General features: G+C 45.6%; 1 protein-coding gene across 1 annotated transcript; it reads right to left on the minus strand.

The window, feature by feature from the left end:
* Positions 1-21,719: 21,719 nt before the first annotated feature.
* LOC146194674 (monocarboxylate transporter 3-like) lies at positions 21,720-58,893 on the minus strand. The gene is made up of 4 exons (XM_084596616.1): positions 58,683-58,893; positions 56,431-56,574; positions 48,466-49,410; positions 21,720-21,890 (listed from the first exon to the last, which is right to left on the minus strand). The coding sequence occupies exons 1-4, from the start codon at positions 58,891-58,893 to the stop codon at positions 21,721-21,723; spliced, it is 1,470 nt and encodes a 489-aa protein (XP_084452742.1). The 3' UTR covers position 21,720.
* Between the last annotated feature and the right edge of the window lie 13,196 nt (positions 58,894-72,089).

Genomic DNA, 72,089 nt, shown 5'->3' on the forward strand with positions numbered 1-72,089 from the left:
TTCATGCGCAATTTATATCACTCAGCGCACCTGTTCCCGCAGTTATCGCCTGCTCGCTAACTACGTGGTGCGTGCGATAGCACGTGTCGCTTGGGATTCGCTTTGCTTTGGTCATTGCTGTTTGCAGGCTGGTAATTTGCCGCGTGTGGTTAGTAAGCGGAAAAGGATCAGGGTAATTTCCGCCCAGCTGTAGACTGTGCTTGCCTCCAACAGCTGTCAGGAAGGAATGCACACATAAATGGCCTATATTGTGCGCATCGGATTTGACGTTTTTTCCCACAGCAAAGTTGGCTTCGCGTGCCGGCTCCTCCCTTAGTGCCTGCGTGGTGCCTTGAGCTAGGAACATGTTTTATTATTGAGAAAATAAGAGGTGGGGCTAGAGCATGCGGTACTTCTAAGCTATTCAGATTACCATAAAGCACGAATTCACCTTTCTTCTGCACAAAATCTGAGACTAGCGATTGCATTTTGCTTCACTCTCGAAGACATGGCCATTTTTCATCCCCGACATGGCCGATTCGAAGAGCTGAAATTAGGAAACAACTGCTTCCTCAGCCGCCTAACAAATACTGTACAACAAAGAGGAAGTGCTGCTGTAACGTGCGGCTCTGAACCTACTGTGTACATGCACAGGTGCACCAAAAGTAATGCGCAGCAGGCGAGCTATGGCCGGACTAGGTAAAACTGCATGGTAACGCTCTCGATCAGCAGATGTGCAGCACAGAGGGTATTCATGTTCAACTAGCCCTCCACTATGTTGTGATAATCATCTTATCGGCGACCACGCTGCTACGGTGATTCGGCGGCGCTAGTATCGCCGGCGTTGCGCAAAGTCACTTTATTTCTGCCCATTTCAGTCGCCACTCGCATGCTCCGTTTTGCTTTCGGTGCACATGTACTACACAGCTTTTAGCGATCGTGCTCGCGTGTAGCGCTTCTCTCCGTACTCTGTTCTGAATTGTCTCTACTATGTGCCTCCGAATTCATGGGTACACGCTGCTTTCCCGTATTTCGACAGGGGTTTCGACTGAGTCGGTGCACTAGTACTTGTCGAAAAATTTTGTATATACACCAACCATGGCCGCTGCGTGATTCCTCTAGAAATGGCGCCGCAGGTGCTTGCTAATTTCCTCGTTACAAAAGCGTTCCTTTCGGTAAAAATTACTTATTATACATTTATTTTCGTTAGTTTACGGTAGGTACGTGCGTGGGAGTGTGAGCGTGCTCAAATAATTGCGGAAAAATGATACCTTTGTGGCGTTCATACCTTCATACCTACTTTGTCGCCTTTAGCAGCAGGCTCGAAGAAAACGTTTAAACAAATTACAGAGGTGCATTTAAGTCTTGCTGCTCAGAAATGCGACAGCATTGCGAGTTCCGCGGCGCCTAAGCTACGTTATGAGTGCTGCGTTGCGCTGTTCAGTACCGTTGCTTAGTTCCAGTTTCTATTGACCAAATTCGGACGTCGTCAAATTTTTGGAGATAAGGGACCAAATTTTGGTGATTTCTCAGTGGCCCACCCAGACTTGGAAGTCTCCATGTAGGCCTTATTAAGGTTAGACATCAGTTTCAGTCAGATTTCGGAGTCCAGTGGTGCCAAATTGCATTGGCGGCCCACTCACATCTGCAAATCACCGCTGAGCTGGTCATACTGAAATTAGGCTAGACACAGAGTTTGACCAAATTCGGACTAAACCAGATTTGGGGGTCCAGGGAGGCCAAATTTCGAAGGAGATCCGCCTAGCTTTGGAGGTCACCACTGGATTGGCCATACTTGAATTAGGTCAGACATCAATTTTTATCAAATTCTGACGAAGTAAAATTTCAGGAATCCAGGGGCCAAATTTAGATCTGGTCCATCCCTACTTGGTGGCCACCACTGAATTGGCCATACTCGATTTAGGTTAGCCAATATTCTTGGGCAAATTCTGACAAGGCCAAATTTTGGATCTGGCCCATCCAAATTTGGAGGTCACCCTCGAGTACATACTCGAATTAGATTGGATAAAAGTTTGATAAAATTATCTGGATATTCATGCTGACACGCTATGATGACAGGCTCAGTTCACATGCTCCGGTGAGCCACTCATGAGTCATGACACAATAAATGCTTTGCATTAAAAGCCCGCGAAAAACAATGTATGTAAATGACTGCGAGAGTCGCTTACTACAACTGCAAACAGGGGACTAGGCGCTGCCTCTTAATAAAATGGTCGTGCTTACAAAGAGGTCATTACTACATAACTGAGTTAACAGGAAAAATAAAACTGAGCCGCAGTGATATATTTAGGAATATGAAAACAGCCACTCCCATTACACTCAGTGTCGGCTGCTGTTTACACGATACCACGATATCAATCCGTTCACTGTTCGCACATTGACTGAAGAAAAGGTCTGCGATGAGCGAATCTGCCTATCTCGCTGGTATGTGCCGTATACCGGCTGCCGCAAATTTATTTTTATTTCATTTTCAGAACTTCTAGATGACCACTATGAGGGCAGGAGGGTTGGCAACAATGCAAGCACAGAAATACTAGAAGGATCAAGTAGCACGAAAAAGTAAAAACTATAAAAAATGTTACAAATGAATAGAATGCAATTATCAAACCCTGGCGAGAAATCAGTATGCAGATGAACACATTAAACTGTAAACAGAACTTTTGGTGCTAAAATAAAAATCATAAACAAATACAATGAGCAGAACACAAGTATAAGAAAAACACCTTTAGCTTTCTGTTTTGAAAAGACCGTAAAATAATAAATAACGTTATATTCATTTCTATTGTGGTACAGTACAAGACAGCTTGTTCTTGTCAGCAATGGTTATGGGAACGAAAGCCTAAGATAAGCCTAAGATAAGTCAGGAACATCAGGTCTACATACAAAGCAGTAATGGCATTGCCTAATGACTTGTGTTCGTCTTTGCATAAGAATTATATGGTCGTATCTTTGGCTTGAAGAAAGGCATTTGACACAGTTAATCATACAATATTAATACAAAAGCTAGAGCCCTACGCTGTCAGAAATTTGATTCTTGATTTCTTTACAAGTTACCTTAACAATTTGTTCATCTCAAACACTTAAAATTAGCTAAAAAATTTGTTTGTGCTGGAGTTATTCCGGTTTCAGTTTTAGGCCTTGGGCTATTTTCCCTTTATGTTAACGACTTTCCTTCTGCTTGACGAATTCTAGTGCGGTGATGTCCGCTGATGACACTGCAACAGTTTTTACAGGCAGCACTCTAACTGAAATTCTGTCAAAGATAAATGAGTTAAATCACATCTCCGCATAACTTAAAGCTCATAAAATGAGAATAGATGCTGCGAAAACAAAGTATGTGCTGTTTAGATTGACTTAGACGTCTCACAGATACTAAAGTACATATTTGCATTGAGAATTTTGCAATGGAGGAAGTTGAAACCTTTAAATACCTCGGTGTAACCATTGACATCCACCTTAAATAAAGAAAAAGCACATTGATACTTCGTGCACTGAGCTTGCTTCAGCTTGTAAATTCCTATTTAAACACGGGAATTGCTGGACATGTCTGTGCTGAAAATTATTTACTTTTTTTTTCATTGTCATTTTACATACTACTGCGAATCATGGGCTACCACATACTGGTCCTACACTGATGAATTTTGTTTTTGTGGAAAAGAGCACTGCGTATAAAACATACTCCAATGAGTATCAGTCCAGTGCCCCCTTGTTCATAGTTGCACAGTTTAGTTTCCTTTGTGTAAGTTTCTTTCATACGGATGACATTTCTTTTACAGATTACATGAAAAATTGTCTTGTTTATTTTGATAGCGCCAATGTCTGTTCCCTTTGGAATACCTTCAATAGTATGTGTCTCCACTGCGTAGAAATATTCCCACCTAGTAAAAGAAAGAAATTTCACAAGCGTATACTCTGGATGACACGCGACGCTATTCATGCTTAACGAAAAGTAGAAAGGTTAAAGAAAAAAGCATATCAACCCGAATAAAATAAAATAATAAAAAAAGCCCATAGTGTGCTTGAACAGAAGGCGAACAAAGCTATACATTATTATAATAATACTTCACTTCATTAAAAATGATACTGATTAATTCCGGAAGCATAGAAAGGAAAAAAAGAAATCAATTTCGCATTTAACACTGGATGGCATGCCATAACTAATGACAGAGGCATGGAGCAGCTTTGTTTTTTCAGAGTGTTTTTCAGTATTTTCAAAGTGTTTTTCAGTAATAAATGTTTTTACCGGGTTCTACGATAAACGTGTATTTAATGCCAGTTTTGTTTCTTATGCTGGTATTGTCAATATGCTGCTAAACCTCAAAACCAAAACTCCAAACAGACACGCATACTGGTCGTGATACTCGTGACACTGCGAATGCTTTCATTGATTCATCTGTCATCGATCAGCCTCACGTTACTCACCCCATTCATGTGTACCCCCGTCTACCTTATAGTTTTTTTTCTTTTCCCGGTTTCTCCTGATGAGGTGCGCACCGTCATTATAAATAAGAAAGATGCAAACCCAGGCTTTGACAACTTCCATTCTTTTCATATCAGCAAATATCTTCTCTGATTCGCAGTGTATTTTCTTACATCGTAAACTTAATCTTCAAGACAGGTATCTTCCCTAGCGCGCTAAAAAAAGCCAAACTAATTCCCGTCTTCAAAAAAGGTGACCGGCGCTTAACAAGTAACTATCGTCCCATTGCTATTCTTTCCTTTTTTAGCAAAGTCATTGAAAAGCTGTTCGTCGTCCGTCTGGCAAATTACCTCGCAAAATTTAACATCAAATCTTCTAATCAGTTCGGATTCACGTCTGGTTTTTCAATTGAATTAGCCCTAATTTCTTCAACAGATAAGATTAAAAATATCATTGATTGTGGTAAATTAGCTGGCGCATTATTTATTGATCTGTCGAAGGCATTTGAATCAATTAAACACAACATAGTTTTTGATAAATTAAATGCCCTTGGAGTATCTGATCCTGCTTTAACATTTATCCGCAGCTACCTACTTAACCGAATCCAAGCAGTTTGCATATCTGATACTTACTCTACACCGAAGACTACTAACGTTGGCGTTCCCCAGGGTTCCATCCTCGGACCACTTCTTTTCCAAATATACGTTAATGATCTGCCCTCGTGCCTTGATTCTTCTGAATGTATACTATACGCTGATGATACTACTATAATAGCATTTGACACATGCATAGATTCTTTAACACGTAAATTGAATACCGATGTAGCAAATCTAACAACCTGGTATCGAAATAACATGCTTACAATTAATGCATCTAAATCTAGCTTTGTCATCTTTTCATCTCCTCACAAGACTATTCCTGCATCTCACTTATTTCCCTTAACTCTCAGATATGTTTTGCCACTGATCATGTGATGTTTCTTGGCATAGATCTTGTCACTTAAAATTTAACAGACATATATCCTCCCTTTTTAAAAAAACAGCATACGGCATAAGGGTGCTCATCAAGGTGCAAAATTACTTCAATTTCATCATCATCAGCCTGACTATACCCACTGCAGGGCGAAGGCCTCTCCCATATTTCTCCACTTAACCCGGTTCTGTGCTAGCTGCATCCACTTAACCCCTGCGATCGTCTTAATCTCATCCGCCCACCTAACCTTCTGCCGCCCCCTGCTACGCTTTTCTTCCCTTGGAATCCAGTGTGTTACCCTAAGCGACCATCGGTTATCGTCTCTTCGCACTACACGTCCTGCCCATGTCCATTTCTTCTTCTTAATTTCCACTAGAATGTCGGTAACTTTAGTTATTTCTCTGACCTACTCTGCACGCGTTCTATCTCTTAATTTTACCGCTACATTTTTCGTTCCATAGCCCTCTGGGATGTCCTCAACATAAGTAGAACTCACTTGGTTAGCCTCCACGTTTCAGCGCCTTAGGTGAGTACAGGTAAGATGCAACTGTTATATACTTTTCTCTTTAGCGATACCGGTATGCTGCTAGTCATAATCTGCGAGTGCTTGCCAAATGCGCTCCTTCCCAATCTTATTCTTCTTGTTATTTCCTTTTCATTGTCCGGATCTGCGGTTACTAACTGTTCTAAGTAGACATATTCGCCTACTACTTCCAGTACTTCGCTACCTAATGTAAACTGCTGTTCCTTCCCTAGGCTGTTGAACATTACCTTAGTCTTTTGCATATTGATTTTCAAGCCTACCTTTCTACTATTCCTGTCTAGGTCATCAATCATTATTTGCAGTTCATCCCCCGAGTTGCTTAGCAAGGCAATGTCATCAGCAAATCGCAGATTACTGAGGTATTCTCCATCTATCCTTATCCCTAACCGCTCCCATTCCAAGTTTCTGAATACTTCCTCTAAGCAAGCTGTGAATAGTATTGGGGAGATTGTGTCTCCTTGCCGACCACCTTTCTTTATGGGAATTTTGTTACTTTCTTTATGCAGAACTATGGTTGCTGTGCAGCCACTATATATATCTTCCAGCACTTTCACGTATGGCTCGTCTACCCCCTGATTTCGCAATGCCTGCATCACCGCCGAGGTTTCAACTGAGTCAAATGCTTTTTCGTAATCAATGAATGCTATGTATAAGGGATGGTTATATTCCGAGCATTTTTTTATCACCTGATTGATGGTATGGATATGATCGATAGTAGAGTGCCGTTTCCGAAACCCTGCTTGATCCTTTGCTTGATTGAAGTCTAAGGTTGTCCTGATTCTATTAGCGATTACCTTAGTAAATACCTTATACGTAACAGACAGTAAGCTTATTGGTCTGTAATTTGTAAGGTCCTTAGAGTCCCCTTTCTTATGAATGAGGATAATGTTTGCATTCTTCCATGGTTCCTGTGCCGTCGATGACACCAGGCACTGCGTATACAGGATGGCCAGTTTTTCTAGCCCGATATCCCCCCCCCCCCCGTCCTTCAGCAAATCTGTAGTTATCTGATCCTCTCCAGCTGATTTCCCCCTTTTCATAGTTTCTAATGCTTTCGTGACCTCGTCCTTCGTCACTGATGGAACGTCTGACTGTTTTTCCCTACCGCCAATCTCATTACGGTCCTGACTACTTTGACTATTGTAGAGATCTGTACAGAACTCCTCGGCTACTTTGACTATCTTATCCATATTCGTGACGACGCTCAATTACTTCAATTTACACACGCGCAATTCACTCTACTATGCTTTCATCCATAGTCATATTAACTATTGTATTTCTTCTTGAGGTAATGCATACAGAACACACATGGCACCGCTACAACACATACAAAGTCAAGCCATTCGCATCATTACTTCTAACAGCCATTTGTGCACTGCTGCACTCTTACTGCAAGCTCATAACATCCTTGGAGCGCCATCCATGTTTTATTATTCTATTGGCATCGTCATATTGAAATTCATAAATGGATCACTTCTCATTTCAATAATTAACAGTACCTAGTTCCTCCGACGTAGTTTCACTCGGTTTTCATGCCAGAACAATTTTTTACTCCCTAAACTCAGAACCAATTACGGCAAATCTACAGTTAATTTCTCTGCCTCATTTTTGTGGAATTCATTACCACTCGGAAAAAGAAATCATTTAACATTCATGCTTTTAGGCGTAGTTTTCGCAGTTTTCTGCTATCGCGCTAAATATATATATTTTTTTCATTGATAAGAGATACTTATCCCACATTCAATTGTTTCATCTGTTTTACATTTATATAACATGTTCCCAATTTATGTTCTGTTTATATTTACGACATATTGCATTTTTTGTGTTCTACATTTATATTACATAACAGTTGCAGTTTTCACCTGCTGTTGTTTGTAATAATCATTTTTGTTTTGCATGCTTTTAAAAGGAGGTCCCCTGTGTAGCCGTTGGCTTTGGGACCTCCTCCTGTATTTACCAAATCTTTGTATTCAGTTATTGCATTCAATAAATTCTGATTCTGATTCTGATTCATGTGGCGCTTGACGAAATAACAAACACCTTCCTAAAGCGGTATCATGAACATGTTTAGAAATTTCTTGTCAAATGTTTTTCTGTTTGGCTTTCGTCGGGAGAGCTATCGGGTGACTGGAGGGTGGCCCGAGGTGTTCCGGTATTCAAAAGGGAGATAAAAAAATACTGTTAAATTATCGCCCCATTTTGTTAAGATCTCAAAGCTTCAAGGTCTTGAAACACGTTGCGGCAAACTGCATCAATGAATCCGAGGCTGAAAACAATGTACTTACAGAGTTTCAGCATGACTTTAGAAAGGGGTATTCCACTGTAACACAACTGGTATCAGTAATTCATAACTTTGCGTTATCCCTCGACAGTAATGGAGAAATAGATGCAATATTCTAGATTTCACCAAAGCGTTTGATAAGGTTCCGCACGACAAATTAATATTCAAACTAAGAATGATTAGCATACCTGACATGTTTGTAAACTGTGTTGTTGCTTACATTACTAAATGAACGCAGTACGTTGAAACTGGCGAACGCAGCTCGGCCATTCTTCGAGTCACGTCAGGGGTGCCCCAAGGGAGCGTTCTGGATCCCCTACTATTCCTCATACTCTCAAGGACAACGTGAATGTTGTGAGTCCGGGTGTGCAAATCTGACTGTTTGCCGATGATTGTATTTTGTATTGAGATGTGTCGACTTCTCACGATCATATTGTTCTTCAAACAGATTTAAACAATATATTGAATTGGTGCAGAGAAAGGGGAGGTTGTTGATAAACGCTGACAAGTCACTATTCCTCCGTATTAGTCGTAAAAAAGCCCCTCTTATTTTTTCTTACTCCCTAGGTAATTCACCGTTGCGCGGTACCAACAGCTACATATACCTGGGTGTTACCTTAACTTCTAATCTCTCCTGGAACTAGCATATTAATAAAATCTGCTCCTCTGCCTTCCGTAAAATCTGTTTCCTCATACACTAACTAAAAAACGCCCCTTATTCCGTGAAAAACTCTCTCACTTATCATTTATTAGACTTTAGCTAGAGTACGTATGCATTTCATGGGATCCTCACACTAAGTAAAATATCAACCACCTTTTAAAAATACAAAGAAAGTTCGGTTTATATTTAATAAATTCGTTAGGTTCGACTCAGCCTCTCAAGAAATGATAGAAAATGCTATTAGCACACTCGAATCGCGCAGAAAACAGCTGAGGCTTGAATTCCTTTCTCTTTTAATAAATGACAAACTTGCAATAAACCAGCCTCCTAATATATCGCCTGCAATAACACGGCACACAAGACATCATGACCCTTAATCATTGACATCCTAATATGCTCGAAATGACATTTTTAAGTTTTCCTCTTTACCTAGGACAATATCAGATTGCAACAATATTTTACAGATGGCTGTATCACTTTTTGCTGTTGTTGTTTGCTCTTGTTCGTATGCCGCATGTAATAAACAAAATAAAATCTGAAATGAAAATCACGATGGTTGTAAATAGTATTGTTCAGAATAATTACCCTCCTTCAAATAGTATATTATGTTGCCTAATAGGCATGTAAGCAGTATTAAATTTATTTACCATCTAATCCAAAACACCTACGAACAGCAGCTAATTGAGTACAATGGGGGAAAAAGTGCGGAATACTGCATCACTTGAAATCAAAATAGCTAATAAAGTCGTCTTTTCCATTAAACATTTCTACTTGTCGAAGATTGTGGGGCACCATTGGTGATACTTTATGTGTGCGCTTTGCCGTTGATCACCCATGCTGATTACGTATAATCGAACTGTGTGTAAATCCTGTTGTTTGAATGACGTGTAAAATGTGCCTCCAATAGCTTCGGCTAGTGGCACAGCAGAATTTTTAAGATGTTTTGTATTCATTTAAAAAAGTAAAATTAAATAAATAAATATAGAAAATGAGTGGCATGTCATGCGTTTGATCTTGAAATAGTGGTCACGACATCTGAAGAATGGTGAGAGTCAACGAAGGAAGTCGTCTTGAAGTAGATGATGATAAAGATTGTAAAAATAAAATTAATTTAATTACACAATAGTGCGACGAAAGGAAAGGTTAAGATCAGCTCACGATTTTAACACTGTGACGTAATGAAATGGGAGCAACCTGACAAACTGACAAAAACAATGGCACTGTTTTTCAGGGATTCGATGTTGCCAACGATGTAGGCTTGAACCTGAACTGAACTCGAGGTTCAGTAGAATTGGGCTAGTATAAGCAACTTTTGGCATTATACAATGTATAAGCCATATGTGAAAGTGGTGTAGCGACAGCACAGCAACGAAAGTCTCCTCTAAAATTAATCATTTTCTCATAAGCAACAGTCTTAGGGAAGGACACCCAATCTCTCGAGTACTATTCCCCGCTTGCTAAGAGGAAGTATTCAGAGAGCTGGATTAGAAGCAGTTATAGATAAAGCCTAATGCAGAATATCTCAGTGATCAGCAGTACGCTGATGACATTGCTTTGTTAAGTAGCTAAGGTGACAAAGTGCAAATTATGACTAATAACAAAGACGAGCAAACCATAGCCAGAGGCCTAAAAATTCAGAAGACTAAAGTAATCAACAGCACACCAATTTCCGATATCTAGGGAGGGACTGGAAGAAGTAAGAAAGTAGGTTAAATTAGGGCAGGTAGTGGCCACAAATGGAGATCACGTAAGGGAAATAACCAGAAAAATTATTGGAGGCTCAACGCGACTGAGCCTGCATACGAGTGCGAAGGCTACCAAACGGATGGGTCAAAAAGGCCGACTCGAACGTCCTTTTTGGCGATACACTGACTTCAAATCGTATGGTGTGATCTGCGATTCGGCGCCTCTTCTTGAAGTCTTTTGAACCTTCTTGCTCCATTTGATCGGCTTCTTGTTCTCCTCCCTCTTATCTCTTCTTTTATTCTATGAATTGGAGCAAGTAGTTGCCATGGTTACGACTCATGCGGAGTTGTAACTAGCGACCCTTGCCAGAAACGCGCCGCTGACTACAGCCAAGAGTAGATTTCTCTACAAAATCAGATTGGGACAGAGCACATACGTCCAGTACTATCAGATCATGAAAAGCAGGTTACGTAAGCGGAGAAAGTATATAAAGGCTGAATATTACCGGTAGTTAACTTGGAGGCAGATACGTGGAGGCCAGCGAAAAGGTTTAAACTAAGCCCTTGATTAAGAAAAACACAGAAAGCTCTGGAATAGAAAAGAGTACGTGCAACATTAGGGACGGAGCGGGCAGAATAAGCCAGAAAACAAAAGTGAGATGCCGGGGTGGTGCAGTGGTAAGACGCCTGACTACTGTCCGGAGTACCCGGGTTCGAACCCGACCTCGGCGGCTGCGTTTCGATGGAGGCGAAACAAAGAGGCGTCCGTGTGCTATGCGATGTCAGCGCGCGTTAAAGATCCCCAGGTGGTCGAAATTACTCCGTAGCCCCCACTACGGCTCTTCTTTCACTCCCACCTTCCTCCCTTTTCTTACGGCGTGGTTCAGGTGTCCACAGAAATAAGTGCGACGGATACTGCGCCTTTTACTTCCTGTGAACCAACTAATAAGATGACATTCTGGTACAAATCAACACAAGAAAACGGGCATGGACAGGTAATCTAATGCAATGTTAAGGTAAATCGGTGGTCTCTAAGGATGACACAACTGAATTCCGAGGGAAGGCACGCTTAGTAGGGGTGGTAGGACATTAGGGAGGGGGGTGAGAATATTAAGTTTACGAGCATGAAATGGCTGCAGCTGTAGCACAACTGGGTCAGTTGAAGGGATATAAGAGGCCTAGCCTCTGGAGGTGGTGCAGTCAGGCTAGAGGTGATTAGAATGATGTTTAAGAAGCGAGTTGTCGTAACTGTCTCGGAAGATTACGTTTTAGGAAGCCGAGAGAGCTGTTAGCAAAATCAGGTTAATGCGATTGCTTCAGTCTATGTCAGACTGAAAAGGAATTCATAAATACTTAAAAGAGAAAACTGTCTCAACTGCTGTGCCATTAGGAGTGCATGTAGTTGGGATTACTTGTATTCGAGCACTGGCCAGATAAATGGTATTCGACAACTCTGTAAAACATTCAAGGACCTACTTAGGCTCCTTCCCAGAAAGAGAAAACTTAGAGTGCTAAATCGAGATGGTCTAAGGCCTGGAAGCTGTGAAAATATAACATTTTGCAACATGTCGAAATTATATAATTTTACGTATGCATCTTTTGGGATCAAATGCCCAGTCGTATTAACAGGCCTAATGAGGGTTGCGCTGAGCGACCTCAAGCATGGTCACCATATTATTCAGACGATGTGGTAACTGCTACTGACATGTGGTCTGAGCCTATGGAAACTTTGCGTCTTGTCTTCGAGAAGGTGTGTACTGCCAATGTCACTTCCAAATACAAGTGGCGACACCATTGATTTACTGGTCTACCTCATTGATGAATTGAATAATAAACTAAGGCTCCCTCTAAAACTGCTGAGCGGTTGTTTCTCGGCCTCACGGACTAATACCCAAAGTTAATCTCTGGCTAAGCAAAGTGTTCCGAACCGCCTATAATTATCAAAAAGAGGGTTGGTTTGCCTTGATGTGTGGGGTTTAACGTCCCAAAGCGAATCAGAATATCAAAGACGCCATTGTGGAGGACTCTGGAAATTTCGACCACCTGGGTTCTTTGACGTGCACTGAAATTAGGAGACGCCTGCTTCTGGGAAAGAGAGCAATGGTTAGCCTTGACCGCCTAGTAAAGAGCAGAGACATTAGTATGCCAACCAAGATCCGTATAACTCGTGCTATGGTCTTTCCAGTTGTGGTGTATGGATGCGAGAGTTGGACTGTGAAAAAGGCTGACCGCCGAAGAATTGACGCGTTTGAATTGTGGTGCTGGCGAAGACTCTTGAGAGTTCCTTGGACTGCCAGAAGATCAAATCAGTCGATATTGTCGACCATAAACCCTGACTGCTCATTGGAGGGTCGAATTCTAAAGTTAAAGCTCAGCTACTTTGGTCATCTGATGAGAAGAGAGGAGTCGCTGGAGAAAGATTTGATGTTGGGAAAGGTTGAGGGTCGCCGGAGAAGGGGTAGGCAGCGAACGCGATGGTTAGATGGCATCCTTGAGGCACTGCAGATGAAGGTATGTGATTTTAGGAAGATAGTGAGAGACCGGAAAGCGTGGCGTGACATGGTCCTTAGGGTCACGAAGAGGCGGACACGACTGAACGACTGAACTGATTTATATAGTCATTTGGCATCCGTAGTAGCAGATCATGCAGCATTTGTCGACCGTAATTAGTCCGGCAGGTAGCTATTTTCCCAAGGTAGGGCAGACCTGGTGGTGTATACTGGATCGGCTAGGCATAGTTTGGCAATATCAATAAGGGTATTGTTTCCGCGCTTTTGACCAATATAACATTCTCGTAATAACCTAAACCTATAAAGCTGACTAACTCTATGTATATTGAACTGTTAAAAAAGCTTAGAGGTAAATTGCAGGTATGGTACGAAAGCAATAATGCGTAGTAACTTGTTTAGATTACCCTCCGTGGTTGTGCCCTATACTAGAAATAAATCGTTTAGGTAAGATGCCAATAGAGACCTGTATGGGAATAACTTTACGCTCGCAGTAAAAGACATCTGTTTCGATTTACTATTCCCATCGTACTGCTCAGTCGGTTCAACACAAAATTTACATGGGTATTCTACTGCAAATGTTCCGAAAAATGTACTCCAAAAAATTTTACCTACTGCATGATTTCTATCTTCGATGATTTAAATATCAGTTCAGTAGTCATGGCGACCTGATTACCTCTAGGTTGAAAAAATATTGGTTTTGTTTATGTAACATCAACCTTTAGGTGGTTATTTCTCTGTTTACCTCTAGGTTGAAAAATTATTGCTTTTGTTTTTGTAGTATTAACCTTTAGCTGGTTATTTCCCGTTTAGATATCTGACGTTCGCAAGACATCATTTGCTTTTACAATTGCGTCATTGACGTTTGGAGAGGCGGTAAACATGCTGGTGTCATCACCATAAAGAATAAATTTAGTGTCTGATGCAATACTAACTAGATAATCTACATACAGAAAGAGAAGCAAAGGACCCAAAATTCTACCGTGCTGGACTCCGGATATGATTTGCTGCTTTCTCGATGCCAAAGTGTTAACAGAAACAAACAGACACTTATGTGAAAGATAGCTTTTCAACAAAGTAAGCGGAAGCCCACGGATGCCATAATGCTCCAATTTTTCGAAGAGAATGCTATGGTAGCTTTAATGAAATGTCTGAATGAAGTCAATCAATATACCTACAACGACTTGCTTTATCTCGAAATCTCGAACGTTTAGGCCATATGCTCGCTCTTATATTACTAAATAATGAAATCTCCGTCACAATACATAAGTCGCGTATACTTGTCTTCAGTGCATTTTCCACCGAGTTGCTCAAAGAGCTCTGTGTGTATGAATGCCTCCAGCAAAGAACGACAAAAACATGAAACCAATATATAAATCCCGATACTAACATTATGCATGACAGTAGGTAGTATTAGCTTACCAATATTTCAGTGCCAATAAGTTTGAGAGGATGAAATATTGCGATAGCCGACAAATACATTTGAGTTGCCAATATAGAACAGCCAGTAATAGGAACATACATGAATATAAATTTGAATCTGGAAGACCAGCATCGTAGTTATGTCGGCTTTTTCATAGGCTAAATATATGTCTCATATCTGCTTTTAGCCCGCCTATATATTGGCTTAAATTGCATTTGGGTCGAATTCCAATTAAGAGAAGACGTTTTTGCCAATTGTTTCTGATGCTGAGCCGGTATTGGTCTAGTGTTGTGCTACTTGGGGCAAGTTGTGTGATTTGAATTGCGCACTAGTGCGGGCGGGTCAGGAGTAAATTGGCAGTAGAAGTGGAGAAGAGGAAACAAACACATGCTAAAGGTGCGCAGTGGTTGGTTTTGTTCGAAAATAGACCTAGGTACGCAATTCGTCCTAGGTTAGCGGCCGATAGGACGCTCATAGAAGCGGACTTTCACTGTCCCCCGCCGCGGCTCTGGGGCCCATCGAGAGGAGTAAAAACCGTCACTGCATTGTTGGAGCCTATTGTCAATGTAATGCTCCTCTGTACGGAAGAGACTTACGTATTCAGTCCATGGACCGTGCTGTCCGAAAGCCAGCTGTCTCGTCATCGTCATCTTTATACCATGTCTGGAAAGGCGAGTGTCTAGAAATCTTGACTGGCAGTCGAACGCACAAGCGGTTTTGGGTCTATCTTCAATTGCATCTCGCGTTCTTGAATTTTTTTCATGTTGCTGCATATAGTAGTGCAGCTTGTAAAATTACACTTTAGTCGCATAAACAAAGGCACAGAGTATGTATTGCTGTTGAGGAAAAAAATAATCAACTGGAAAAATCTGAGACTCGCGCAAAGGTTTACAAAGGTCTGATATTTATCGGCACAGAAAATTGGTGAAAAAAGTTGCGAATATGTGTTTCATGTGCCAGCATGTCAGAAACGATGAACCTTTCATGCTAGAGTTTGCGACCACAAAAGAAAAAAGAACTGAATCGCTCGTGTGGCGTTTTGCGCTGCATCGCAGTGCAGTGTCCACCCGGGGCTACCTTGAGGAGAACTGGAGGCTGCGATGTTGGTGGAACTCAGTAATTCAAAACATTCCCAGAACTTGAAAGCGATCTTCAAATCTACGAATTTCCTCGGCAACGGCGAAACGAAAGCAACAGACGAACACACTTCGACATATCAGGCCAGAGCGGATCAGTCAATTCTGGCCGAACTAGAATAGAACAAATGGGCGTCATCTCGTCGCACAAAGCTCTCGCTTATTCCTGCAAAGGCATATTGCTATGCTGCGAGAACTTTGTCGTTGCTAAGATATGTCAGTGTGAGACGGGGATGGCGCCTTAACTAGGGAGACAATCTTTCCACACTCACTTTTACGCTGACAGATTTCTCCCGAAGTTGAAAAAATAATACTTCACCCCATAGCGGATGAAATAAAAACCGATCTCGATGCTGCAGTAAATTCGAAAGCATTTATTGAATACATTAAGAATTGCTAAGAATATAACATTTCGTACCATCGGTGAAATCGAACGACTTAAACAGGCACGCCAAGCCAGGCAGTTAAGGCTGCTTCACGTGCGACCGAGATAAAGCACAGTCGACGCGGATTGAGAAATAAGTGACACAAAATTAGAGCAGAAAAAACACGCTGCCAAGACCTACCCATACAAACGCAGTCACAAGGACAGCTAGAGACACGTAACTAGTTCCGCGCTGTCGAAATAGAAAGGACGGGGACCGGAGACCATATTTTAAAAGCATACTTGAAGTGTACATGATCTAGTGCATAGCGTAAATGAGACGCTTTCTCCTTCTAATCGAGGAATATATAGGAACAACAAAGTGGGCCCCGTCAGTGGCATAAAAGTTATCAACTACAGTAAATTCAATATCGGGCACGCATCCTAACGAATGGTGGTCCTCGATGTATATCAAATATTGAATTAAATGTCGACATATGTTTCTTTTTCGGAACGATTTTTTATGAAGAATACGCGTTTATAGCATATGGTTGCTGATGGTCACTCGTGCGTTACATTTCACTACTGCTCTGACATATGCAACACTATCCCAGACGGTGTTAGACGAAATACAGGACAACGTTTCTGAATTTCAGCTGTCTTGATTGAGCTCGCGACATTCTACTCAGCAGCCAACTTTAACGGACACCAAATCTACATGTTTGTCTTTAAAGCACAGGTTCAAGATAACAGAGTTTTATGCGAAGCAAAACATTTCAGAGCAGGGAGGAAATAACGACTTAAGGCAACCTGAAGCGGAATAAAAAAAAAAACATTGGCCGTGGCTTAGCTCAGCTAGGCCAGCATATACGTAGCGAAAGCATATTTGCCTGGCGCCGGGCTGCCTATACTCCTGTCCAGTTCAATCTAATCCCATCCAATCCAATGTAAGGCAATCCAATCTAATTCAGTCTAATCTAATTCAAACCAATCCAGTTTAATCAAATCCAGTTCAGTCAAGTACATTCATTTTAAACACAATCCAACCAATCCTGTTCAATTCAATCCAAACCTGTCTGATTCGAACCAGTCCAATTGAGTCCAATCCAATACTGTCCAATGCTAAGTACACGCTCGCCCGAAATGCGCCGCTGACTAGCTTATCAACATCGCTACTATCATCCTCACTCTAGAGAAGCAGAATTAAGATGAGCTACTCACGATCCGTGCAGTGTCGGGGTAGATACATCAACCCGGTAACTTGCGACACGAACAAGTTTCAGTAATTGAAGTTAATTTTTTACGGAAGGCTTCTCATGCCATAAAGAAAAAAATTCCGGACGTGGCGCAGTTCGTTAAAGCGCTCAGCTGGGGATCCGAGGGATGGAGGTTCGATTCCCGTCCGAGGCCATCTTTTTATGAGGAGGTCGGCCCAGCATAAAATTAGCATAAAATTAGCTCGGCTATGCCATCTAAACCTAGATTCCAAGTCCAACTTAGCCTGGTTGACTAGCTATGTTTTTGGTGCATTGAAGACGAGACATCTTCTTCTGGTTGCTTCTTGATCGCCACGCACAGTGGTGGCTATGCAACGGCTCTGTGCTTACCGCTGCGCGAAACTCCTCGTGTGTGGTCAATGTAGCTTACGCTAAGAAAATCGCGTCGCGCTCAGCAGTGAGCTGAAACTGCTTTTTGGTGAAGCCATAATGAAAGTTGCGTTTTTTATTTTATTTATTTCAACTGCTTTCACATGAGTAGATACACAGTGCCATTGCCAGTGATATTCAATATGACGTGGTTATGCGCGGAACGCAGACAGAAGATTCAGTATAATGATCACGCCAAAATCGATTGCCGTCAGCACTAGTTACGGCTCGGGAATGCGACATGTAAAATGATATGTGCGTGATGCTGGCCCCGACAAACGGAAGTCACGTGTGAAGCGCTACAAAATCTAGTAAGGTAACATGGTCGAAGAACAACAATGTGGCTGCTAAAGCAAGCCACTGGGTGGTTATGAAACGTGAAGCAAATGAAGAGTAATGTAGACGCTTAGAAATTGCCAAGCGATGCACTCAAGTACATCTGGAGTGCTCAGAAACGTGCCGTGCACGGAGAGTTGGAAAGGCAAAACAGCCTCCATTTGAGGATGTCACCTCAAAGATATAAAGACACATAAGGTAAATGGTTGGTGTTCTATTGGTAGAGACATACACAAGGGTGATTTCTTTTGCAACCATTGCTACGGAGTGTTAGAACAGCGCCTCGTGTTAGCTATTTATTTATTTATTTTTATCTTCAAGGCCGGGGGCATTGAAGAGGGGAGTGGATACAAACAGGAAGCTTGTTTACAGGGTGGTTATATTGCTACTCATACAATTTTAGCTAAAGCAGTACAAAATACTTGATGATCGGTGATGGAGGCAGTAGGCCCGGGAAGGTGGTTCCAGTCCTTTGCTGTTCGTGGAATGAAACAGTATGCTGCACATTCTGTTTTAAAGAAATAAATACCGACTATATGGGAGTTATCAATTCGGGATGAGACATATGATGGAGGGGGCACAAGGTTGCTACGCAGCATGGGGTTATAGTACATTATTTTGGGAAATAAGCAAAAACGAGCGTACTTGTGACGGGAAGCAAGCGACGTTAATAGCAACTTGTCGTTCTCAGATCTTAGGCTAGCAGTGCGGTTATATTTCTGAAAGATGAAGCGAGCTGAGTAATGTTGTACCAATTCCAGGGCAGTGATGATGTTATCCGTGCTAGGATTCTAAACGGACGCAGCATATTCTAACCTACTGCGAACTAACAATTTATACAGAAGTTTCAGTGAGACAGAAGCAGAGGCGATGTTACGACGAAGATAGCCAAGGGCACGATTGGCGTTGCTAATTATGGCATTGATATGAACAGACCGTGTTATATGACTTGTTATGTGAATTCCTAGATAGCGGTATGATGTCACCTGTTCTAGTGCCATGTCGTCAAGGTAGTAAGAAATGGGATGTGTCGAAACGCGCTTAAATACGTAACGCTCTACATTTAGTGACGTTTAATTTCATCGACCATGGGCCACACCAGTCACAAATTCCTTTAAATCGTTTTACAAAATTTGAGCGTCGTTAGGGTCGTTAATTTCACAGAACATTACGCAGACATCTGCAAATAAATGAATGCTAGAAGTTATGCAGAGAGGAAGATCATTTATATATATGAGGAAAAAAAGAGTAGCTTATTACACCCTTTCTCGAAAGCCTTAGCGAAGTCTAAAAAATGCAATCCGCGTATTAGCGACGATCAAGAATAGCATGAAGGTTTTGCGTGAAAGTAAGGAGTTGTGTCTCGCATGAGAATGATTTACGAAAGCCATGTTGGGCGTCAGTGAAGAAAGAGTTGGATTCCAGAAAATCGACTATATAACTATACAAGACATGCTCTAAATGTTTGCAGGGAATGCTAGTTAGAAATATCGGGTGGTAATTTAGAGGGGAACCATCTTTCCGACCGTCCAGTCAGCTGGAAGTAAAGTCGTCTCGATCGATTGCTGAAATATGTTAGAGAGAACGATGGAAAATAAAGTTTTGTATTCTTCAAGAACTTAGCGCTAATAAAATCAGAGCCGGGGCTTGTAGAGAATTTAAGATTGTCTATTAATTTTTCAGTACCTTCGGGCTCGATGGTTACAGCGTCCATCACCGGAAAACGGCAATAATCCACTGTTGATAACATGATGCTTGAAGAAAAAACAAAATTGCGGCAAAATGTTTCATTTAGTACTTTAGGGCACTCAGTATCCTCTATAGCAGAGCCGTTTGCTTCGAAAAGTTTATTGAACGATCTCCACCGAGGTTAATGGCACGCCAAACTTTTTTTGGGATCATTGGTGAGCATGTTAGGTAAGGTGTATTGTAGGAGATCAGCCTTGGCATTGTTCATTGTCGATACATACCCGTTATTGGCTGAATGATAGACCTACCATTTTGAAATTGGGTTAATGTTTTTGACAGTGCGATAAAGAAGTTTCTTTTTATTAGAAAGCCTTTTTATGTGTGTATTATACCACAATGATTTTGCATGCGTTGTAATGGTGCGTAGAGGAATATATTTTTAAGTAAGTGCTTTTGCTTTTGCAATAAAAATGCCCCAATTCTTTTCCGTGCTTCGGCGATGAAATTCTGCTAGAAATATGTTGAGAAAAGAAGAAAGTCTTTCGTTGACGGTCTGAAAGCCAGCTTTACTATAATCACGGATTTCCTTGAGCTTTTTATGATCAGGAAACCACGTGAGATCAGGGAAGTTGAAACCGCCTAGTAAAAAATATAGGGGCTGCGGGGTGTCGCGTAATAAAAAAGTTAAGCGCATCAGGTAGTTCAGATGCGAACGTCAACGGGTAATTGGGAGGTCGATAACATACAGCTGATACGCATTTTTTGTTGCTCAGTTCCACGCATACCCAAATGGATTCAAGGTCAGTTTGCGTTGAAATGTGATAAGACGGTACAGCTTTAGATACGGCTAGCATGACACCACTTCCTGGTCGCATAGTGCAATCGCATTGGTAAACTTGAAATCGGGATAAATCGTCAAAAACTCTCGTTGTCATGAACCTTGGAATGAAGCCATGTTTCGGGTACTGCGATAATATGAGTCTCGCATGTGTGGACTACAGAAGCAAATGATTCGCGTTTATTAGAGCGCTCCTTGCATTCGCCAGCAGAACGGATATGTGTGAAGGTGGTAAAGGTAGCCCACTTCCCCTAGTCTCTTCCTGTATGCTCCCTTCGCTCACTGGAATGTTTTCATCGTGGGGCAGAGAGCGATTCCTTGTGCGTTTGTCAAAGACTGGGTTTGTATTTCGTCAATGCTATCAGATTTTGGATGAAAGACGTAACATCTGTTATGAACTGCACGAAATCATTGTTCTACATGCATGAAACGCGCGAGAACAGCCCCACCAGATGTTGCTTCTCAAATAACGCATTTGTAGAGCACGTAAGACCGTTCTGAAGTGCCCAAGTTGGTATATAGTCCTGAGGGAAAGGCCTATTTGTTTTGTTGGATGAAAGGTTGTGTAATTAAAGACGCTGCTAGGACGCACAATATGTTCCTTTGTGAAGATGGCAAGTGATAGTTTTGAATCACAAAAGTGGCCTAGGAGAATATTACTTTAAGTGTCCTTTCTTTAGGACAAAAGAGAGCTGCTTGACATTATCCCGTTGTTTGAAAATTGTTTAACAGAAACAATAGCGTTCATTGACACTCTCGCTTTATAGTTGCTTTGAGCGGTGCCCTGGATTGGCTTCTCAGCATATCTCCCCTGTAACACACGCAATCGCTCAATTAGGCCCATGCGCTTATATCCTGCAAATTTTACAATGACTCCTCGTCACCCTATATCATCGACGAGGAATTTAAAATGATGAAAATACTACATGACTTAATCGTCCGGAGAACAGGACGGCTAAACTGCGCACCTTTTATGCCGATGTAACGTGGCCATTGCCTACACCTAACTCCACAGCTTGGCTTCATTCGCACACTTTTGATGACCGAAAGGCCCTATCAGTGTGAAAGCCCCACTCCAAGCGGTGATATTCCCCCCAATAAACTCGTTTTTTTTCCTTTGTTTTTTTCTAACTAACGACCCATAGATCATAAAGCATACGCAAGCGTTCACGAAAATCGCCCCGTTTGCGGGCCTGCTGTAGATCTAACCGGTTCACCCTAGAGCTTCGTCATTTCCGGGCGCTGGTCGGTCACTTCTTCACTGCTTTTCTTCGGTTTCCATTTCTCGTGGATGGCGAGCGGGGCATAAAGCAAGCCGGCGAACAGGTGCAGTGCAGCCAGCAGTCGGTACATGTTGTCGTAAGAGCCCAGGTAGTCACGGAAGAACCCTGCAATGTACGAATGATATACGCGAGAAAAGGCGTTAATAGAAACGTTCGTCAGCTTCAGTGGTAATTGTGACTGCGCAGATACGCTAGTGTGCATTAAACGCTTTATCCATCAACGAAGGCCCTCTCGAAATTTAATATTATTTGTTTAATATATGAGAATAGAGCTGCGCTGAACTATGCATGCCTTGTATCTAGTAAGAACTGGTCGGCATAATCGTATCATTCAAAGCGAATGGTCATAATAGCGATACGACATGCAGTATTATCATTATATGCTTCAGACAAAGGAATCTCTTACGAAAACCTTCACATGAACAGCAAATCCACGTTGTAGAAATTTCAACAAATGGAAATAATTTTTCTTGTGCTCGCCGCAAAGGAAAGAGTTGGTAGATACGCACTACTACGTTTTTCAGTCTACAAAACACACCCTAAAGCCTTTAGTCCTAAGGCGTGTATAGTAGGATTACACGGGCTATATTGTTGTAAGATAATTTTGCAGAAGAAAGTGCAATATTCGATACTCATAATATCTTCTACATTTAAATATAGCCAAGTACTCACTAGAGCTTTAGAAGATTACGTTTGCCTTAAATATATGCTCAGCAGCGAAAAATATGTGCGCTGCTTCGGTTCACAAGGGCAAGGTTAAAAAAAATGACTCAACCGCTCTAGCGCTAACTACGAACTGAAATTTATTTCATTGAAATGTAAAGAAGGAAACTTAGCTGTGATCTTAGCTTGACAGAAAAAAAATAAATTGGGAAATAAGGCAACACTGGAATGCTCCGCGAAGATAACAAATTTAAAAATGACCAATATAAAAACAAACTGATGTTTGTTTGTGACGCTCGACTGGGGATTATGCGGCGTAACAACATCTTGCTGGTTTGCCAAAACTGATAAACATGCATTGTACATACGCATGAAAGGCTTTATTATCCCTGAGCTCATTAATTTTTGGGTGAGAGGCAGCGAGTATGAACGAATGCAGTTGCTCTCAGATCCCAATAATATTAGGAAGTGCTCACTAACGTATTATCTTTCTCTAGCCTTTATCATAACTGCAGTATACCTTCAAACTAATAAGTGACTTTGAGAAGCGGTTAGTCAAATTGGACTTACTCAAAAGAATGCGAGGATACAGGTTTATTCGACACAGAGGAATGTTAAAAAGAAGCCTTTTCCGATGATTCCTTACATATACAATATCTCATATAGACTGAACACGATTTTCCACAAGTTCGAGGTGAAGTTGCCCTGTATGGTCCACACAAATCTACAAGCTAATAATATTAGATACCACTCTCTTGTGGCTCGTCCTACGAGGGGCAGACTGGAGGTTGCCTTAATCAATGGCGCCTAGAGCACAGAAGAAATTGTAGCTCTCTGCAGAAGCAAGAAAATCTGGTCAACCAAAGTCTTTCAAACACAAGTGTTTGTTTGAAAATACTGTTCTCCTGACAAGGGCTTACGAGGGAACAAAAAACGAGAAGCCATTGAGGCCTACCGCTTATGATATTGCTATGAAGGTAACTACGTTAGTTCCCCTTGGATAGCTGATATGCTCCGGAATCATAAACCATTTTCATTAGTATTTTACAATGCATGTGTATCAGCTTTGGAACATAAAGCGGATGTTGTTACTCCGCATATATTCCCCAACCGACCTTCAGGAACATCTGTTTCGTTTCATATCTTGTCATTTTTCGATTTGTTATCTGTGCGGTGCATTGCAGTGTTCTTTATTTCATGCTTCTGTGTCTTATTAAGCTAAGGCCACATGCTTGTTTCCTTCCTTTTTTCCGCTTGCATGGAGCGAACTTCAGTTGCTAGATTACCCTTAGACGTTTTGTGTTTTTTTTTTGTTCTGTACCTGTAAACCCAAGCTGCGCACGTATTGTTCTCATGATCGTTTGAGCTAGCCCAATCACAAGCCTTACTTTACAAGGAGTACTGTAGAATACAGGGTTACGCACATAAAAGATCGGTCTGACTCCAACTTTCGTTTCTGTGTGGTAGGATAGGAAATGACTACAAAGTAAAACAAAAGCAGTCACCATGGTCTACAACACAAGCATTTATGTGCAATCTACAAGTAAATGTTTATTCAGACGTTTTTAGCTCGGCCTTTGTCAACTTATCCTGCGCATGTCTTGCATAGAATCATGCTACAACTGGCCCAGCCACAAGCACTTCATGACTTGACATTTTAGGTTCATTGAGCTCCTTTGCATCTTCTGGTTCAGCAGTGCAAGGTATTTGTGTGTTCATTACGTATACATCGCTGAAACGCGCTTGTTTACGCGTATCCTGAGTTGTGCCCTCAACGAAGTAGGCCATTACTTGAGCTCACCACTGTGTTTGGGAAAATTCCTCCTCCAGAAGCCGCTTCAAAACGAGCGGACAAAATCCCGTGGTCTGAAACATCGCACCAGCTACGTATACTTCATCTTATATTGCCAAGGTTTATTTACAAAGCACAGCCTGGTGCGCTAACCAACCGATGGTGAGCTTCCTCATCCTCAATCTCTATTCTGGAGAGCGTCTTTTTCACTTCTCTGTCTTCTATGCGCATGCCTGACATTCCCCCCGTCGCAGACAAAGCCCCTAGGCTGTCAGTCAGAGTCCCGAGAGTGGCAGCGATTCATTGTTGCGACATGGACTACTTGTGTTTTCCGAGAGGGGCGACCTTGGGAACATTAGCGAGACACGACGGAATTCAAATCATTGATGCGTGTGAGCACAATAAATGGGTCTGTGTAGTGCGATAACAGCTTCTGGGACAAACCACGATTGCAGAGAGGTGTTCAGAGCCACACTAAGTCGCCAGGAAGGTAGGAGACATCCTGATGCCGACGATCATAGCGCAGCTTAGAGCGCTCCTGCGAGGCCATAATGCGTAATCGGGCAGCCCGACGAGCCTCTTCAGCGCGGCAGAGGGTGCTCGAAGCAGAAGGCTCGGTGTCTAGAGAGAACGGCAAAATGGTGTCGAGAGAACGTCAAGGCGGACGGTCGTATAGGGTAAAAATGGACTATAAGCAGTTGTCTCATGTGCGTATGTAATGAATGAAAGCACGTCATCCCAGGGCTTGTGCTGCGAGTCAACATACATCGTAAGCATGTTCGTCAGTGTCCTTTTTGCACGTTAAACGAGGCCATTTGTATGGGGGCGGTACGGTGTAGAGTGACGCAACTGGCAAGTACAATAGCGCAGAAGTTGTTCAACCACATCTGCCGTAAACCGGCGGCCTCGACCACTGATTATGACACAAGGAGGCCCATGACGGAGGACGACAGCGTGAACAAGAAAGAAAGAGATGCCAGCAGCGGTGGCGGAAGGGATGGCGGCGGTTTCACAGTAACACGTGAGATGACATGATGACCGAACGATTGCCTTTGAACGAGCGGGGGAACGAGCGGGGGAACGGGCCTACGAGGTCAACATCCACTTGCTCATATGGTGTCGTCGGTGGCGTCACCGGATGTTAGCGGCCCGGCGGAGAAGTCTTGGGGAGCTTGAACCGCTGGCACTGCACACAGGAGTTCACGTAACGCTGAGTTGTTCGATGCATATTTGGCCAGTAGAAACGTTCCTTAATGCGGGTAAGCGTCCTGGCAAACCCCAAGTGCCCAGCTATAACGCCATCGTGCATAGCATGTAGAAAAGGGGAGTAGAGGCTAGCCGGAACGACTAGCAGAAAGCGCGCACCACCGGATGAGTAATTTTTCCGGTAGAGCAAACCATCGCGAATGCAGAAAGGGTTTTCAGATGCAGGATCACGAGCTTTTTCAAAAAGCGCTACCAAATCTTGATGTTTTCGATCAATGTGACATCGTCGGAATGTGACAAGGCCCGGAAATTGGACGGAAACGGCCGCAAGATAATCGTCAAAGTTTTCTTCGCAAAGGGTAGTAGTGAGAGGTAGCCGCGAGAGGCAGCCAGAGTCGGCATGTTGGCGACCACTTTTGTACGACACTGTAAAGTTGAACTCCTGAAGCCGTAATGCCCAGCGTGCCAACAGACCGAAGGGGGCGCGCAGATGTACCAGCCAGCAAAGCGAATGATGATCAGTGATGACTGTAAAAGCACGTCCATAAAGGTACGAGCGAAACCACTGGACGCCGAAAACGACCGCAAAGCACTCTTGCTCCATCACGGTTTAATTGCGTTCAGACTTGCTGAGGGTGCGGCTTGCGTAAGCGACAACGTGGTGATTCCCTCCATGTCGTTGTTTGAGCACAGCACCTACGCGGATGCCACTGGCGTAAGTGTGGAGTTCAGGGGCAGCTGTCGGGCTGATTAAACGTAGTATTGGCAGCAAGGTAAGAAGTTTGAGCTGGTGAAACGTAGAATCACATTCGGGAGTTCATTTGAAAGGAATATCTTTCTGCAAGAGGCATGTGAGCGGGTAGGCTACGTCAGCAAACTTGGAGATGAAGCGCCGAAAGTAAGAGCAAAGTCCCAAGAAGTTCCTGAGTTCTTTCACAGACGTCGGCGTTTTGACGCAGCCGACAGCTTCAATATTTCGTGGGTCGGGCCTAATACCGTATTTGTCAACCAGGTGCCCAAGAACAACAATCTGGCGTTCACCGAAGCGGCACTTAGAGCTCAGAACGAGACCGGCTTTCTCCATGCCGTTAAGGACAACAGCTAAACGGCTGTTATGCTCGGCGAATGTCCTCCCGAAAATCATCACGTCATCTAGGTAACACATGCAAATTTGCCTCTTCAGTGCACGCAAAAGGGTGTCCATAAATTTTTCAAAGGTTGCCGGAGCGCTGCATAGTCCGAAAGGCATCACATTAAATTCATATAACCAATCTGGAGTCACGAGCGCAGTCTTCTCTTTGTGATTCGGATGCATCGGGACCTGCCAGTATCCGGATTGTAAATCAACAGAAGAAAAGTAGGAAGCTGAATGGAGGCAGTCAATGGCATCATCAACGCGCGGGAGTGGATAAACATCCTTCTTTGTGACAGTGTTGAGACGGTGATAGTCGACACAAAATCGCCATGTGGTAGCTTTCCTTTTCATGAGAATCACATGGGCGGCCCACGGGCTAGACGATTCCTGAATAATTCCCCGTCGCATCATATCACGGACCTATTCGTCAATTATCTTGCATTCTGAAGGTGAGACACGGTATGGCGTCTATCTAATCGGGTGCGCAGACCTAGTGTCGATCACGTAATGGAGGCGGGAAGGTGGAATCGGCTGTCGCTGATCTCGAGCAAAGTCGAACACGTCCACGTGTTTCTTACGAACTTCCACCAATATCTGGCGGTCGCTCGTGGGTATCGATTCGTTGATCATGGACTGGAACGGGAAATCGGTAAGATCAGGCTGTCAAGCTGAACGAGCAACGTCGTCACTAAACGCGGCGATATGCATAGAAAAGCATTCTTCTTCGAAGTCTGCGAGCTTCAAACCATGCGGTAATACCACAGGTTCGTTGGAATGGTTGACAGGGGGATGACACGGCCCCCGTTCGCTGGAACAACGCTGCGGGGCACCAACTCTTTCCTTTTCCCGCCAGCAAGAGAAGCAGGTTCCACCAGAGCGTCGAAGGCATTGGAAACCGCTCCCGAGGATACAACTGGGACGTATATGGCGGACATCGCCGGAACGACGGTATCTTCCAAACAGAAAATGCTTGGGGAGTCGGCGGCGATTCTTCTATGAGGGCTGATCGAAGGCTAGGGCTTATTAATATCCCACCACTGTTAATATCGAGAGTTGCACCACACTGTTGTAAAACTTCAACACCAAGAATAACTTCATGTGTAGAGCGAGGAAGCACCGTAAATTCAGTTATAAACACGTGACCAGCAATCGCTGCATTTACATAACAAATACCAAGTGAATCAACGATTCTCCACCTACGCCACGAAATATGGCAGTTCTGTCCCAACCAAACATAATCTTACGACCGAGTCGATTCTTAAAATCTAAGCTCATCACGGAAACTGTCGCACCCGTATCCACTAAGGCCATAACACGAACACCATCCACTAACACTTCCAGGCGGTTCTTTAGCATAACGACAGGTAGACGAATTGGCAGCATCGATTACCTGGCGATCGCCCCTCCATGGCCCGCACACACTAGTTTCCCGGTGGCGGCGAGAGGCAGCGGGGAGAGGGCGAACGTCGGGAGCGGTGAGCAGGAGTCAGGCTGCGGTCTGAAGCTGGAGAGTAATTTCGTGGTGGTGTATAGCGGTAGGAGTCCGAAATGGGTAGAAAGGTCTGGTCACGGACTTCAGGACTCACATTTTATCGACGGTTCGACCATTGGCGCTGGTAACGTGGAGTCTGGTTCCGTCGGCGGCAGAATACGTGGCCGAACATACCACAGCGATAACATACTGGTGGTTCGCAAGCACGGTCCAAATAATAGTCTTCGGAGGCAGGATCGAAGCGATTAGCAAAGTCAGGCCGCTGGTGTTGTTGCGTAGGCAGTGACGCGCTGTGGCTAAAACGATGGAGTAGAGCAGAGCCGTATGAGTCGTTCCAGGGTTCACGGGCAGGATGAGTGTGAGCGGTAGTACCCCAAGAAGGGGAGCGCTGGACTGGAGCTGCCTGTAGGGAATAGCTATCACAGGAGACTGAATTGCGGTTCACAACATCTTCATGGCGATAGTTCATCACGAACGATGTATCGAATCATGTCGGCTAAATTCAGAGGCTCCTGAGAATGCTCGTTAGAATGCACGCTTGCAACAGTGGTCACATTAGGCAAGCGGCCGAACATCGGGGTTATGCGACGCAGCTTTAGAGCTTCGAACGTGCGACAGTGCTTGATGACGGCCGTGGGAGAGTCCAAGTTATCTTTTGCGATCAAAAAATTATATACGTGTACAGTCATGCCCTTTAAGAGGTTACCAATCCTGTCTTCCTCAGAGATGCGGAAACCCACCGCTCTGCAAAGCTTTAGGACCTCTTCAATGTACGTCATGCACGTTTCCTCAGGCACTTGCGCGCGCTGGAATAAAGCCTGCTCAGTGCATTTTCGTTTTGCCGTGGTATCCCCAAAACAACTGCGAATCTCCTCTTCGAAGTGGTCCCAGCTAGTTAAAGATGCTTCATGATTCTCAAACCATGTCAGTGCTGTGGAGGCGAAGAAGAAAACAACATTAGCAAGCTTGAGTGGGGCATCCCAACGATTGTACTTCCTCACCCGCTGGTAATTGGTGAGCCACTCATCTACACCTTCACCAGCCTTGCCAGAAAAGGTCCGCGGCTCACGGTAATGCTGCCATGTGGGTGCCGCTGGGCCCGGCTGCCGTGCGCCGCCGTCTTGGATCATTGTAAAGCTGAAAGGGGGAAGCCCAGCGAGTCGTCGGCTTGAACGAGGTAGAGACGAATCTGTGGTGATCGTTGCAGCACCTGCCACCACACTGTTATGGTTTATTTACACAGCACAGCCTGGTGGGTTGACCAACCGATGATGAGCTTCCTCTTCCTCAATCTCTATTCTGGAGAGCTTCTTTTTCATTTCTTTGTCTTCTCCTGTGCGCATGCCTGGCAATATGAATACCTGCTCCTTTCTCAGGCCTGAAGTTGCAAACTGATGCCTCAGTTGTTTCTAGGCAAAGCTGTGGTGGAAGGTATACTGCATGCAGCGCTGATTGTCCTGCGCGCTTCCGAAGAAAGACGGCTGAAAAGACAAGGGCAGACCGACCAACTTGACCGCACTTCTTATGTTCAAACGTGATGCGGAAGGGGTCTGAGTTTGTCGTGCATCCAAAAGCTGACATTGCTGACGTCATCAATACAACCCACACAGTAAGCGAAAGAGGGCTTGACGAAGGCAGGAGCACATGCACTGCGAAAATTCTATATAACGTAATTGGCGCTCCCCGGGCAAGTTGTGAGAAGCCGTGAATAACCTCACCGGACGGTCATGCAGATACGAAATTTAGGCCTTTGGGACGTGCTCACTGACAAATATAGGGGAGTTTGAGGTGATAAAAATGGAAGTACACGCAGAAAAGAGGAAGAAGGGCATCGTTAAGAATTTTGTGCCGGAAAAAGTTCAATTGTAGATAGTTTTTGTAAGGCTTGCACACATGCTAGTAATATCTCCGAATAAAGATAAAGGCGAACCATATTTCTGAAGGGATAAATGGCAGTAAGAAGCTCTTGTCCTGATCCTTGGTCACCATGTAAATTCGTGAAAAAGCGCCTTTCCGCGTCATTCTTAAAAACGTGAGTTCCTGTACGGTCATTTCCTTCCAGTTGATGACCTCATGGTAATTAGGAATTGCGAGAACTGTTACCGTTCCTGCGGGCGCCTGGACAAACAATATGCTGCTCGGTAGAAGTCAAAAGGCTCTTCCAAAACATCCTCGCAAAGTGAAGTTGTCCAGAAGTCTGCCTGCAGACATCTGGAGCCAGTCAGCTTTAAGTTTGACGTTTGCTAGCACACTTCTTCAGGAAACTAAATACTTTAGTTTTTGGAAAGCTGTGCGTCGAGTTAATGAATAACTCAAGCCGTTCGATGGCGACCATATGTGTCGGCGGACCGTTTCCACATATAATGTGAACTAAGCTCGGCAGCGCGCGCAAGATGGCAAGCGCTAATTCCAGTCATCTGCTTCTTAAGCAGGTTATTATGCTGATGTTTACTTCGGAAAGCCATGCCCGTACTTCCGACGTTTCTTCATGCATGCTGATAACGCCGTCCTCGAATCGACACCCATCCGTGCATGTCTACAGCCCGTGGAACGACAGCCACTCCACAAGGCTTCTGCCCTGCAGCGCCCCCAACAGAACCCGGCATCGCCATTCTTGGGACCACGTCAGCCCCACTGACAGCAAGATCAACACATCATGATGTAAATTCCAACATGCTCTTACCTTTCTTCCGTGGGCTCGACAGCTTGCGCACGATGGCACGCGCTTTTTCCAGTCATCTGCCTCTTACGCAGGTAAATAACCAGCTTTCCTTATTTGTCCCGCGTACTCGTTATCGTGGTTTATTAGCGCTGCCGAGTCCACGCTACTGCATAACTATCGCCTACGATTGTGCTCATATTCTTTCTAGTCTTCTTACTATATCTGGCGACATAGAAGTAAACACCGGACCTCCCGGCACCCGTGCTATGTCCACGCAAGCGTCTTCTAAGATACTGACCGCTTTGGATGAAATTAGAGCTGGCAAAACACGCTTCTCAATGAAGTGAAAACTATTCATACCAAGCTAGCGCAAACTGACAAGGCTGTCGATGAGATCAACAAAAGGGTTGCAAAAATTGAAAAAGATTACTCCGCTTTAGTCGCCTTAAAGGCTGTTGGGGCGGACACAAAAACGCTTGCTGAAGACAACGCCAAACGTATCACTATTATGACGGCCCGGATAGATTATGCTGAAGACAGGGCCCGTCGTTCAAATCTGCATTTCTTCAACTAAAGGATACACCACAGGAAACATGGGATGAATCTAAAAATTAAGTCATTAAACTCTGCGAAGAAAAACTTGACATCACTATCCAACCTTCCGATATCGAACGGGTACACAGGCTTGGACAATACCGAAATAATAAAGAACGACCAATAATCGTAAAACTTACTCACTTTAAAACTAAACAATCCGCCATGTCACGTGCAAATAACCTTCCTTTGATTCCAATCATTCCTTTCCTAGACTGCAAGAGATTGGAGCGGCCTGCCAGCTGAAGCTTTCGCCAATCCTTACCATGCATTTTGCAAGACATTCATCACCAAATTAATTACATGATTTGTTAGCCCGCCCCTCATGTAACGCCTTTAGTGGGCGTTTGAGGTACCAATAAATAAATAAAACTGCCTGCAGTCCATATTTTGTGCAATTATGAAGGCTCATATTTTTCTGAACCAAGTGAAGTTTGTATAAGATCATGCATTCCCCCTTGTTAAGTAATTTACAACTGAACGCTACACGCAAAATTAGACGAGGCGGGAGTATTGCAGTCGTTGAGGTGTATTTACGATTTTTTGATTTGTTGCTTCAAAATATTTACTAAGATCCAGAGCTGAAGCCACTTGTCTCTTTTTACGCTCGAGCCCCATATGGACTTCGCCTCACATCGGAGTGCCATTTTGATCCCAAACTTTAACTTTTGGATGTCAGAACGTGTGTCCCAATCCCCACATTAGTTAGTTTTACAAGACGAGAGGGGAAGACAGAGCCCTATCTTATTCTGGGCGCAAAAAAAAGAAACTTAAAAAAGAGAGATCGCATTGTCTTGTGTGAAGCAAGCCCTGTCTAAATCATGCCCCCGCAGAATGGAAGCGATCAAATGTAAGTGAGTCACCTAAACCAACAGGCTATTTATTGGGGCTGCTGAGACTTCCCTTAAAGATATAAGAACGAAATGATACCTTTTGGGGGTGAAAATAAAGGAAAAAAGCACTTGCTTTCTTGCCCTTTTTCTCGGCATCTCGCACAGGATGAAGCAAAATTAGTTCTGAGGCTTGGGAATAAGATTATCATTTCTGCTTCCCCCAAACGTAAATGTATATTTAGGAAAGTTAATGAGGTGGATTCAGCAGTTGCGAAAAAGGGGTGTTGTGTTTGGGAATGCTTACTTTTTGATTACAGCTCAACAGTTAAAGAAAATTATAGGGTCACTGGCAAAGTCAAAGTTTAATAAAAACGAAATGACGTTTCGGAAGCCCTACGGCTTCCTTGTTCACAATGGGGAAACCAGACATAAAGCATGCGTTTATAGCTTCTTCAAAATGCATCGTAATGATCTTGCATAATCAGGTGGCAGATTCTCTTGCGTCCGATTGAGCGTGCCATGAGTGGTCTGAATCATCAAAGACTCTAGATACAATCGTCTAGCAGCGATCCGTTCTTTGGCAAGCACACGTGCCCCGTCCCAACTGATGGCGTGTCCAGTTTCTTGCACGTGTTCCGACAGAGCGTTAGTAGCACTGTGTCCTTTCGCCCCATCATGTTTGTGCTGCTGTATCCGTATGCACCAGTTTCTTGTTTCTCCGATATAACTGCGGTCGCAATCTGCGCACGGAATCTTGTACACTACCCCAGGATATCGCTTATGGGGAAGGGGGTCTTTCACATTGACAAGCTCGTGCCTAAGTTTGCTCGTTGGAACGTGGGAAACTTGCACGCCGTACTTTCGGAATACCCGACCAAGCGCTTCACTAATCTGTGGGATGTAAGGGATGCTTGCTCGTTTTGGCTTAGAAGCATCGAAAACGTCAGAAGGTGGCGGTCGCTGTAGGAGTTTCTTTTTTGTGTTTGCCACAAAGCTTCTTGGGTAACCATTTCTCGTCAAATCCTTATCGACAGTCTTCAGCTCTTCCTTGGAGGATTGCTCGTTAGAGCACGTGTTTATTGCTGTTTTGATCAAGGAGCAGACAACAGATCGCTTGTGTGCCATCGGGTGGAAAGAATAAAAGTCAAGGTAACGGCCTGAGTGTGTAGGCTTTCTGTACACGGTGAAATCCAGGCTCGTGGGTTTTCGGATCACACGAGTGTCGAGGAACGAAATACAGCCATTCACCTCCTCTTCTACGCTGAAATTGATTGAGGCTTCTATGCCGTTCAGGTGGTCTAAGAAACGCTGGACGTGTTGTTTCTTTAAGATGCAGAAACAATCGTCCACGTATCTGACGAATAATTTAGGCCTTGGCTCGAATGTTTCAAGGGCTTTTGTCTCGATGGCTTCCATTGTCAGATTAGCCGCCGTCACTGAAATTGCTGCACTTATGACTGTGCCGAAGGTCTGCCGATAATAATTGACACCGTACGAGAAATAGGTATTTGCAAGGCAAAAATAAAGAAGCTTACATAGATCGGGTACCTCGAAAGGTGTGCGCTCTTCAAGAGAGGAGTCCTCGTTCAAACGAAGCCTGCAAGGGAATCTACCATCTGATTTTGCAAGATCATTACGATGCATTTTGAAGAAGCTATAAACGCATGCTTTATGTCTGGTTTCCCCATTGTGAACAAGGAGGCCGTAGGGCTTCCGAAACGTCATTTCGTTTTTATTAAACTTTGACTTGATCAGTGACCCTATAATTTTTTTTTATGTCACCACCTGACCAGACGATGTTTCGTCGAACTCTTGATTACAGCTCAACAGTTATTTACATAATGCCGCATTTTTGAGGAAAGTATTATGAAAGACATGCTGGACGTTGCCTGAATGAAGCCTTTAGAGTACAGAAGGAAATGGCATTGCTTTCAGGCTGCAAGAAATGCAACAAATCATTGCCTGAAACGCAAGTGCAAGTGCAATGTAAAAAATACCTTTATTGTAGTCGGGGAAAACGGCAAGTAGAAAAAAGATGCAAGGTCATCTGTCACTTGCTGACGATTTCTTCCAGCAAAGGCGATTATATCAGTTCCCCCCCCCCCCCCCCCCCCTTTTTTTTTTGCCCTCTCCTTCAGAGAGAGATGCTACCTATGGAGATAAACAAATTAAACGACTGGTAGTTATGCGTTTGTACCAGTTATGCGGAGTGGATGAGGTTGCGCCGCGAAATTCCTATTCGAGCTTCACAAAACACTCCTTTTTTTTTAAATTGTGGAATCGTCTGCCCAGTGTGTTTCTATGTTTTCTTCTGTATCCATTTCTCTCTTATTATCAAGCTTATGTTGCATGCTCTTGTATTCATTTTCCACTGGATGAAATAAAACCTCAGTTGGTAGACAGAGCTCAACCGTTGGTGCTGTCGTCTGTAACTCTGTCTTCTTCAACATAAGCAGTGCACATCTTGCATAGAATCATATTCCAAATTAGCCCCAATCACAAGCACTTCTTAGCTTTAGTAAATGATTTCTACAAGAAGTTTGATGTCCCCGGTACCCCTAACGGGCTTGCTAACGGCAAACAATGGCGACAATATGCATGTATTCTGTTTAAATCTCGGTAGACAAACTTCAACACAAGTGCAAACAATAATGCGTCCTGCCTTTATAAAATTATAATTGAGCGATCCTGACCACGGTGGCCGCGTTTTAATGAAGGTGGAACGCAGGTCGCCCGTACGCTGGGGGATGGCAGCGCCCGTTAAATAAACACGGGGGATCGAGTTGATCCGCAGCCTTCCATTTCGACGTCCCTCGCAGTCAGTCTCTTCGGCACGTTGAACGCCATAAACCAAAACAAACCATTCTAAAAATATAACTTCCTCGCTTCACTGTAGTTGATAGCTCCGCTAAGAATAGTTTACCTCTGTATGGGATACTATATTGATGAATCGAAGGAAACGTATGCCACATTTCTCAACCACATCCTCACGTGTCGTAACCATGCCCTCATTCTTTAAGAAATGAAGCTTAATCGAAATAATTTTACAAGTATTGCACACCAACCCAACGTACCATGGCACTCAGGTGCGGAATAGGGTGTACAATTCCTTTGATTATTTTCCGGCACAACGTTCCTTAAAGAATTTAAAAGTTTAGAAATACACATGTCACCCATCATAACATCCCCGACAATAAATGCTTGTCGAAGGCTTTTGGAAAACCAAGGTCCTGGCAAAGTGTGGAAATCAAGGAATTATCAAATAAATACTACGATGCGAGTGGAATAAATGAAATAAGCACCTCCAATTGGAACCTTGCTGGCTCCAGCTTGGCAGCATCAATGAACGAGATTGTTTGCGAATGTTATAACCCGGCACTGCATAAGCATTAACCGAGTACGGGTCACTCGAATCTCATACCTTTACGTAAGCCTTTGGTGTTATCATCATGAACTCGTAATACTGTAGAAGAATTATTCAAAATTATAGTAGAGAAATATAGCCTAGGTGCAAGAACAAATTCAATGTTGGTTCATATTACATTGCTACGACGGGGTTTTGACCTCGCAGCGCTGCACAGGTCAAAGAGGCAGAGAACGCAGGTGGTCAATGGCTGTGAGTCCGGCACGGGTACGAGAGTCTCCACGTCTTTCTGAACGTCTTTTTCCCTGTCTTCACCTATGTTTTGCCTCTTCTTCAGGATTGCTACACTTCCCGCTGGTACAGCCGAACCCCCCCTGGGCGAGGGAGTTAGTCTTTCTCACGGAAGTGTGTCGGCTTCATCCGGGCGACATGAGATTCCCGTTGTGGCTGAGCGACGACCAGTTGTGGTCATGCGCGCGATTTTGTAGTTCAGGTCACTGACTCAGTCGAGGACAAAGTAAGAGCCAGTGTAATGCTTCAAAATATTCTGGGCCAAATAATGCTTCCGGAGAGGTCACCAAAGCCACACTATGTCTCCAGGTGTGTAAGACACATGGCAAATATGTCTGTCGTACCAAGCTTTGGAATGCTATCGCGAAGCCAGAATCCGCAAACGGGTGAAACGGCGAGCATATTCGGTCCGACAAATAGTTTCGCCGATGAAAGGTTCGTCATGGACGGAGTAGGAAAGATTGGTGTCGACAGAATACCTTAGGATCACTGGCATAGAGAACAAAAAACGGGCTGTAGTCGACCGTCTCGTGTGTTTCAGTGTTGAAAGCAAAAGTTATAAATGGCAGTATGGTATCCCAGTTCTTGTGGTCTGATGCAATGTACATAGAGAGCATATTGACGTGTGTGTGGTTGGTGCGCTTCGTCAAACCGTTAGTTTGTGGGTGGCATGGTGTGGATGTCGAAAATGTGAAGAGCACGAACGGAGAAGCTCTTCGACAACATCTGCCGTAAACAGGCGACCTCGATCACTGATGATCACTCGCGGTGGTCCATGGCGCAGGATGACGGAACGGAGTAATAGTATGGACTCGTGGTAAGCGGTGGCTCGTGGTAGCGGGTTAGGTAGTCGGCACAAACTGCGATCCAGAGATTTCCGTCGGAAGACTTCGAGAAGGGACCTATAAGGTCGATTCCATCTTTCTGGAATGGCCACTTGGTGGAGTCACATGATTCAGCAGGCTCTGTGGCATTGACGCAGGACGTTTGTGGCGTAGGCCCTCAGTGCATCTCGCAACACATCGCTAAGTCGTCTGGAGCATCGTTGGCCAATAAAACCGGTCGCGGGCACGGTGGAGGGTTTGTGCAGTGTCCAGGTGGCCGGAAGAGGGGTCGTCGTGCATGGCACGCTGGGTGCACGAGCAGTAGCTCTCAGGATCCACAAGTAAAACAATCTTGACGGTGCTTGAGTAGGCATTTTTGTACAGAAGGCCATCACAGAGACAAAATGAGCTGGGAGCTGTGGAATCCCGTGCCGCCGCAAGCAGTGGCTCGAGGCTTATGTCGATCTCTTGCAAGTTAGGACACCACTAATATTCAAAAGTAGGTTCTGGGTCGATGTAGCTTTCTGGTGGTAGGCGCGGGGTACGGTTGAAGTAGGACCGATGGTGTCTGCGCTGATAATAAGAGAACTGCCTGTAAATCTGGTTGGGCTTTGGTCACGGGGTGTCCAGGTCTTCGCGGAAGGTGAAGCCGATGTCATTAATTGATGTATAGCTGGGCGTTGGTGGGCACGTACGTGCATATTCTGGAAAAGCGTATGCTTCATCCACGAAGCCAGAGGGCCAGACAGGCAGCTCACGACGTGAAATTTCCTCCCTAAAGATTGCACGAATGGCGCATAAGAAACTTTGGGATGAAGAGTCTTCGAAGCTGGCCATGGTAGTGACATTTGCCAGCCGCCAAAACTTCGGTGTAATGCAGCGTGTCTTGAGGGTCTCGAATGTCCGGCAGTGTCAAGTAACGTCGGTGACCGAAATCAAGTTGTCCTTGGCAATAAGGAAGTGGTAGACGTCTTCCGCAATGCCCTTGAGCAGATGGCCTAAATTGCCTTCCTCCGTCATCGAGCTGTAGACGGATGCATAATTTCAGTACTGCCTTGATGTATGCGGTCCAAGTCTTACTTGCTGTCTGAGCTCTCTAAGCAAGTGTCTGGTCGTCCTGCCTCTTCTTTGCAGTTAGATCGCCAAACATTCTTTGATAGCTTCTACAAAACCCTCCTCCCAAGTGGTCAGAGAGGCTTCGTGGTTCTCGTAACACTGTAGGAATCCTGCCACCATGTACTTTGTGGTGGTGAAATAAAGTTATTATATATTCTTCTTACTACATCAAGGCTGTCTGCGTGAACAAGAATACGACATTCGCTAGCTTCGCCACAGAATCCCAGAGGTTGAAGAGGATCACACGTTCAAAGTGAGTGAGCCACTCATCAACATCTTCCTTTGCTTGACCGGCAAAAGAACGAGGTTCTCGAAACGGCAGCGTCGCGTTTGAGACGGTGGGTGGTATGCACATCAACAGACAGGGACAGAATGCTTCGAGTTGGTGTTCGAGTCTGCTCAGTTGTCTGCTGCATTCTCACAGGAATGGGAGGAATACCAGTGAGGCGATGGCTCCGGCGAGGCTCCGGCGGTTGAGGATGCGCGTGCGGGTATTCGTACCCAGCGCCTGCCACCAAGTTGTTACGACGGGGCTTTGACGCCGGAGCGCTGCACAGGTCGAAGAGGCAGATAACTCAGCTGGTCAACGGCTGCGAGTCCGGCATGGGCACGAGAGTCTGCACGTCTTTCTCAGCGTCTTTTTTCCTGTCTTCTTCTATGTTTTGCCTCTTCTTCAGGATATTGCTACGATATAAACACTAAAGTTGCAACTGCGGCCTTCCTTGACCACATCAAAATTGTCTGAGTCTTTCCAACCCTTTAGAGGGGCGACATAGATTAAATATATTGATACGTGGCAAGGTTAGTCCACGAAGGTTAATCCAGGCTGGCACCGCACACAGAACACAGAAACACAGCAGCGTCGACCTTATTCTAGCATCAATCGTTACTACCACTGTGTCTTCTTCTGTGTCACCGTTGCTGATCGTTGTCATCTTCAACTTGCAGCGATGCAGGGCATATATGTCACATGCCCCCCCCCCCCCCCCACGAAAAGCACAGTCCCGGTGCGCACTAGGACGAACTACTAAAGGGGTAGTACGGTTTCATCCGGGCGACATGAACAATCTCGGTGCGTGGCATAGAGGACTGTTGTGGCGGATGTACAGGGGCGATCTCGTATGTGACAGGAGTGATTGGCCGTAAAACACGGTAGGATCCTGCGTAGCGTGGCAAGAGCTTCTCACACAGCCCTACTTTACGAGCGGGAGTCCAGAGCAAGGCAAGAGAGCCCGGAGAGTAGTGGACATCCCGGTGGCGAGAATCATGGCGCTGTTTTTGAGAACTTTGGGAGGAAGCTAGTCGGCGGCGAGCGATAACACGGGCGGCGTCAGCTCGGGAGATGGCGTCACGAACGTAGGAACTGGCGTTAGCGATGGGAGGCAGTACGCTGTCAAACGAAAGGGGAGGGTCACGGCCGTATAGAAGATAAAAGGGTGAGAAGCCCATTGTGTCGTGACGAGACAAATTGTACGCAAACGTTACAAACGGCAAAGTAATATCCCAGTCACGGTGATCATCCGAGACATACATTGACAGCATGTCGTGAGCGTACGGTTGAGGCGTTCGGTGAGGCCGTTCGTTTGTGCATGGTAAGCGGTGGTAAACGAGTGCTTGACGGAGCAATACCGAAGAATTTCGTCGACTACTCGAGCAAGAAAGCAACGGCCACAGTCACTGAGCAGCTGGCGTGGAGCACCATGGAGCAGGATGATGTCGTGGAGAAGAAACGCAGCCACGTAAGTTGCGCAGCTGGTGGGTATCGCTTCAGTGACAGCGTAGCGCGTAGTATAATCCGTGGCCACCGCAATCCATTTATTCCCCGACGCAGAAAGTGGGAAAGGCCGGAGAAGATCAAGACCAACTCGGGAAAACGGGTCTACTGGGATGTCGATCGGCTGCAGGGATCCAGCTGGCATAACCGAGGGCTTCTTCCGTCGCTGACACCGTTCACAAGAAGCCACGTAACGACGAACAGAGCTATAGAGGCCTGGCCAAAAGAAGCGGCGGCAGACGCTCTCGTACGTACGAGATAAGCCAAGATGACCCGCTGTAGGTGCGTCGTGCAGCTGTTGAAGAATGGTGCTACGCTGGTGTTCGGGGACTACGAGCAGAAGCTCGATGCCATCTGGTCGCATATTCCGTCGGTATAGGGTGCCGTTGTGGAGCACACACAGAGCTAGGGTAGCGTCAAAGTGATCAGTGCTGAGGTGATTGATAATGCTGCTTAGCTTCGGATCTAAGCGCTGCTCATGGCGAATATTTGAAAGGTCAGAGATGGCCAACACATATGTGTCATCGTCACACTCGCTCGCAGGTGGCGGATCTACCGGGTGGCGGGACAGGCAATCGGCGTCAGCGTGCAGCCGGCCAGACTTGTGGGCGACAGAAAAAGTGTATTCCTGAAGGCGGAGGGCCCAACGGCCCAGGCGACCAGTAGGGTCCTTCAGCGTAGAAAGCCAGCATAAGGCCTGGTGGTCTGTGATGACGGAGAACGGGCGGCCAAACAAGGGCGAAACTTTTTAATGACCCACATAAGGGCTAGGCACTCACGTTCTGTGATCGAGTAATTCCGTTCAGCCGCAGAAAAGAGGCGACTGGCATAAGCAATGACGCGAGTACGACCCATCTGCTGTTGGGCGAGTATGGCACCAATACCGTGACCACTGGCGTCGGTGCGTACCTCCGTTGGTGCCGAGGGATTGAAGTGTGCCAGGAAGGCGGGTGGATGAGGGCTGCAATGAGCGAAGAAAAGGCTTGGGATTCTTCTTGGTCCCAGCAAAATGGAGTGTTGTTCTTCAAAAGATTGGTGAGTGGACGAGCCGTCTCCGCGAAGTTGGGTACAAACCGCCGAAAATAGCAGCAAAGCCCAAGAAAACTACGTACGTCACTGGTACAACGGGGTGTAGGAAATGCACTTACAGCACGTGTTTTGTCTGGATCGGGTTGAACGCAACGGGCGTCGACCACGTCACCGAGCACCTTGAGTTCACGTCGGCCGAAGCTACATTTCGTCGAGTTCAGCTGAAGGCCAGCTCTTCGGAAGACGCCAAGAATGGCACCAAGGCGATGGAGATGGCTCTCGAATGTAGAGGAAAATAAAATGACGTCATCGAGATAGCACAAGCACGTCGTGCATTTCAAGCCGCGCAGGAGAGAGTCCATCATGCGCTCGAATGTTGCGGACGCAATACACAAGCCGAAAGGCATCACCTTGAATTGATACAGGCCATCAGGAGTGACGAAGGCGATCTTCTCTCGGTCTCGTTCGTCGACTGCGATCTGCCAATAACCGGAACGAAGATCAATGAAAGAGAAATATATAGCACCGTGTAAGCAGTTGAGGGTATCATCTATCCAGGGGAGCGGGTAAACGTCCTTTGTAATTTTGTTCAGGTGTCGGTAATCAACGCAGAACCTCCAAGTATTGCCCTTCTTTTTAACAAGCACGACAGGCGACGCCCAGGGACTGCTCGAAGACTCTATAATGTTTTTTGCTAACATCTTGTCCACTTCATCTTGTATGACGCGACGTTCAGAAATGGCGACTCGATAAGGTCTTCTGTGAATTGGGCTGGCGTCACCGGTATTGATGCGATGTGTAGCGAGGGGCGTTTGTCCTAAGGGGCGGTCACCAAAATAAAAAATATCGCTGTACGAAGTCAGAAGGCTCGTAAGTGCTGTAGCACGGTCAGGGCGCAAGTTAGGTGCGACCATTCCTGATATGCGGGCCTCCTGAGGTGGGGACGGTGCAGGTCGCGTCGATACTTTAGCAGCAGGGTCAGGTAAAAGAGCGGCCACAGTGGCGTCAGACAGTGGGGTCAGTTCGGCGAGAGTAATGCCCTCAGGAAGAACGCGTGCAAAAAGGCCGAAGTTCAAGACTGGAATATAAGCGTTGTTATTTTCTACGTGCACGATGGTATGAGGGAGAGCGATTCTACGCTGCAGTGTCACGTCGGTTATGGGGCAAACAATGTAGTCGCCATCAGGAACGGAGGGGAAAGGTGACATGAGCACATACACTGCAGCTTCTGGTGGCAGACGAGTAAATGTAGAGGAGCGGAGACGGAGCGTTGAAGTATCAGAGGCCTGTTTGTCAGGGTGGGAGGTCAAGATGAAGCAGTCCAGAAGAACAGTCAATGAGCGCGGAATGTTTAGTTAAAAAGTCAAGTCCTAATATAACGTTGTGAGGGCAACTGGTCAGGACTGTGAATAGCACAGGGATATGGCGGTCGGCAATGGCAATTCTCCCAGTACACATGCCAATCACAGTAGCTGTGTTGCCATCAGCAACACGAATGGTAGATGAGGGAGCGGGTGTGAGGACTTTGTTGAGGCGTTGACGGAGCTAGGAACTGAGGACGGAAATGTGGGCGGCAGTGTCAATAAGGGCACAAACTGAGACTCCGTCCACAAGAATGTCAATGAGATTACGTCTGAGTGCAAGGGTCAGTTGCGACTTGACAGTCCGGGTCGGTAATGCAGCGTCACTTCCGCGCGCTGCATTCGCTAGTTTCCCTAGTAGGTGCCGGCGTATGATTGAGAGGAGCCGCGACGAGGTACTACCGGTGAACGGGATCGATGATCCCGGGGAGATGGAGATCGGCTGTAGCGACGAGCAGTTGGGACGGTTTCGGTGCGAGGTTCATCTGGTTGACGAGTAGAGTGTGCAGGTCGATCATAGGCGGAGCGGGGCTCCTCTGGTGAGGCGACAAAGCGTCGAGGTCCATAGTAATACCGACGGTCAGCGTTGTAATAGAAGCGAGGGGTGGGGAAAGTACGGCTGCGGCAATACCGCGAAGTGTGGCCGGCTCGACAGCAAATGAAGCAGGTTGGCCTGTCGCCTGAGCTGCGCCACAATGCAGGGTTGTGACCAAGGTAGCGACGTGGGGAGGCTGTGCTGGTGGTTGTAGCAGCCACTAATGGAACAGGGTGCGATGGTGGCGGGGGCGGCATGGAGCTAGAGGAGAGGCCGACGTTTGCAAGTTCCTGGCGGACAACGGCCTGTATCATGGCAACGGTGTCAGGCAGCGGAGACGAGAGTGCTGGAGGAGTTAGGGCCTCAAGTTCTCTGCGGACGATCCGAGTCACGGTTGTGGAATGGGAGGGTTGGTGCAAAGGGCCTGTCACAATATAATTATGAGCCTATTTTAGTATAGCCGTAATTGTCAAAAGTTTTTGGGGCTCCTGTTTTCTGCTTATTACAAAGCATTTTGAGAAACATAACGTTGTAGCGTACGAGTGTGGGGTATTTATATACACCGTACAAGTGGTGGTTATAGTTAGAAAATGTAATGCATACCCTAATTTTGTTAACGGGTTTCGCAAAGGCGTTCTAACTCTAAAGCAAACCACTCTGCTTTTTGACGTGGATACAGGGCGCGTAGAGCACACAGGTAGTCTCGCCAGGTATACACGTACAAGACTTCTACCAGTATGTTCCAATAGGCCGATATACAAGTTTCAAATACAAGAAGAGAGAAGTTTGAGCTTAAACTGAACATTAATAAGACAGAAATCATGGCGTCTTGCCCTATCAAGTCCTGGAGCATCAAGGGACAAGAAGTGGAAGCTGTGACAGATTTTCCCTTCTTGGGCTCCAAGATTACCCCGGAAGGAGGCTGCAGTCATGAAATTAGGAGACGCCTGCTTCTGGGAAAGAGAGGCACGGTTAGCCTTGACCGCCTAGTAAAGAGCAGAGACATTAGTCTGCTAACCAAGATCCGTATAACTCGTGCTATGGTCTTTCCAGTTGTGATGTATGGATGCGAGAGTCGGACTGTGAAGAAGGCTGACCGCCGAAGAATTGACGCGTTTGAACTGTGGTGCTGGCGGAGACTCTTGAGAGTTCCTTGGACTGCCAGAAGATCAAATCAGTCGATATTGTCGACCATAAACCCTGAGTGCTCATTGGAGGGTCAAATTCTGAAGTTAAAGCTCAGCTACTTTGGTCATCTGATGAGAAGAGAGGAGTCACTGGAGAAAGATTTGATGTTTGAAAAGGTTGAAGGTCGCCGGAGAAGGGGTAGGCAGCAAACGCGATGGTTAGGTGGCATCCTCGAGGCGCTGCAGATGAAGTTATGTGATGTTAGGAAGATAGTGAGAGACCGGAAAGCATGGCGCGACATGGTCCATAGGGTCATGAAGAGTCGGACACGACTGAACAACTGACCAAGACACTTTGTTGGACGAGTTGGTACTTATTCATTATTAATTTAAACAGCGCGAACACGAAGACAAAGGATAAGATAAAGAAAGCCACAGTACAAGCGTTGATTCACAACTATGCCTGAGCCCTTTACTCCAAGGCCCAGAAAAAACAAACATGAAAAAAAAAGAAACAATCACGTGAAACAGCCCCTGGGTTCACCTGCTGCACAAAGAGTCACTTAAAAAAGACACTTGTTTGCTTGAAAGAGCAAGAGAAGTATTGCTGACACACTTATTGTCCGTTGAAATAAAATATGATTCCACTATCTCTCTCGTCATCTTCTATTTGTGGCGATACAATATCCTAACCTTGTCATACATAGGAGTGCACTTCTTCTTCTCCTTCTTCATTATTTCACATGAATGGCAATGTGATACCAGAAAGGTATTGTCCTTTCCACTTTCCAAGTTGTTCCGGTGTTCCTGTAGTTTCTTATTAATACATTGTCCTTTTTGTATTATATAACAGGCTCCACAAGAGAGTTGAAGTCAGTGCACAACACCTGTCTTGTATCCAACAAATGGGTTTCTACGTTTCACCCCACATTCTTGCTTCTTTGCTTCTCTTTCCCTTTGAGTAGCCGGGCAAATCCTCTTCATCTTGAGCGGGGCGGTCAATGCGACGTCAACACCATACCTCTTGCCTACATTTTTGAGGCCATGTGGAATTCTGTGCACATACGGTACCACCGCAACTTTCCTCTTTCTCTCACTCATGCTGGGCAGGGATTTCAGTCTGTACGTTCTTTTAAGGCTGTTCAGTACCTGGCAACTGGCCTCATTAATAACCGACTCCCGATAACCGGCCTTTGCAATTCTTGTCACTTGTCTTTCAAAACTCTTGCCCATGCCGTGGTAACAAGATTTCTTCAACGCATTTAATAAACATGTGTTGATCATCCCATTCTTCACTAATTTGAAATTCCCCGAATTGGAGCTTAGCAAGGGCTTCATCGATCTCGGGTTGTATTACCAAAAAACATGATCATCACGGAATTGAATCAATAAATCTAAAAACTAACCGGTCGTCCACTGGTTCTTCAACAGTAAACTCCAAGTTAGCATTTTCTAGGTGTCTGATCTATGCAATGCACTCCTTTCAACATCCCCATTTCTAAATCTGATAACTCATCTATATAATATAGAAAGGTTGGCTTTACGAATCGTCCATGTGGAGTAGTTGGTATAATCGATGGACTCTGCATTTTTCTGTTCTTATTTAACAGTTCTTGTCCCTGACATAAAAATTTTAATGAATTGTAGGAAATCTATTCTTGTAAACTAGAAGGCTTTACATGCAACCAAAGAAGGCTTTACGTGCAATCATAAGTTATTACCGTCATTTTCAATATTTAACACAGCGTCGCCTCACCTTGAACACAGTGGGGTTAAAGCAGACCAATTTTATTTCTGCTACTTATTCAAACATATCTACAAAACCCGAGTAATCAACACCTATGTACATTTTACGGCGAAAGCCTTTCTGGGCTCATGGTGAATATCTCGCGACTGCCAGATGTGTCAGCGAGATTCTGCGAGGTTCCACGAGATGCGTCAGCGAGACGTCGCGATAGGCTCTGGTCGAGGTAATGTCCTATTTCGTGAAGTTAGGTCTTCATTCTCACAGGTCGAGGAGAAAAGTCCTGAGATGCCGGTGTCGCTGACAACGAAGCCAACAAAAGAGAGTAATGAAATTATAACAAGTACACAAACACGCAAGATAGAGGAAGACGAGAAGAGGCAGACATAAGAGGTGGAATGAGAAGAAGGAGGTAGGCTTTCGCCATTAAGCGAAGGTGAACGCAATCCTGTATTTTTTAAATAATTCGTACTAAAAGAAATTCCCAGAACACGTACCAGCCAGGTGAAAAAGAAAAATATTGTTAAGCTTGTAGTTCTTTTAATACCTCTGCGTACGGCATCTAGTTCGGCGTTGCTCTAAATATATGAATTATCATGCGCTGCGTGATGGCAAGGGAAGTAGGGTATACGGCCGCTTTTGTTTTCTTACGTTCAATCAAAATTTGGTTCTTCCGTCCTATTGTCCTGTATTTCTTATCTGTTTTCTTTCGGGGCAAATGAAAACGTGCTTTATGCCTTCCCTTTTCTCCTGTTGTCTCTCTTTTTTATGTATTGGGCGTGCCTTTTTGTGTGTAACATGTCATTTTTTTCTTTCGCTACATTGCAAGTGTGCATGACAGCAGAGTCCCAGTCAGGCGTTACGTTTCTTTTTTCTTTTTTTTTTTTTTGCTGAAGCGTTTCCTTTCCCTCTCGGAACAAAACGTTAGCAAGAAACTAAAAACTCCGCCTTAAAAGGGCCACTGTCCAGGGAAGGACCTTTTAAGCAAAGGAGCCCAGTGTTTCGATCAGGTACCGGAGATAGTCTGTGCAAAATGCTACAGTGACACGCGCGCCGCAAAGCAACGAAAATACAAATCAAAGCTTTCTCATGCTCTCCTTCGGGAAGCCAGCTTTTCCGTTCCCTGCGCTGGCCCGTCGAGCCGCAGCAATGACGTATTTTTCGGGAACGACGTCTATTGGTCCGTCTCGCAGTCGGAGGGTGAAGGATGGGTGTCTACCGCTCGCTGCGCGCTTTTCCCTCGCCACGGCCAGACTGAATCGAGCGGCGCGCACTCCCTCGCCCGTTTTTTTTTTTTCGCGCACACGGAATGCCCCGCCCCACCTCCAGCCAAACGCGGAGGAGGAAGGGGAATTTGTCTTGCGGAGGCTAGACGATCGGGCAGGAGAGTGAAAACCTTTGCGAGGGAATGGAAGGAGAGAAGCACGACAGAATCGGGTGATTGCGGTGGCTGTAATTGCGTTATTAGTTACTCTTTTCAAAAACATTTTGCGGTCTTGCGTTCTGGGAGCGAAGTCTCACAGTCACCGGGGAAGAAAATATTCTCGACCGGAGGGTAGACAGTGGGCCTTTAACGATGTGACGTGCAAGCGGCCTACAACCGCAAGACATCACTTTACCTGAAAGGTCACAAGGCGTGCATATAAACCCTCGCTCATTTCCAAGCCGCAGAAGCCTGCCTTGCTAGCCCTAGTCAGTAGTGCGCCTTACCCGTCCCTTTATCATGTTGGGTTCGTGTCCCTCACGAAATAAGAAATTCATGACATTATTAAGCTAAATATTTGACTTTGCATACGTTAAATCACTTGACATAGGCAGCGACCATTTAATTACTTGTCGCGCCTTCACGCACGTTTAACGCGAACGCTGTGCGGTTTTGAAATTTCCAGGCGAGGCCGTGCTTTCTATATGATGCCATGACCCCGGCAACCAATCAGTATTTTTTGCTAACCTGCCACACCTGGTTTAGTGCAACCGCGGATACATAACGCTGTCACTTTAATAAAGTATTTGATTTAGCTTCGTCAGACAGGCGAGTAGCATCGCCAGTATCAGGAGCGGCCAACGCAATGTGTCGCGTCAGAGGACTCAAGGTTGTGCAGTCAGGGCTGCGGACGTTTGCTCCTTAACGAGTGACAGACGCTCAAATCGTCGGATGCAAAGCCCTGCGCGAGCAGCATGCATGGCTACGATAATGTCTTTGCATTTGGTGCTTTGCTCGTTTGCCGCATCCCGTGGCATACACATTGAGCCAAATAATTGGGTTTCTTTGACTGAACTTGATGACCTCACTTAGCGGAGAGGATACAATGCAGTTCATGACGAACTCTAACACTCCATTATTGTTTTTAGCTATTAGGGAGTAAAAACGCGCACTGACCTAATAAACAACAAGAAAATATTGTTCCGGTGCTGTTCCGGGTGCGTGGACGCTACACGCGGTCCCTGCAAACTATATACCGAATACGAAAAACTGAGAAAATAATTGCTTCCATCACGACTTTAGCCCTAAGAGACCCGCTGTTCACCCACACGTACCCGGCATGCAAAGTCTTTGTAAAACATTTAAGAGCCTATAGGGTTTGCTTCTGACCCACATTGTATGGTTTGCAATGCATTTTCGGTGCTCCAAATCACCTGACGGTAAGACAAAAGTTCAGCCCTAAGAGACCCGCTGTTCACCCACACGTACCCGGCATACAAAGTCTTTATCAAACTTTCAGTCCATGGGGTTTGCTTCTGATCCATATTTTATGGTTTGTAATGCATTTCCGGTGTTCCAAATATCCTGACGGTAAGAATTGTTGTTCAACCTCTCCACCAAGAACATATAAAGGGGCGGCAGGACCACCAGCGCACCACCTTGGGATCTAAAATTTTGAGAATGACTGTACATCGGGTGCAAACTTTATGACAAACATTTCTACGCGTTGGCTGTCATGCACCATCCGACTTTCAAATCAAGCCTCAAAATTCGGAAGTAATGTACGGAGTCTTCAGCTCAAAAGTCGATGTCTAAAATACTGCTAATGAATACGTGGCTGCAAAGGTAACGGTCGGCACATGACTACAACGATGGATGAATGTTACGTCCTGCTTGCTTTACATCACATGAGTTCACATGGCAGCCACACTCACCTATTATCGACGGGCTGATGAGCTGTACAGGGACAAGCAGCACTCCGGCGGCAGCCATGCAGATGGGAACCTGTACTGCACCAAAGAACTCGGTCATTATGGAGCAACGCAGGGAGCTGGTGGCAGCGACGAACATCACGAGAAAGACGTCCACCGCTATGTACGGCGCCGCCCAACGAGCGTGCGGCGTGAGAGCGTAGAATAGCGTCAACAGCGCGAAGCACATTGTCACCAGCGTAGTACGGCGCAAGATATTCAAGTCGGCTATGAGCGGCACGACCACGTAGCCAACAATTTCCAGAACTGTCGCGTACGTAACGGTCATGTCAGCATCGGTCTGTGCAGCGCCTTTGTCGATGGCATAGTTGTCGATGGTCTCCAGGAACACGTTGTAGCCGTATATCTCGACGACTGCACCAACCACGACAACGTAGAACCGGGGTGATGTCAAGATGGAGAACTTTTCGAGGAAGCTCGTGGGTTCCTCTTGTGTGTCCTCGTGCTGGAAAGTGTCGAGGGAAAGCGGCCATGATCCCCGATGCCCGTGTGACCAGGCGAGTGGTCCTGGGGCTTTATTGTTGTTGTTTTCGCAAGTTTTGAGCGAAGGCCGTGGATGTGTGCCCTCGGCAACGGGCGGCCAAGGTGGCACAGCCGCTTCGGGGACGGCGTCAGGCGTGGTTGTGAAACTTTTTGCGTCTTCTTCTACTCGAGCTCGCACCCAGAGGTAGAACGCCACGACGGTAACGTGCATCAAGAGGCCGCTGTAAATGAGCAGTGTACCGCGAAGGCCGTACTTGAGGTTGAGGAAGGAAAGAAGCGATGGAAGTGCGAAGGCGCACAGGGTAGTGCCGGCGTCTCGCACGCCGCTCGCTACACCCAGGTACTTGTCGAAATTCATGCCAAGGACGACCATGAGGCTCACCAAGACAATGCCCGCGCCGGCACCTGCGTGATATTGTCAAGAGAGTTCATATGTGTCTGGTTCGCAAGATATGTTCGGAGTGAACAATTAATATCATGCGAGTGCTACGTTGTTAAGGCAGTGAGCATAGTTATTGTGTGGCGACCAGATGTCAAGCAGAATCTCGATCTTCAGCAAATAGTATTTATATTCGACGTAAGGGGATTAATACGCATTTCATTGACTCCAGTATAGATATCTCGGTACTACATTCTCCACAGAACAAAACTGTAAATTGCGTTCCTTACTGCCTTTGTAAATTGTTTATATGCACTGAAATACAACTGGAACACATTTTGCAGGGTTTAAAATCTTGGCGGCGCGCTGCGAAACGTCCAATAAAGATAAACAAAATTTGTAACCACCTAAACAAGAGCTGTAATGGCACGATACGACAGCGTTGACGTCTCGCGCCTGCCAGATACCCCTGCCGATTCTACATGCACTTTGCTACCCCACGCACATACTCGTTATCACACAGTCGCAAGTTATTATTACGTGCAATTAAATGACCGTATTACATAGATATAAAGTGCTGCTTGAACCGAGGCGCACGAGAGTTTCAGCATGGCCTGCTTTTTTTTCAGTTTGTCTGACTCAGAACCCAAGACTGTCGACTTCGATACTCTTCGAACCTTCTTTCATTCTTTTCAGCACAAACTCAAACACCTTTTCATTGCGCCGCTCACGTGTAACGCAGGATATCTCAGAAAGGTTAAATGTGTGACGCTAAACCTTTCCGACACATCCAGATTTTTTCGTGCGAAAGCTGGTTTCGCCTCCACTGAATGAAAACATGAGCGCTGCCGTGCTAGCAAGAAACGAAGCTCGGAGGGAAATTAGAACCCTTTCCTACCATCTTACTTGTCTTGTGTACTTACGCGTTCGTTTGCCTTCTTCATTGTACCCCTTACATGCACGTGTATCGTCTTGCCTTATTTGGCGGTCGCCATCAAGCGCGCTAGCACTGCAGCTGCCATCGTTTTGGCAGCTGGAAGCAGTATGGCTTTGACTGCGCTGGCTGCATTGCAGTACAGGCTCTCGAAATAGCCTTTCACTACAGTCAGCCTTATCCAACATCTGCGGTACCTGCGGTTGCAATGTCTGACGCAGAAGAGTTAGTCATCGCAGTTTTCAAATGATATTACCTGGTGGCAATTTTGTATCACGAAACTTGGCCCCACTCTTGATGTCTCACCTTCAACGGAAAACTAACGTCGCCAATGAGAAGTTTCATCACGAACGCTGCCATCTCAGAAATAGTTTTTCTCGCAGCTCAGACAGGGTTCTCTCTCTTCTGCACGTCACCCCTTCTTTCGTAAGAGAAAACGAGATATGTTATTACTATACCCTTTGAACGACGAAACATGTATGAGCTCTCAGTATTTGGTAAATGCAGGTCACGGTAAGAATGGAGTACGAATAGCTTTATCGAAATTATAAACAGAGTACCACAACTCACAGGTAAACTAATGTATTTGGAACCAAAATAAAAATTCAACTACCCATAAGTCAGCCCGATAGTTTGCAATGGAACGCACCAATAGTTCGTGTATGTACGCATTCACAAAAACTCTTAGAAGCTGTGAACTTATCTGCAAAATCTAAACGCCAAAAGCAGCATTTGCCAACTTACCATCCTAAAGATCTTCAAGCAATGATTGTTGGGCAATGCACGAAAAAAAATTGTCTTTGAAGTCGGCGAAAAAATCTATCAGCAAGAAAATGGCGCAGGAAGCATGCTGCTATAGGTGCAGTTGTTTGAGGAACATTTTTTTCTGTGTTCGATATTTGGCATACCAAGGCACCCTGTTTGCTACAAGGTAGATCCCATTTTCTGAAAACGCAGCGAAGCTAGCAATAACCACAGTTGTGCACAAAGTGCCTTGAAAGGATCATTAACATTCGGGTTGCTCTAGCCGTCACGCTACCACAGAGGAATAGACTGCCGCGGCCGCTGAAGCAATGGGGATGAAAGAAAACGCTCATTGCACACTTCGTAAAGTGTTGGCTGTTTAGCTTTGCGGGTGCAATCTTCACTTCCTAATCTGGAAATACAGAAACAGACATCGGCAACCTTATGGGAAGCACTAAAACGTTATTGCAGCAGGGTTTTTGTAAGTAATGTAGTCCTCTTCTTGACACTACCACTTCCTTCCACGTTAGTCTATGCTTTTGCGATGTAGCGATCGCTTCGACTCTCTGCCACATTTTACAAAATACCATTGGCGCTGATCTTGCGCAATGTGATCAACCTGTTGCCCTCCCGACGACCTCCACTTCTTCATTCGACCTTACTCAAATCGCCTTAGTGCGCACGTCTGTCGTAGAGTACACCATCGACACCGGTACAAACGCACCTTTGCGCCGGCTATCACGTGTATGGCTATGTGTATGGCTTCTGAGCGCCAAGTAATTGTTAATCACGTGGACCACATGCTTCGCCCGGGTGTAATCCGGTCATCCCAAAGTCCACAGGCGTCTCCAGTTGTGTCGGTACCTAAGAAAGATGGCTCTTTCCGGTTTTGTGTCCACTACCGCCTGCTCAACAAGATCACGTGCAAGGACGTCTATCCTCTGCCAAGCATTGTTGAAGCACTGTACTGCCTGTCGGGAGCCGAGGTTTTCTTCTCTCTAGATTTGCGATCTGGTTACTGGCAGGCGCCAACGGACAACACTAACAGCTCCAAAACCGCCTTCATCACACCGGATGGATTATATGGGTTTTAGCACGGTTTTAGGTTTTAGCACGTTTTAGGTTTTAGTTTTAGATTTTAGCACGTTAACAAAATTATCTGAATTTTTGCATGACATTTATTCTAGCCTAGATTCTGTTAACCAAACTGATGCTCTATATATTCAATTTTCTAAAGCTTTTGACACCGTAATCCATTCAAAGCTCCTGCACAAACTAAACCTTGTATTAAAAAATCCAACCTTGGTTAACTGGATCTCTAACTTTCTTTCTGGCTACTCTCAGTATGTAGCATACAATTCTGGTGAATACAGTGTCGTCGAAGTCTCTTTTCGTGTGCTACAAAGATTCGTCTTAGGCCCCTTACTTTTCTTGCTTATATTAACGACCTTCCGAATAACGTCAATTCTAAAATCCGCATGTATGCCGACGATTGTGTCCTATACAGCACCATCCATTTCTTTGAGGATCATTATCGTCTTAACGAATCACTTGCATTTTTTGAATGGTGCGAAAAAGGGGCAATTGCGTATCAATTTTCGTAAGTCTGTATTCATGTCATTTTATAACAGTTTATCGCCCTCCGTTTTTGCTTACTCAATTAACAGCATATCACTTGAAAGGGTTTCTGAATATAAGTATCTGGGTATTACTTTCACTACTAACTTATCTTGGTCAAAACATATTGATCTATTTTGCGGTAAAGTCATTAAGAAATTAGGTTATCTTAGACGTAACTTAGCTCTAGCTCCATGTGACGTAAATTATTGATGTACAAATCGTTAATCCTTTCCATAGTTGATTATGCTTGCGTTATACGGAATCCTCATAAACTAACTGATTTCTACCAGACCGAAAATATATTTCATTTGTCACCAGTATCACCGGAGTTTTTCGCCCACTTCCGCCCTTCCTTCATTGCACCTAACAACATTATCAAGTCGCCGGCAAGTTGAATCCTTGAAATTTCTTAAGTGCACCGTACATGGTCATTATTGGCTGCCGTCTACCAGTTATATTAATCCAGCGCATCGCACATCCACAAGGAATTATCATGAACTAAACCTTAGCACCTATTGTGCCAGAGGCGATACACTTAAACACAGCTTTTTCTCTCGTACGATCGAGGCATGGAACAGAATACCTGGATCACATCGCTCCCTCCCATTGCTTGAATTTGTTAGGGCAATCAGCCACTGTTAATCAGTGACTTTATAACCTGAATTCAATGATTAGCTTTTTTTTTTTCTGCATTTCTTTGATTGTTTGCTCGATTGATTGTTTGTTGATATTGTACTGTTTGATTACCTTACATTTTTTCTTTTCCTTTTGTCATTTGTTAAAATATGCACTCCCCCACCCTACTCCTGCTATAGTTCCAGATGGAGCTGCAGTATGTACAAATAATAAATAAATAAATAAAACTATGCCCTTTGGACTTTGCAATGCCCCGGCCACATTCGAACGCCTGATGCACACTGTTCTTCGTGGATTCATGTGGCAAACCTGTCTTTGCTATCTTATGACATAGTCCTTTTCTACCGACTTTCAATCTCACCTGCTCCGACTGAAGGACGTCTTCACTTGCCACACAGCCGCCGGACTTCAGCTGAATCAGAAAAAAGTGCCGCTTTGCTGCTCGACGACTAACTATTCTAGGTTATGTTGTTTCTAAGCACGGCATTCTTCTCGATCCCACCAAACTTCGTGCAGTTGCCAAATTTCCACCTCCCAAAATCAGTGAAGCAGCTCCTCAGCTTGATCGGCCTGTGCGCCTATTTTTGCCGCTTCATCTTAAATTTTGCCTCTATCATTGCCCATCTCATTGAGCTACTCGCCGACAGCTCCGACCAATCCGCCTGGACGCCTGCTTGCGATGACGCCTTCGATTCTTCACATCGCCTTTTGGTTTCGCCTCTCATCTTCCGCCACTTTGACCCGACTGCGCCAACTGAGATTCACACTAACGCAATCGGTATTGGGCTAGGTGCCGTTCTCATCCAACGCAAATCTGACGAAGCTGGTCGCTGACTCAATGGTTCGCTATGCCTGACGCTCTGCTGTAAGTTCATCCAGAGCAGCTGGATCCATCTAGGTCCCCTGAAGAAACACACCCCTACAGTACATTCTAAATGCGCTCCTGTTAGTCCACGCGTTTAAAAACGAAGACCAGACAAACAGAGACGAGGTACAAGCCTTCGTTTCTAGAATTCATTCTCACCTCTGAGATCTTGTCGAAGAGGCAAATCATTTTATGTTTTCTAATCTCTTTCAACGGCCTATTGTGTTTTCTAGGTAACATCCAAGTTTTCCAGAAAAATTTTGCGACGACACTAAGGAAAACGAAGAAAGAAAAAACAGCAGAACTTAGCACCTCCACAGCAGCGTTTACCACGTGCATGGGCTCTGGAAAAGGAAATCGTGCTCTTTTTAAAATCAGTTGCATCGGGCCGTGCACGTGTATATGGTCGCGTGTGACTAGGCGGGAAGGATGGTGGCACTCATGGGACCAGAGTACTTGGCATCACATGCGATCGCCGCCTGAGAACGTGAGTTCTAAATTCATGTACGTAATAACATTGACGAGTATTAATGGTTTGTAAAAGCCACGACCCAAGAAAATACTCTAAAACAGACACTTTAACCTCTAAGAATGATGTTAAATAACATGGTCTATGTGCTTTCCGCTGGATTGGTGACAATGATTTTAGTAGATACGGGGAAAACTACTTAAATTATAAATGTTTCGTTTAAGAAGAGGTTAAACCAGAATATATATGTCTGTTTGAGGCCGAAATGTGAACTTTCACGTTCAACAAGCGATTACTGTCTAGCTAACTATTTCGGTAATACCTCAGTAATCTGCGATTTGCTGATGACATTGCCTTGCTAAGCAACTCGGGAGATGAACTGCAAAAAATGATTGATGACCTAGACAGGAAAAGTAGAAAGGTAGGCTTGAAAATCAATATGCAGAAGACTAAGGTAATGTTCAACAGCCTCGGGAAGGAACAGGAGTTTACATTAGGTAGCGAAATACTGGAAGTAGTAGGCGAATATATCTACTTAGGACAGGTAGTAACCGCAGATCCGGACAATGAAAAGGAAATAACAAGAAGAATAAGATTGGGATGGAGCGCATTTGGCAAGCACTCGCAGATTATGACTAGCAGCTTACCGGTATCGCTCAAGAGGAAAGTATACAACAGTTGCATCTTGCCTGTACTCACCTATGGGGCTGAAACGTGGAGGCTAACCAAGAGAGTTCTACTTAAGTTGAGGACAAGCCAGAGGGCTATGGAACGAAAAATGGTAGGGGTAACATTAAGAGATAGAAAGCGTGCAGAGTGGGTCAGAGAAATAACTCAAGTTAACGACATTCTAGTGGAAATTAAGAAGAAGAAATGGACATGGGCAGGACATGTAGTGCGAAGAGAGGATAACCGATGGTCGCTGAGGGTAACAAACTGGATTCCAAGGGAAGGAAAGCGTAGCAGGGGGCGGCAGAAAGTTAGGTGGGCGGATGAGATCAAGAAGTTCGCAGGGGTCAAGTGGATGCAGCTAGCACAGAACCGGGTTGAGTGGAGAGATATGGGAGAGGCCTTCGCCCTGCAGTGGGTATAATCAGGCTGATGATGATGATGATGATGATGAACTATTTCGGTAAGCTTCTCATATCAAACTTTGCCACTTTAAGTTTTCATAGCCGCCAGCTCAGATCTTTTGAATTATTACACTCTCGTCTACATTGATTAGCTTCTCCTTAATAGTTTCTAACAGAACATCGGATTGAACTAGAGTGCTGAAATGCGAGTGTCTGGCCAAATAGCACTTAGGGGTGCCGAAATACTGTTCTGGTGCGAGGGTCCGCGTGTGTGGTTGATCTCCCAGCAAGCATTTCTAGGGTAGTTGAACCTCGTACAGCGTAGCCTCACTGGATTTAGTCTCTGTTATGACTTGGCAATACTCCATGCCTATTTGCTTAATTTACTAAGCACTCGAATAACTTTTAAACGGTGAAGAACTGTGACGGCAAAGCCTTTTGAACCACCTTTCGCTTGCCGGCGTAGCGAAAGGTCTCTGCTTTTGCGCCATCGCAGCAAAGTGACTCGAGGTAAGCACATGGGTGAAAGCTTTTTTAGCTTTAGCACAAGCGGCGCTGATGCGCGTTCGGGTACCACATCAATGCACGCAGACTGCCGTTATTTAGTGTCCGCCGCAAAATTCGTGTTTGCGCCTCGTTATTAGCATTGGAAGAATTACTGGGCAATATTTATTCGAATTGTAGGCCAGTAAGAGCCGTCCTTACCATGCAATGCACCCAGGGCCAGCGTCATGTACGTGATGTTGGGAGCGAAGACGGCGCCGATGACGGGCGCCCACAGTAGGACACTGCCCAATAATGTAATCTGGGAGACGGTGAAGTACTTTTGAAGGAGAACTACGAAGCAGCCTGCAAAAAATGCAACATGAATACAGGGACAGGTACACTGACCCGGCTTTTGACAGGATTGTCACTCGTATAGAAGGATCTCATCAAATTCGGCTTTCGGAACAGAATAATCTTCTCAGAGCAAAAGTTTAATGCCATCAAATTAAGGCTTGCAACGTCAGCATTTGCATCGCTTCATGTCCACGAACTTCCGTGCGTCCACACCGTTACAAACTTCTCTACCTGAAGGAATGAAACTAGAGCGCAGCGAACGTTTTACTATTTTTGTGTATGTGTATTTATTACTGTATTTCATTTCAAGATGCCTCAAGCTTTTGAATAGCCGAAGCTGGAAGGCAATTAACGCTATATCGATACCTTGTTTTAGTGGTTGGAAACAAAGAGATGAAATGAACAGCGTAAATAGTTCGAAAAAGGTATTAGAAAAACTTGAGGCAATCTTACAGAGCGGAATTTTCTCTATGCCTCCGTACCAACAGCGTGCCGCAGGAACGCGAAAGACAAAGCCTGAATTCGAAAACGAGTTAAGGTAAACATTGACAATTATAGCACTAAAGACATATGCTTTCAACTTTCACAGATCTCCTTTGGTTATGTATGACCAACCTGGTGACAGCTTTTTTTGTAACTTGTGCTCAATAATAATTTTACAGCTTACCAGATGTACAACCAAAACAAAAAACAAATTGCCCCGCAGTTCAAAAGGGCAGATTCATTTAGTTAACAATGCTACCGAGGAGGTACTATATTTATCTACCTTCATGTCCGGCACATTTTACTTAATCAAGAACATAGTAATGGGAGCGTTGCTGAGAATTCATACTTAAACAGCCCGAAAGACAACTCACAACGAAAGAATGAGGCACGACGCCAGCGCTAATAACTGATTCTCTATTATTGTTTATTACGAGAAAGTTTATTCATATAGGCAGAAAAAAAAGACGAAAAAGCCAGTGAACCAAAAAAGCAAAACTCCTAATAAACACGCGCGCAAAGACAAGACAGTCCCATCGTGCTTACAAAGAACTAAGCACCTTCCTTCATACATGACAAACCATTCTTATCATCTGGACGGCTTGCTGCTGAAAGTGCACAGACTGTTCCTCCAATTAAGGCTATTTGGAGCTGGACGTCTGAATCGAAGAAGGGTGACCTAAACCCTCGGGCGAGCGAATCAGCTCTGGTTGACCAGCGGAACATGCTGTTGTAGTGGATGTTGTTGCCCTCGTAAAAATCGCGCATAACTGCTAGGGAGACTGAAACATGCAGTGCTTACGGCGGAAGTAATGCTTAGCCTGTTCCGCAAGTTGAAGTTGCATCCTAGCGCCAAAATTGGTGGCGCGTGAAACAGGTAGGATAGCGACGCTTTGGAATTTGCTTTCGCACGATTCTATTGTTATGGACGTTGTTCGACAGACGCACTTCGACTCATGCGCGCGCGCAAAAAAAGTAAAATAAAATAAAACATAGAAAACGTGGATGCCCAGCGTCATCTGCCCATATCTCTGAAACCGCCGAAAAAACAAACAAACAAACCGTAAGCTATCTTGGTCGACCAGTGAGATTCAAAATAGTCATATAGGAGCAAGAAAACCTGCTCCGGAGTGACCAGTGGAAACTACCTTTAGACAAGACGATATATTCTATGCTGAGGCATGCGAAAGTAAAGAAAAATAAAGAACCTCTGCCCTTGCCACTAAGTATAACGGGCTATAGACAAGACGACAATCGGGTTCAATTACCCTGATTGTATGTTCAATGCGTTATGGGAGTGTGTTTCTTTAGATAAGAGCCGGACAGCCGTGCTGTTTCGCCATCCTTAAATATAGTAGATACTCGAAAGAGAGAGACGTTCTTGGCAACTGCGTGCTGTGCAGATGACGATGAGCGTTTCTAACGAATAAAGGATGGTGCTTAAAAATTTATATTTGTATTTGATTATCTCTGCATGCGCCGTTTTAGAGGTTTTGTATTTTCGGTTCATGTATATTTTCGGGTTTCTTACACTTGTATAAATGACCTTTCAAGTAACAACTAATCTGTTTTTACTCAGCGCTGGCGCATCTCTTCCGGTGTGTCTTGCGCTGCCCAAGTATGCCTTTACTTACTCCCCATGTATGTCATGATCGTGAATACACTCCCCGGCCAGGCGGCGTCCGTGTGGTTCGCGGTGAATGTATCCATAATGGCGACGAAGAAGAATCCCGAGTTGATCTGTGTGGCGAGATTGAAGAACGACGCAGCGGCCGCGGCCGCTGCAATTCCCCAGTTTCTATCGACATCTTTCCTCCGGCTGCAGAGAGACGGACGTCCGACCATGCCCGACATTTTTTCGCGGCCGACCGACGACAGCGAGAAAATGCTGGCCGACCTGCGTCATTGAAATAAAAAAAAAAACATTATATATAACGTTTACTGAGAGTTCCAGTTCACATAAAAAAATGCCACATTCTATACTGCTTTGCATCAAGGAAAAAACCATGAGAAACTGAAAAAAAAAGAAAATATTTCTGATCAAAACAGTATTCATTTTTTTCGGGGGTTGCGCGAACCCCCCTTTAGACATTGCATGCCCCATCTGCCCCGCATTTTGGGATGCAGTAGCGAGTTTCAGCACATCCTTTGTACAATGGATGGCCTCCACCCGAGAAGCCCACCTGCCTTATAGTGAAACTACCTGCACGAGGTAAGTGTTTTGAAGTGTGGGCTTGTAGAGCCGCGAATATGGTATCCTTATAGTGCTTTCTGTACCATTGCCTTTCGATTAGGTATTGACACTGTTTCTGGCCTGAGTATGATACGTTTGGGTTTGTATAGCTGGTCTACTAGAATAATTCTCGCAACTAAAATGCTTATCATCTATAATTTTTCCCTGCTGGGAAATAATGTGATGTATGCGAGCGACGAAATGAAAAAGAAAGCCAATTAGGCGCCTACTGTGACCATTGTCCGGGTAGCATGTCCGGGTTTAGCTATTCGGTTATAGACGACCAGGTTAAGAAAAATACAAACAAGCAGTCTTCTAGAGACAGGGAAGGGCGACGTTTTCTGCCGATGTAGTGGAAGTTACGAAGCATCCCCCGTTCTTTTTTAACTCCAGTTAAGTCCGAAAATAACCATTAGAAAAAATTATTCTCCGCCTTTAAGGGATGACGGGGCAGCTTGTGCGGCTACCGTGAGCCGCTAGGCCTCCTTTGGTCATCCTATAGTTGCTGAACATGCGCTCCGATTATCGCTAAATTGTTAATTCGAGATTGTCTGCTTCTATTATCGCTCACGTACCAATTATAACACGCTCTTCAGGTCTTCAGGTACCACATTTTGAGGAAGGTCGTCCGACATATCGTCATGATCATCATTATCAGTCGGATACACCCACTGCAGGGCGAAGGCCTCTCCCATATTGCTCCAATTAGCCCATTCCTGTGCTAGCAGCATTCACTTGACCGCTGCGAACTTCTACTTCTTAACCTCATTCTCCCACCTAAATTTTTGTTACCTCTGCTACACTTTCTTTCCCTTGCAATCCGGTTTGTTACCATTAAAGACCATCGGTTATCCTCTCTTCGAACTACATGTCCTGCCAATGTGCAGGATATGCGCCAAACATGCTTCATCCAAATCTTTTTCCTCGTTATTTCTCTTCCATGGTCAGGACCTGCGGTTACTACCTGCCCTAAGAATGCATCTTCGCCTACCACTTCCAGTGTTTCGCTACCTATTGTAAACTGTTGTTCCTTCCCTAGGCTGTTGAACATTACCTTATTCTTCTGCATAATACCATTTATGCCTACTTTTCTGCTTTTCCTTTCTAAGCAAGCAATCGTTCATCCCTTGTGTAACTTTACAGGACATAGTAATCGGAACATCGCAGATTACTGAGGTACTCTCCATCTACCCTTATCCCTCACTGCTCCCTTTCCAATCCCTGAATATTTGCTCTAAGTAAGCTCTGTATAGTACTGGGGAGATTGTGTCTCCTTGCCTAAAATATTTCTTTATAAACATTTTGTTCCTTTCTTTACACAAAACTGTGGTCGCTGTGCAGCCACTATAGACTTCGAGTATCTTCACACATGGCTCATCTGCACCCTGATTTCGGAAAGCTTCCATGGTGGCGGAAGAGTAGGTTTGTTATATGGAGTAATTATTCCCTGACGTCTACCAAAGCCCAACGCAGCCATACAGCTACAAAGGAAAGGCCCCCTGATCAAGCGGAATTTTCTTCACTACCCGTGTCAGACCACAGCTCCGCATGGCACCACATAGCCTAGTTCTGCGTATGCGCATGACGTCACCGGCAAGGCCAGCTGCGCAGGCCCCTGGGCGAGCTCTGCCAGCGTTGCCTAGTACCGCTTAAGAGGTGTGTGACTCCTCTTCATAAAAAATATCATTCACCAGGAATCGAACCTCCATCCCTTGGATCTCCAGCCGAGCGCTTAACCGCTATGCCATGTCCGGAAGTTACTTTCTTTATTGCCTGGCTTTGGTATACGACATAAGACAAAACTCTGATCAGAACATGAAAAACGACACACAAGGCAATATACATGAATGAATGTCATGGTCAGCCAGCATTAAACTGGCCTCGTCACATCAAAATTCTCGCAGCCACAACACAGGCCCTTAAGAGCCATTCGGGAGGTTCTGCAGCTACTTTTCGCATGGCAGTACACTGCTTCATACTCTCTCGAAAATAAAGTAGAGCAGGTCCTGCATCCCTGTCACAGTGGTAGCCTGCCATTCTGAGCGCCATGTAGAATGGAGGCCCATAAGAATAATTACGTCAAATGGAACCTCATCTTCATTCTCTATGCTTAAACATCAAATGTCGTGCAATTTTAGTGGAAAATCCTTCTTTATGGTCCGTTGTAATACATCCCAGAAACATACCCCTTCCCAAAAATGTAGGAAAACATGATCTATTGTTTCCGGCTGCTTACAGATTGAACAATGCGGTCCACACGGTAAAAAAAAGCCCCTTCCTTTCAAACACATCTTTACTGATAATGTTTCTGTATGTGATTTAAAAAAAAATGTTTTAGATCCTGGTGGAACTTGCATTTTCTTTACTCTCTTTAACACATCTGTGCCAGGGCCTCGACTGTTTATGACCCTGTACAAGGGTTCTGGGAAGACATTATCACACAGATTGCGGAACAACTTTTTCCTCTGTACACCAAACAAATATTCAAAATATTACAAAAGCTTCACAGGATTTGTTCCTTTTCATTTGGGCGGCGGAATGGAAGCGCTGCAGCAGGACGAATCTGTTCCTACGGGTTAAAGATGGGGGTTTGGGCTCGGGCACCTTTTTTTACGTCAGGTGATCAACCGATTTACGATTTTTCGTGACGTTTTAGACCCATTCTTCTGCAACGTCTAGCCAAGTTAGGCTGCGGCGCCTGCTGCCTGAGTTTATTGTCTCCACCGAAGAAGTAGCGTGTGGGATTTAAGGATATTGCAGGGAGGTCATCGAGAGTGCTAATTTCTTTCAGCGCGTTTCTCTATGACATAAATGCCACGCCCCGGATCATGTAACGCTCTTCATAATTCCGCTTGTCTACTGTGTGGATTATAGCGGGATTCCGCGAGTTACAGATTCTGCAATTGGGGCGCAATTTGTAAGTAACAAAGACTAGAATGGCTAGACATGAAGTACACATATATATATATATATATATATATATATATATATATATATATATATATGTGGCAAGGTTATTGCACGAAGGTAGTCCGGGATGACACAGCACACAAAGCACAGAATCACAGCAGCGTCAACCTTCTAGCACTAAACGTTGCTACCACTTTGTCGTCTTCTGTGTCACTGCTGCTGATCGTTGCCTTCATAAACGTCCAGCGATGCAGGGCATATATGTCACATTACGTCCCCCACAAAAAGCACAGTCCCGGTGCGCACTAGGACGACCTACTGCAGGTGTAGTACGGCTTCATTCTAGCGACATGAACAATCTGGGTGCACGGCTTAGAGGACTGTCGCGGCGGATGTACAGGGGCGACCTCGTATGTCACAGGAGTGACTGGCCGTAAAACACGGTAGAGTCCTGCGTAGCGTGGCAAGAGCTTGTCACACAGCGCAACTTTACGAGCGGGAGTCCAGAGCAAGACGAGAGAGCCCGGAGAGTAGTGGACATCCCGGTGGCGAGAATCATGGCGCCGTTGTTGAGAATTTTGGGAGGAGGACAGTCGGCGGCGAGCAATAACACGGGTGGCGTCAGCTCTGGAATGGCGTCACGAAAGTCGCAACTGGCGGTACCGGTGGGAGGCAATACGCTGTCAAAAGGAAGGGGCAGGTCGTGGCCGTATAGAAGATAAAACGGTGAGAAGCCCATTGTGTCGTGACGAGAGGAATTCTACGCGAAAGTTACAAACGGCAAATTAATATCCCAGTCACGGTGATCATCCGAGACATACATTGACAGCATGTCCGTGAGCGTACGGTTGAGGCGTTCGGTGAGGCCGTTCGTTTGTGCATGGTAAGCGGTGGTAAACGAGTGCTTGATGGAGCAATACCGAAGAATTTCGTCGACTACTCGAGCAAGAAAGCAACGGCCACAGTCACTGAGCAGCTGGCGTGGAGCACCATGGAGCAGGATGATGTCGTGGAGAAGAAACGCAGCCACGTAAGTTGCACAGCTGGTGGGTATCGCTCGAGTGACAGCGTAGCGCGTAGTATAATCCGTGGCCACCGCAATCCATTTATTCCCCGACGCAGAAAGTGGGAAAGGCCGGAGAAGATCAAGACCAACTCGGGAAAACGGGTCTACTGGGATGTCGATCGGCTGCAGGGATCCAGCTGGCATAACCGAGGGCTTCTTCCGTCGCTGACACCGGTCACAAGAAGCCACGTAACGACGAACAGAGCTATAGAGGCCTGGCCAAAAGAAGCGGCGGCGGACGCTGTCGTACGTACGAGATAAGCCAAGATGACCCGCCGTAGGTGCGTCGTGCAGCTGTTGAAGAATGGTGGTACGCTGGTGTTCGGGGACTACGAGCAGAAGCTCGATGCCATCTGGTCGCATATTCCGTCGGTATAGGGTGCCGTTGTGGAGCACACACAGCGCTAGGGTAGCGTCAAAGTGATCAGTGCTGAGGTGATTGATAATGCTGTAAAGCTTAGGATCTAAGCGCTGTTCATGACGAATGTTTGAAAAGTCAGAGATGGCCAACACATATGTGTCATCGTCACACTCGCTCGCAGGTGGCGGATCTACCGGATGGCGGGACAGGCAATCGGCGTCAGCGTGCAGCCGGCCAGACTTGTGGGCGACAGAAAAAGTGTATTCCTGAAGGCGGAGGGCCCAACGGCCCAGGCGACCAGTAGGGTCCTTCAGCGTAGAAAGCCAGCATAAGGCATGGTGGTCGGTGATGACGGAGAACGGGCGGCCAAACAAGTAAGGGCGAAACATTGTAATCGCCCACACGAGGGCTGAGCACTCACGTTCTGTGATCGAGTAATTTCGTTCAGCAGCAGAAAGGAAGCAGGGTGAAGGCTTCTCCCATATTTTTCTAATTAGCCCGGTTCTGTGGTAGTTGCATCAACTTGACCCCTGCGAACTTGTTAACCTCATCCGCCCACCTAACGTTCTGCTGTGTGTAGAACAGCGTGAAAAAACGACAGGGTTCTAAACAATGGAGTAACAACGTGCCCAAGCTTCTGGTATAACTTTCTGCCGCCCCCTGCGACGCTTTTCTTCCCTTGGAATCCAGTTTGTTACCCTAAGCGTCCACCGGTTATCCTCTCTCCGCCCCACATGTCCTGCCCATGCCCATTTCTTCTTCTTGATGTCAACTAGAATGTCAGTAACAAGAGTTATTTCTCCGACCCAATCTGCACGCTTCCTATCTCTTAACGTTATCCCTACCATTTTTCGTTCCATAGCTCTCTGCGTTGTCCTCAACTTAAGTAGAACCCTCTTGGTTAGCCTCCACGTTTCAGCCCCATAGGTGAGGACAGGTAAGATTTACCTGTTGTATATTTTACTCTTGAGCAATAGCGGTAAACCGTTAGACATAATCTGCGAGTGCTTGCCAAATGCGCTCCATCTCAACCTTATTCGTCTTGTTATTTCCTTTTCATGGTCCGGATCCGCGATTCCTACCTGTCTTAAGTAGACATACACAATTAAGATCTTGGTCTGGGCTAGTTGGTCCATAACTATCTTGAAATACGACACAGTAAGAAGACACATAAGACACATACAAGACGGGCCTGGCGCTATTTTAGACCTATTCGCCTACTACTTGCAGTGCTTCGCTACCTAACGTAAACTGCTGTTCCTTCCCGAGGCTGTTGAAAATTACTTTATTCCTCTGAATATTGTCACATAAGGGTGACAAGGTCGACGACACAAATGAAGGGTCGATGATTGCACTGAAGGAACTCTTTATTGGGCTGACTTGCGCCCGCAAAAGAACTAAGCAACTCGGCGGCGGCGATAGCAACAAACGTGCTCGTCATCGTCGGACAAAGGATGCTCGCCACACTCGGCAACGCTGTACAGAACAATCTAGATAACGTCGCAAACAGCTACCAGCACGGGCTGGAACATTGCGGAAAGACACCCGAGTGGCCGGAACCTTCGAGACAGATCTCAGTGCATCTTGCGCTACAACAAAACTGATAATGGTGTGACTCGCGACATCGAGCATTAACAAACAAAGATTACGGAATTGATACGCGGTCCAGAATCAGAGTGATAAGCCCGTAAGCCGGCGGCTGTTAAAAAACAACAAATACTGTTTTGAAGATTCCGCGGCATTTCTCCCCCCTTAAAAAAACATCGCCTCGATGTTCCAAAACAAAGAAACGTAAACATAAACACTGCAAAGTTTAAACACCACAGATTCTTTAACGCGCGTAATATGGCTTCAGTCGTACATGTACAATTTCTGGGCGTGCGCGTCGCCGTTGTGATGCTGACATTCCGTCGGGAAGACTTCATAGTCCAGTGGTCCGACGCGGCGAAGGATTTTGTATGGCCCAAAGTATCGACGCAACAACTTTTCATTTAATCCGCGACGGCGAATTGGTATCCAAACCCACACTTGGTCTCCTGGGTTGTATTCTGCGTGGCGTCGTCGTGAATTGTATCGTCGGCTGTCGGTGCGCTGTTGGTCTTTAATACGCAGCCGTGCGAGTCGTCGGGCTTCCTCTGCACGCTGCAGGTAGGCGGCGACGTCAAGGTTGTCTTCGCTGGTTACGTGCGGCAGCATTGCGTCGAGTGTCGTCGTGGGCTCCCTGCCGTACACAAGCTTAAACGGGGTCGCTCTGGTCGTCTCCTGGACTGCCGTGCTATACGCGAAGATCACGTACAGCAAGATGGCGTCCCAGGTCTTGTGTTCAGCGTCGACGTACATAGCGATCATGTCCGCGATCGTTTTGTTCAAGCGCTCCGTAAGGCCATTGGTCTGGGGATGGTACGTAGTTGTTCGTCGATGGCTTGTGTGACTGTATTCCAGGATGGCTTGCGTCAACTCTGCCGTAAGCGCCGTTCCCCTGTCCGTGACGAGCACCTCTGGGGCGCCGTGTCGCAAGAGAATTTGTTCGACAAAACATTTGGCGACTTCTTCCGCGGTACCATTTGGTAGTGCTCTTGCTTGCTTGCTTCGGGAAAGGGGCCGAGGAGATCCATCCCAATTTGTTGAAATGGCAGGATTGGGGGCGGAATCGGGTTTAGTAGTCCTGCTGGTCTGATCGGCGGCGTCTTGTGTCGTTGGCACTCACGACACGTTTTCACGTAGTGGGCAACTTCAGCAGGCTGTCGCGGCCAGTAATACTTCTCCTGGATTCGACGCAACGTGCGCGCAAATCCGAGGTGGCCTGCTGTGGGCTCATCGTGCAACGCCTGCAGAATTTCTTGCCGAAGGGTTTTAGGCACTACGAGAAGCTGCGCGGTCTTGTTGGATGCGAAGTTCTTCACGAGTAGGCCATTGCTTAACGTGAAGGATAATAAATGTCGCCTGAACACACTAGGAGGGGAAGCGGTCTTTCCTTCCAAGTAGACGGCTAGCGCTTTCAGCTCAGGGTCTGATCGCTGTTTTTCTGCGAAACTGCTGGCGCTTACCGATCCCAAAAAGGCGTCGTCGTCTTCATCCTTCAGGGGAGCATCGACTGGAGCGCGGGATAAGCAGTCTGCGTCGGAATGCTTCCGGCCCGACTTATAGACTACAGTCATGTCAAATTCTTGAATTCGTAGGCTCCATCTGGCAAGGCGGCCGGAAGGATCTTTCAAATTAGCCAGCCAGCAGAGCGCGTGATGGTCGGCCGTATAGGTATGGACGAAGCTTAGAAGTGGCCCAGATGATTGCAAGGCACTCCTTCTCGGTCGTCGAGTAATTGACTTCGGCTTTTGTGAGGGACCTGATAGCGTAGGCGATTACTTTATCCTGTCCGGCACTCTTCTGGACGAGAACGGCTCCTAGGCCCACACTGCTCGCGTCGATGTGAATATCGGTCTCGGCGTTTTCATCAAAGTGGCCAAGTACAGGTGGGCATTGCAGGCGGCGCTTAAGTTCGTCGAAGGCTTCTCCTTGCGGCGCTTCCCATTTAAAAGGTACGTCAACCTTGGCAAGCTGCGTCAACGGTTCGGCGATCCGCGAAAAGTTTGACAAATCGTCGATAATAAGCGCACAGCCCAAGGAATCGGCGCACAGCTTTCTTGTCGGCAGGCGGTGGGAATTGTGCGATTGCAGGTGTTTTCTCCGGGTCTTGGCGAATACCGCCCTTGCTAACGATGTGACCTAGGAACCGGATTTCTTCGTAGGCGAAGTGACACTTCTCTGCTTTTAGCGTTAGTCCCGGTGACTTGATGGATTCCAGCACTGTCTGTAGTCGTTTTAGGTGGTCTTCAAAGTTTGACGTGAAGACAACAACGTCGTCCAAATATACAAAACAAATTTGCCACTTCAAGCCTGCCAGGACTGTGTCCATTACTCGTTGAAACGTGGCTGGTGCGGAGGAGAGGCCAAATGGCATCACCTTGAACTCATAAAGGCCGTCCGGTGTGAAGAATGCGGTCTTCTCGTGATCTCTTTCGTCGACCTCAATTTGCCAATATCTGCTCTTCAGGTTCATCGATGGGAAGTACCTTGCATTGCAGAGCCTGTCGAGAGTGTCGTCGATGCGGGGAAGCGGGTAGACATCCTTCTTCGTTATGCTATTCAAGCGGCGGTAATCAACGCAGAAGCGAAGTGTGCTGTCTTTCCTCTTGACCAAAACAACTGGTGCCGCCCAGGGGCTGTTCGATGGCTGGATTACGTCACCACGCAGCATTTCCTCAACTTGATCGCGAATGGCCTGCCGTTCTCGCGGCGATACACGATAAGGGCTTTGGCGCAGAGGTCGGTCGTGTTCGTCCGTTATAATGCGGTGCTTGGCCAGTGGTGTTTGTCGTACCTTCGATGATGACGAGGAGCACTCCCAGTAGTTTCGAAGAAGACTGCGAATCTGGTTTTTCCTGCTGTGGGTCAATGCTGGGTTGATGTCAAATGTGGGCTGACGGAATTGGTTGGGTGCGTTTTGTAGTGGTTGGTCGTGGAGGGCGAATACGTCTTTGAGGTCCGCTAATTCGTCGAGAAAAGCGATGGTCGTGCCCTTGTTGAGATACCGGTATTCTTCAGTGAAGTTTGTTACCAGCACCTGAGCTTGTCCTCTCCGGAATTTCGCGATGCCTCTTGCGATGCCGATGCCTCGTTCCAAGATCAATTGGATATTTCCTTCGACAATGCCTTCAGCGGTTTCGATGTCTGTGCTACCTACGCTGACGGCGACGCTTGATCGGGGCGGCACGGTCAAATCTCCGTCGAGGACGTTTAGAGCGACATTTGCGTCGAAGTCGTCATAGCAGGTATGGCTTTGTCTGCAGAACCTGAAGAAACTCTTTATTGGGCTAACTTGCGCCCGCAAAAGAACTAAGCAACTCGGCGGCGGCGATAGCAACAAACGTTCTCGTCGGTCGTCGGACAAAGAATGCTCGTCACACTCGGCAACGCTCAATTTAAAGGCTGCACAGAACAATCTAGATAACGTCGCAAACAGCTACCAGCACGTGCTGGAACATTGCGGAAAGACACCCGAGTGGCCGGAACCTTCGAGACAGATCTCGGTGCATCTTGCGCTACAACAAAACTGATAAAGGTGTGACTCGCGACATCGAGCATTAACAAACGAAAATTACGGAATTGATACGCGGTCGAGAATCAGAGTGATAAGCCTGTATACCGGCGGCTGTTAAAAAACAACAAATACTGTTTTGAAGGTTTCGCGGCAATATTGATTTTCAAGCCTGCCTTTCTACTTTTCCTGTCTAGGTCATCAATCATTATTTGCAGTTCATCCCCCGAGTTGCTTAGCAAGGCCATGTCATCAGCAAATCGCAGATTACTGAGGTATTCTCCATCTACCCTTATTCATAACTGCTCCTATTCCATGACAAGTTCATACCGCTTGGGAACGCCGTATTTGGCTCGGCTGTGGCTCAAGGTCGAACGCCCTTCCCGGCATGACTGGTCGGGATGAAACATGGCGCAGTATTGCTAACGCAATAAAAGTTTGAAAGGTTAAAGTGGATGCAGCTAGCATGGGATCGGGTTAATTGGAGGTGTGTGGGAGTGGCCTCCGCTCTGCAGTGGCTATAGTACGGATGATGATGAAGATGGCTAAATATTCTTACCTCTTTTGTTCGTAATATGCTAAACAATATGGCTGCTGCTAGCACCTGCTGTTCGCTTCACACGTGCCTTCGACATGGTTTAAATTGTGCCGGTGCCTGAAGCAACGACAGTACGAATCGACACCGGAAACAATGCCAGGCATTACAGCGTTGACGATGAATAACGCGAACATAGGCCGGTATTCAAGCATTGCGCACCATATAGTCAGCGCAATGAGAACGCAGCTGTTCTTGTGGGGTTATGCTGCAGTGCAGGCAGCTGCCAACGACGGACTGCGCGAAGGTTAGCAGTAACCGTGCGCTAGCTTGCTCGAGACCTACGCTTATCAAAGAGTGCACGAAGTGGAGCAGCCTCGTAAATGAGTGGGCGAGCGCATTCGCTTAGAGTCCTTGACCTGATAATGTTTCGTCCGCTTAGAAATAAAAAATAAGAGAAGTGCGCCGCGGGTAAATCGAACCTTTTTTTTTAAATTTTTGTTCCCCACTTCGATTTCTTCAGGTTAATTTTTCACACGCACACTCCAGTGTTACCTTTTTGCAGCATCATCTGGCGCCGAATTTCAAGCGAAGCAAGGCACACGGAAAAAATTATATCGTGAGCCCTCTTGGAATGCACTAAAAGACAAAAATGACGCCGCATTTGATTAAAGACGTGTAGAGAACACTATAAAGAAAACACATTTAGCTGTCAAGCAATGAATTTCTGGATGACTATAGGGCGTGTGAGGTGTAAGAACCAAGACAATTTTGTAGCGAAACAGGACGCACTCAACAGCTGTCCTGATATTTTCGCGTGGAACCGAAGCCATCGCCACAAAAAAATAGCTCTTTCTCTAACCAAACTAGTGGTACCCGTTCGCTATGTGCGTCAGGAGAGTGCGTTAATTTACGCATGGAACGTTCCTATCCGTGGTTCTCACCCACTCAGCTATCACCATAGAGTTACTTGTTCTGCATGTGCTTTGAAACTGTTCATTTTACACTTCTCGCAGAGCTAGAACTAAGCAGGTGGCAAGTATTCTTTTACTGGTGAAAAAAAAATTATAGCAGTTCTACAACGTGCTGATATCTCTACGAATTCGCAAAAACATATTTACGGATGGAATAACATCCACTGTTGATAGCTTCGCAGTCCGTATTGTGTTTTAAAACTCCCGAGGCGAATGAACAACAGTATCCGGAGTTGCCTGTTTGCCTCTATGGCCTGATGTTTCACATGTATCAAGCCATTAAAATTTTGATTTTTATCCTAAAGGAATATGGACATTAAAATGTTGTCTATACTAGGTTATACTCAGTTGGAAAGAAGGTGTATTTGCATAAGTAGAGTGAAGTTTCTGCTTTGTTTCTGCGATAAAAAGCGGTTTTCAGGGGCTTTTAGTTACGCCAGCGAAAGAGCCCACGAGAATGATGTAGCTGCCGGTGCATTTTGCAGACTTCAGTTGTGCGAATGGTTGACGTACTTCCGTCGTTTCCATTTCATTAATTACTGCGAGACGCTTGAAGATCACTCGTTCCGCCCGAAATCGTGTGCGCCTCTCAGCGGACGTATGCGCTGCCGATTTGATGTTACTACCCCACCATTTGTTTCCAATGGAATCCAACTCACTGAGCAGACACGGTAGGCGGAAAACACATTTTTTAGTTCCCTGGGCATCAAAGCCACTGCTTTCTGTGCTAGGGGTGCAGAATCGATTGTTTGAGTAGGAATATGCTCTTTTTGCTGATATGTGTTATAACAGAACGTATCATGTAAAGATGAGACGTGGAGAAGACGGCGACACACAGGCAATGAACATCAAATTGACGTTAAAAGCCAGAACAAACAGCCCCCTGGGCACGGAAAGTTTAGAACCGCGGCGGAAGGAGAGTGGCACAGTGCAAGCAGATGTTGTCCTTCAGTTTAGTCGAGCCGCGGAGCAACAAACCCACTCTACCATTGAAGTCCGCTCGCTAAAGCCGGATGAGTCCGTTGCATGGAAAGGCAGGTAGGTCAGCCGGAAGGTTGAACACCTGTACTGCTACTCCGCACTGGGGAAAGGGAAAAGGGTCCTGATGGGGGACAATGTGGTGAGGAAAATTATGAAAATGTAGGTGCTCGAGAACGTTCATCACAATCGCGTGTTAAGTTTCGTCCAACTCAAGAAGCGACAGAAAGCCCGCACTGCTAGCACTCTCTTAACTTTCTCCGGCCAAGCATAGCGAGCTCTCACACAGAAGCCTGTTCTACAAACGCTTAAAGGAAGCTTAGCCAGAGTTATCCTTCTTTCTCTCACATATGCTAGGCACGAAAAGGGACCACCCTCCACAGTATCTGCAATACTAGGAGTGGATCATCCTGAGAAGTCCATCTCTCCAAATAAATCTAAGTACTTGCGTGTCAAAACTACGCTTAAGCGCACTATATTGGACTAAGCCAGCAGGAGGGCGGGAAATTCTATGAGGAGCAGAAAATCACACCGTTGAGTCGAGTTTTTTTATACGAATGTTTGAGATGTTTTGCTAGGCCCAGTATAGCCGCCGTCGCATTTTTCATATAGTTGGTAAAAAGGCAAATTTTATCCGGCCTTGAAAATGGCGCAGCATTTAGGAGGCCACTTACGAGAGCACTTTGGTGCAGCATCAGTCTACCATTTTTAATTCCGCTCACTTAGCGTTGGTAAATGAAAAGATACTGTTCTTAATGTCCTGATTAAGTCATATATGGAGAAAACAAAGAGGAGTTTTTTACGTAGTTTTGCGGACTGACGCAATCAGGATAGTCCAAAAAAGGCCCCTTTATTGCAAAAAAATGATAGATATTAGTGTGTTCCAAAA

The sequence above is a fragment of the Amblyomma maculatum genome, chromosome 3, assembly GCF_055883805.1.
Source record: "Amblyomma maculatum isolate TAMU_Amacu chromosome 3, ASM5588380v1, whole genome shotgun sequence".
NCBI classification, from domain to species: Eukaryota; Metazoa; Arthropoda; class Arachnida; order Ixodida; family Ixodidae; genus Amblyomma; species Amblyomma maculatum.

Excerpts from the sequence above, each read along its gene's own strand:
- LOC146194674 (XM_084596616.1), bottom strand. The coding sequence starts at position 58,893 with ATGGTCGGACGTCCGTCTCTCTGCAGCCGGAGGAAAGATGTCGATAGA. Across the intron at positions 49,411-56,430 it reads GGCCCTGGGTGCATTGCATG|GTGCCGGCGCGGGCATTGTC; the intron begins GTAAGGACGGCT and ends AATATCACGCAG. Across the intron at positions 21,891-48,465 it reads CATCAGCCCGTCGATAATAG|GGTTCTTCCGTGACTACCTG; the intron begins GTGAGTGTGGCT and ends CGTACATTGCAG.